The 72,089-nt window shown below is 45.9% G+C and overlaps 1 protein-coding gene across 1 annotated transcript; it reads left to right on the top strand.

Moving 5' to 3' along the window:
• Window positions 1–29,399: 29,399 nt before the first annotated feature.
• LOC125758109 (uncharacterized) lies at window positions 29,400–32,687 on the top strand. Its single transcript, XM_049414903.1, has 2 exons — window positions 29,400–29,960; window positions 32,032–32,687. The coding sequence occupies exons 1-2, from the start codon at window positions 29,663–29,665 to the stop codon at window positions 32,649–32,651; spliced, it is 918 nt and encodes a 305-aa protein (XP_049270860.1). The 5' UTR covers window positions 29,400–29,662; the 3' UTR covers window positions 32,652–32,687.
• Window positions 32,688–72,089: the final 39,402 nt, after the last annotated feature.

Consider the following 72,089-nt stretch of genomic DNA (forward strand, 5'->3'; position numbering starts at 1 on the left):
GTTCGAAGTGTGAACCTAGGAAGTTCGCCTGGTCTTCCAAGCTGTCGCCTTGTGTGTTTACTAGAGGAAGTGAATGTGCTTGTCTGCCTGCTACCCTGCTAACCATGTTCCAGACTTTGGCCTCCTGTGTATATGAATTAATGCCCGATAAAAACTTCTGCCAACTTTCCCTTCTTGCCTGTCGGCGCGTTCTCCTGCCTTGGGACTTTATATTCTTAAAACTGTCCAGATTCTCGGCTGTGGGAGATTCCCGAAGCAGCCTCCATGCTTTATTTTGCTTTTTGCGCGCATTTCTACAATCAGTGTTCCACCACGGCACACGTCTTTTCCCGGGCAGTCCAGATGTTTGTGGTATGCACTTATTTGCTACATCAATCAAAAAAGCAGTAAAGTATTCTACAGTTTCATCCACGCTTAAAGCACACATGTCGGTCCAACTTAAGAGAGCCATTTTACGAAACTGTTCCCAATCTGCTTTGTCGATTTGCCATTTGGGAACCTGTGGAGGACATTCATTCGCTATCGGTGTGCTCAGAACTATTGGAAAGTGGTCGCTTCCATAAGGGTTATTAACGACTTTCCATTTGAGTAGAGGCACAAGTGATGGAGATGTGATGCTGAGGTCTATAGACGAGTACGTATTGTTGGCAAGGCTATAATATGTTGGCTCTTTTTGATTCAAGAGACATGCGCCGGAAGAGAAGAGGAACTGTTCAATTAGACGACCTCGAGCATCGCACCGAGAGTCACCCCATAGACCACTATGTGCATTAAAGTCCCCAAGGACCAGATACGGTTCCGGAAGTTCATCCATTAAGGACTGGAATTCATGTTTATTCAGTGGGTGATGCGGAGGTATATAAAGAGAGCAAATGGTGACGAGTTTGTTCAGAAGAACCACTCGAACAGCCACTGCCTCAAGGGACGTTTGGAGTGGTAAGTGTGTGCACGCTACTCCTTGATTAACGATCACTGCTACACCACCGGATGACGCGATGGCATCATCCCGGTCCTTTCGGAAAATAATGTAACTGCGTAGAAAGTTAGTGTATTTGGATTTTAAGTGTGTTTCTTGTACACACAGCACTTTTGGTGTATGTTTGTGTAAAATTTCTTGGATATCGTCGAGGTTTCTCAGCAGTCCTCTGACGTTCCATTGTATAATTTGGGTTTCCATGTTGGAAGCAAAGTGGTGCTGTGTGTACGAAAAGAAGTGGCTGTGGTTTCAGTGGCAAGTTGGGGCTCAAGTAACAGGACCGTCCTCGGGCCCCGTTATCGGCTTTTTCGTTTTCTTTGCGCGCTCCAAGGAGCTACGCCGTTCTTTTGGTACCAGGGGTACCGGAGTTGTGTCCATTGCGTCGTTTGAGACACTGGACGCCCGCGTGTGCGAGCTTGTTGTTCGTTTTTCCGACCTCGCCTGGCGAGGCGTGGTCGTTTGACCCGACGACCCTGGAGTCGCCTGGATCAGTGGCTTGGTAGGTGGAGCAGTCTTGACTGCTGCCACCACGGGGACAGGCGGGGCAGCCTTGGCTACTCCTACCGCGGGGGCGGGTGGCCGTCTCTCCAGCACACTGTGCGTGGCATGGGCGACTGCCTGTGGCCGTTGTAGTGCTGCCCCCTGTTGCACTACATCGGCAAATGATGGTTTGTGAGGAAAAGCTCGTGAGACACGTTGTCGCGCTTCCCGGAAGCTTATATTCTCTGTCACCTTGATTGTGAGGACTTCTTTTTCTCTCTTCCACGCTGCGCATGTTCTGGAGTATGCGGGGTGGGCGCCATCGCAGTTCGCACAATGGGCCTCCGATTCAGTCTTGCAGTCATCGGTTGAGTGTCCTGTAGTGGCGCACTTTGCGCAAGTGAGCTGCCCTCGGCAGCTTTGGGACGCGTGGCCAAATCTCTGACACTTAAAACAGCGCCGGGGATTAGGGATATATGCTCTCACACGTAGTTTTAGATAGCCTGTCGCGACTGTTTCCGGGAGTGTACTCGAGCCAAATGTGAGAATTAGATGTCTGGTAGGAAGTTCCTTGTCGTTGCGCCTGATTTTGATACGCTGCACATGTAAAACATTTTCATTTTTCCACCCATCAAGCAGTTCTTCGTCTGTGAGATCCACGAGGTCGTCGTCTGAGACTACACCTTTCACTGTATTCATGGTTCGATGCGGTGTAACGGATATGGGCCAATCCCCAAACACTACTAGGTTGTTGAGTTTCTGGCACTGTGGTCTGTCCTTAACTTCGATTAATAGATCCCCGCTTGCCATTTTGGTGGCTTTGTAACCACTGCCAATGGCGTCAGTTAGGCATCTGGAGACCAAGAACGGTGAGATGTTGGTGGCTTTCTTTTCGGTGCTTTCGCAGTGAATGACGTGGTATTTGGGGAAGTTGTCTTTCTTTTCCACGAGGGAATCTCGGCTTACATCGGTGCGCCACCTTTTCGGGGGGCGATCAACGGAGAAAGGGTTTGGTGATCCCATGAGAAGAGGTTGTTGTTCGGCAGCCATGCCAGCCGCCCACCATCGAGCCCAACGAGGGGACGCAGCGAGACACGGAAGGAAACGCGGACGTCAGCTGTACATGGCCACTATAACCAAATATGGTTTACCCTAGGTTGGATAACCACACAAGGTTAACCCTTGCCGCCAGGAAAAGTGAAATAAAGGAAGAGAGGAGTAGACAGGAAAGATCAAAATAAGAGAGAAAGACGAAGACGTGGGTAGAGAGAGAGAGATAGGAAAAGGCGACTGCCGATTTCCCCTGGGTGGGTCAGCCCAGGGGTGCCGTCTACGTGAAGCCGGGGCCAAAGGGGTGTGTTGCCTCTGCCGGGGGGCCTTAAAGGTCCAATCACCCGGCGTCGGCTCAACCCCCAGGATCCCCTTTTCCCCGGACACGGCAAAGCCACGCACGGCGAGGCGTGGGAGGGGGTCGAAACCCCCCCGTTAGCTCGGGTCCGTGGTGTCGCTACACACCAAACGCCTGCTTGCGCAGACGCCCCTGCGGGGGTCGTTGGAGGTTGGTCTGCTGTGTATATACCTTGTGGTGAATTATTATTACTAATACTTTTAATCTGTTTAACAAGGTATGAACTCTATTTTTCAGCGACCTTTGCCCATTGGGCCCGCTCAACAAAAAATGAAGCGCTGGCGGCAGCAACCAACTTGACCAATGTGCTGTCTGAAAAAATCCAGGATAGTGTGAAGGCTGAGCGGCGAAGACAAAGGGGGGTTGTGCGCAGTCCGGCATTGTGAACATTTTTTTCCCAAGCTTATTTTGAACTGTAATTTATTGGTTTCAATAAATATATATTGAAACCTTAAATACTTCTTTCGAATGACTTTGGTGTTATCACAATAATCCACAAGTTCAAGTGTACTTGAGCTGACTGGAGTATGATTACATCGGTGGAGACAGGTCCCAGATGGCATCTGGAACCAGTAGGCAACTGGAACCAGAAGGCAACTGGAACCAGAAGGCAACTGGAACCAGTAGGCAACTGGAACCAGTTAGGTACTGGAAATGTGTTCCTTAAACCATTTGAACTGGAACCAGTTGAAACCAGTTGGATTCCCAGTTACACATTTTCACTAGGGGTACAGCGTTTCCAGTGCCACCCAGTGCGCTGAAAGGCACTGGGAGGCACTGGCTACGCTGTTTTTTTCGATAGGGTTCCGTTGCCATTCCGAGCTACGCGCCGGTGACAGGGATGTTCTGCGTCCGTTGGTTGACCATTTTCTAGGCGAGAATTTGTCTCTGCTGCAGGCTGACAAAGAAGGAGGTTTTGTGGTCCTAACGAAAGACGCCTTCAATGAGAAGGCCTTGGCTGCTATCTGCAAGAACTCGAAGCAAGGCGAAGACGGAGGTCATCCGGCTTCTCAAAAGACCAGAACTGCAGTGGCTTGAAAAAGTCAAGGCATGCAAGGGCGACAGACTGAGTGTGTTCTTCTCCGCAAAGACACACAAACCGGAGTGCCCGCTACGAACTACTGTCACGGAGGATGGATCGTGGAAGAAGTTAGTTGGACGATGTCTTCAGTCCAAGCTAGGCGACCTTGAAATCGACGACCCCTTCGCCCTCAAGAGCTCCTCCAGCGTCGTCGACGTCCTGAAAGGAGGCCTTCCGGGCGTGAGTTCGGGATTTTCTGTGGACATTGAGGAACTGTATTACTCCGTGCCGCATGACGAGCTCCCTCCGGTGGTGCGCGAATTCTTGGAGGACAGTGGTCCAGAGTCATGGCAAGTGCTGTCACCCTTTTCAGTGGATAGTTTTTTAGAACTTTTAGGCCAACTCAAATCTACGATTGTGTACTTCCGTCGCGACATGTATGTACAAAAACATGGAATATGTATAGGATCCAGTGTAGCACCTGTGTTAACATTTTTTGACAAAATTCGACCGCATGTTACACTATAGTCTGGACGACGACCGTGTGGTCAAGATTTTTAGATACGTGTACGATTTTTTGGTGCTTGTGAATATGCCGCCTCGCATGACTGTAGAATCTGTGGCCACAGATATTCTCAAGTGTTCTAGTACCTGCGCTGTGTCCCTCCGTTTCACCTATGAATTGCCACAAAGTAATGCTATAAGGTTTTTAGATTTAGAAATTTCTTTCCATGACGACATGCATGTATGCTGGACATATGCACCGCGCTCTAAGAAAGAAGTCCTGCCATAGAGCTCTGGCCATTCAAAGCTAACAAAAAGTGGCATAGCAATGCTGTGTTTCAAGAACGCGTTGCGAAAGAGCTGCTTTCACACGTTACAGGCGAGTGTAGAACAACAAGCAAGTAGACTGAAGTCGGCTGGATTCCGGGACCATGTGACGCGAGCCGTTTGCCGAGAAGCTGCTGAAAGAGCAGAAAACGTCGCGCAAGGGGGAAGCAGTTAATGCCTCTGCTTCAAGGGACCAAGGCAATTTTGTGGTCATGCCATATGTGCATAAGTTATCGCATAATATCAAGAAGGGGGGGGGGGGGAATCGGAGATCTCTGTTCGTTCCGCGTTCGTCTGGCGGTGTTACATCACAAAAGTGGGCGGTCCGCAGCTCTCTTCCGCCGAGAGGAAGAGGACAGCCAATCGTCAAGCGGTGAGCGGCCAGCTTTCCGGAAGTAGACGCACATCGTTTGTCCTCGGCAACGGGACCGTATATTTCAAAACGAAGTGTTTCTCGCCTTCTAATAAACACAGTTGTTATACGAAAAGATATTGTTTTTCTTTTCAAGCTCTAACAGTTTCTGAAACAGCAATAGGTTTGAGCGCTGATATTTATTGGTGTTAGTTTTTCTAACGTGCTCGCTATGTGAAGTCGCGCACGCGAAAAAAAAAAAGAGAAAAGTAGCGGTTGGCGTAGTTTTTCAAGATGTCGTCCCACCGGAATGTCTGGCTTGGCTCCCGGGTGTCGAATCGCCAAAAGGAGCTTCTGCTGGCTTTTATAAAAGAGCACCCACAGATACCTACGCCGTCGTGCCCACTGGGGCCGTCGTTCACGAGTGAGGACCGGGGCGACACGTGGCAGTAGCTGGTAGCGCTTTTGAACTAAAAAGTCCCTGCGCGTAAGACCACAGGCAGGCCTGTTCATTTTGTTCGCACTGTTCGTTTCGAGAACAGAAAGCGACGCCGCACTCGCTCATGTCTTCAAACGCGTCTCGCACCTCGAACCGCAAGAGAAGCACACGTCGCAAGCGCCATTTTCTCAAAATCAGCTGTTGCGGCAGCCGCAACCGCCGCATCATGCCGTGCGAAGCCGTTTGTTCGCTCGAGAGAACGCGTGCGAATGGTCTCGCGCTCCGTTCGTTTGTAGCAGACGACATGCTCGTTGTGACGCGGTATGACGTCACCAAAAAATAAAAGATCAAGCAAAAAGAAAAATGGCTACGCCCCTCAGAGACGTGGTTTTTTCCGGCTTCGGCCAATCGCGTACGCCGCCAGATTGGGTACAGAACGAACGGCGCAGAACAGAGATCTCCGATCACCCCACTCGTTATGCCGCGATATGACGTCACCAAAAAAGAAAAGATCAAGCAAAAAAAAAAAAAAAGAAATGGCGACACCCCCCGGCCTTGAGTGGCATCTCCCGCTTCAGCCAATCAGCGCGCTTGTTCTTCCCCAGGAGAACGAACAAGCGGAACGAACAGATCTCCGATCGCCCCCAAGGTGGCGATGAAAGATGGCATGCATGCGCATGGTTTTCTCGGCTCCGCGGAAGTGGTCTGTGCAACCGCATCAACCGGCAAGCGCAGAGAAGCGCCACGTGCGGCACGAATCATGTCTTGAGATTTGTGCCTTGCGCTACTCATGTTGTCTATCGTATACCCTTATCGTGTGGCAAAGCATACATCGGCCAAACTGGCCGCTGTATTACCGATCGCCTCAGGGAGCACAGGACCTCTCTTCCTACGAAAGACGGCGCTCGTCTACCAAGTCACTGCAGGCAGTGCGGGTGCAATCCCGTTCTTGACAACACTAGAATCTTAGGTCGGGGAAAGACAAAAGCGCAAAGAGACATTTTGGAACCATTCTACATTGAGAAAGGCGGAACGAATTGCGTCAGTGACACGTCAGTGCACCTGTCGGCTAAGGAGGTGGCCTTTCTAGACGCCGTGATAACTAGTTAAGATGTTAAGATTTTGTTTTGTTTTGTATGACGCATGGCTGTTTCACGCACGCGCAAAGGTGGTTGCCGGTGCGTCAAGCAATCTGTGTTCACTTGTAAGTGCCAGCCTGTCCCGTCGTATTACTTCTCTGTGGTTCGTGTTTCCCGCTGGTTTTCATCCAATTCCATTTGTCAGTTAAGGAGTTGACAGCATTATGCGCGTTGCTGTACAAGCTCCCATAAATGAGCGATACAAACCACTATAAGTAATGGCTTTTGTTGCCTTAAAGACGGTAGTTTGTGGTGCAGATATAGTACGATGCTTCCAGCACGTACGCGGTAGTCACGTTATTTGAACACTCCTCGCCGGTAAGGTGAAAAGCTCGAGACTTTCGACGGTGCGCGTTGTTGCGGCCGCCGCAAGTTTGAAATCAAGGAAACAGGGCAGCGTTTTCAAAATGCATTGGTAACTATGATGGATTTTGCCTTACATATGAAGGGTTTTGGTTGAACCGCTAGTTCAGTCACTGCTTTGATGTTTGCCATATATATATATATATATATATATATATATATATATATATATATATATATATATATATTGCAGGATAGCTACGTGTACCCCCGGTGCCCAATAACCTGCGCAGAAAGCCTGCTGCTAGTGATGGGCCACAGCCTATGCCACTGCACCAGCAGGGAGGCCATGGAAAGCTTCCTCAAAGTGATTGAGGCACATTTGCCACCTATGTCGTCGTTTCCGACAACGAAATACTTGTTTTTAAAGCAATTCACCCGAGGTAAGGGGAGAGCCACAAATGTTCTATTGCAGCAGGGATTTATGCCTCCTTGGAAAAGCAGGCACAGGAACACAACTACACTGTTCTTCCTGCAGTGAGGATTGCAGCGTAGAAAGCATGACGAGAGACGGCAACTACTTCCTTATGCTTGATGTGGAATCTCAAATTCGTGACATTTTGCAGGACAGCAAATCACTAATTGTCCTAAAAGAAAAAAAGCGAACATTGGATGTGAGGGATATAAGCATGACATTTCTGCGTCTTGGAACACACATGGCGTCCCACTTTTTGAGTCTTCCAAGTTTTTAATCTGGCCACTGCAGCTGCAAATTAATGAACCGCCATTTAAAAAGCGTACGAAGCGAGTCTTGCTGGCAGGTTTGTGGTTTGGTGAGCAGAAGCCTCACATGAATTGTTTCTTAAAGCCATTTGTGAACAAGTTAAATCACCTGTCAAGTGAAGGCCTAATGTGGACAAATTCAGCTGCAGTATCCAAGCGCAGCCGTGTGTTCCCTGTGCCATGTGTTGTGGACACGGTCGCACGTGCCATGATAATGAATATGGCACAGTTCAACGGAGCCCATGGTTGTGCTTGGTGTGAACAAAAAGGTGAAGTGGTAAGAAAGGCCGACGGACATGTCAGAGTCTACCCTGTCGAATACCCGAAAAGCCACATGAGAAGTGATGTATCGTTGAGACGCTGTGCCCGTGAAGCAGAGGGGGAGAAAGTGCCTGTGCTGGGGATACACGGAGCTAATGCCCTCCTTTTCCGTGCATTTTTCAAGTTTCCATTTTGCTTCGTGGTGGACTGCATGGATGCTGTGTCCTCTAGCTTTGTGCGGCATTCAGCATTCACCTGGTTTGACGAGAAGAGGGCACATCCCTACAGCATCGGGGGCAGTATCTCCTGAATGGATGTATCTCCCGAATGGATGATCGGTTGAGTGAGCTCCAACCAGCATTTGAGATGTCTCGCCTTCCAACATCACTTGCACACAGAAAGTATTGGATGTCATCAGTGTGGCCTAACTGGCTTTTGTTTGTTTTACCTCTTGTGTTTCCTGGAGTACTGTCACAGCCATACTATGACAACTGGATGAAGTTTGTTAGTGATGTGTGTTGTTACCAGTCGCACTTAATTCTTAGTTTCCACGGGGTTGTTTTGTTCACACAGTAATGAAAAACAGTGAATACACCTATTATTTTAACGCTCTCATATGAGGGTGGCAAACACCTCACATGTGGCAAACACCGGAAACGTTTTGTACGGCAAACGCCGGGACCTCAACGAGCTCTTGCCTTCAGACCGGCCGTTGTATGGCATAGGCGCTTCGTGGAGCAGGCGACGCACTTGTTGAAATGTGCGGGTGGCTTGCAGAAAATTTAGCACACTAGGCCAACATGACACTAATGCCTTGATTGCCAGGTCCATGCTCCCTCTGCGATTTGCAGAGGAAGAGGCTTTTCACCAGTTCGTCAAAGGTAGGAGAACAACATTTTGGCTAGAGCAGTTTTTGCTCTATTGGTGTGTTAGACCAATAACACTGCATGTCACATATTTTCAGGAACCTGCACTGACGTGGCGCTGATGTCTCGGAGGTCATTCGGGAGAAGGATAGATGACGCATTCGAAGACAAACTTTGCAGCATCAGAAGTGAGCTACAAGCGACGACGCATGCGTGTGCCAGTGCGGACTTGTGGTCTAATTCACAAAAAGCTTCATGGGTATAACAGCACACTGGGTAACGAGGCAATTTCATTATTTTGTAGGTCATCAGAGCTATTCAGTTTTGTATCTGAAATTTTAAGCATGGGATCTTGCACTGTGCGCGACTCCGCACACGAGAGAGCAAGCATAACTTTTCACAGAGGTTGACCGACGCGTTGACTGAGTGTCAATTTCTAGCTTTGGGTGATTTTCCCGCAAGGCTTGAACTGCCCTGAACAAGACAGTTTCCCCTAATGACAGTGCTGAGATTGGCAACAAATTCGTCGCAACATGTGCCTCAAAGATTACTTGGTACTGTTCATACCTAAAAGTACTCAGTCAGTGGATTAAGTAAACAATCCTCTGCAATTAAATTTACCGTGTCTCTTCAAATTAATTTTGTCACGCTTGAACGCAAATCTACAGGTCTAGCTTGCAAACACTTTTTTGTAACGCACTCGCTCGTACGACCGTGCAGCTGAGTTGCTTTTGGATGTCTGCGCAGACTTCAGCATGGAAACGAAGAACAATGGAAGTAACCGAGAATGGACAAAAAGGCTTTCAAAGAATTAGGAATTTGTGACACCACTGATGGTACGCGTGCATGTCTCCATTAGAATATTTTTGTCTACGCTATATCGCCCTATCAAAGGTGGCAGGGTTCGTATTTGTTTTGGTGACGCTGGGAACGGGAATTTATTGTCCCCTCTTGTTTCTTTAGACCGGGAAATTGACGTTACGCTTCCCCTTGAACTGTCGGGGTCATGCTTCCTCATCATATGCGGTGCGCATGTCATACTTGAAGCCTCGTAGCCACGGCTGACGTCAAGTAAGCCCTCAACAGAAGTCCCACATCCAGTCGTCTCCACGACAGTGCAATGGCGAAATGCGCTCATAATTGGGGCTCATCAAATCGGTCAAAGCCTGCAGAGATGCTGATGTCAGCTCTCCGAAGACAGCTTCCAACGACCTGCATCACGCCGTGGAGCTCCCTCTACGTAGCATCGGACGTACTGCTCATGAACAAAGAGAAATTCAAGACACTCTCAGAGAAGCTCGACCTACCATAACATCAGAGACGCGGAGTTGGACTTCCTGGACGAAGATCGCGGGATTCTCTACCCATGCAGTTGCTGCAGGTGAGGTAAGTTTTCGTAGAAATTTTGACATGTCGTCTACGTTCATTAATGACAAGTTACTTTAAATCACCACCACTGGATGAAATCAGGCAGCTTGCGTTATAAAATATTTTCTTTTTTTCAGCAACCGATATCTTGCAGAAAATCATCTGCGGCTCTACGGATAGCTTCTGGCAACGCTTTTCGCAGTAGAAAAAAAAGCTAATGTCAATGAAGCGAAAAATTGGGCATGGATCAATCATCTTAGAAAGCTGTCTAACCGGCCTCCAATAGCGGTTTTCTGCGCTTTTCAGAATGGAAGGTGATAAAGCAATATTTGCATCCTGCTCACACCCATACTTGAAGATGCGGTGGACCTCACGCGAAGTGGCAAAATCGTCTGACTTCGAGAGCTTGCTCGACGACCTGCAGAGGTGCATGCACCACTCCAAACGGACACGTGCGACGAGCCGTCATCATCGGTGGTGATGAATCATGGGGACACTTGGGCTTCTGAACGGCCAGAACAGACCCACGTGAGGGCGTAAGTGTTTCGGTAATCAGATGACCCAAGAAGAGATATCGACATGCTCCAGGACTATGCGGCCATGAATGCGGTATTTATCCGCTATAACACGAACGTGTGCTCCTCTGCAGCGGTAGAGAGACTTTTCTCTTTGGCGAGTCTTGTGTTGAGGCCGAACCAACGCTGTCTAGATGACGGCCTACTTGAGAAGCGCCTGCTGCGTAAGTGTAATTAATACAGCAACACATGAACATTAATCGGCAAAACTACATATCAATAACACTGCAGGGTGTCAATGACGACGAGAAAAGCTTTCTGGATGTTGCTAATCGACATCCCAATAGAATTCACGATGCTAGGATATTTGAAAATCCTCGGTTAGAAAAAAATCTCCCTGAAGCTTGTGCCTCCGGAAACTCATGTCCTAGGCGACGTAGCGTATCCCTTGAGGGAATGCCTGTTGACCCCATTCAGAAACTTTGGAAGTCTCACGGATCAGCAGAAAAAGTTCAACGCAAGGTTTTCCGCAACAACAGTGCGCAATGAGAATGTGTTTGCTTGTCTTAAAGCTCGTCTCCGCCAGCTTTTGCATCTCGAATTTTTCTTGGTTGACAAGATGAATAAACTCATGATATCGTGCTCTGTTTTGCATAACTTGGGCACATCCGCAGGAGTTGGGGATGTCCCATCTGGCCTTGATGATGGCACTCCAAGTAGCCCGTACGAAAGGCGTTCCCAAGATAGTGCTGTAAGCTGTGGGCCGCAAACAGCAAGTGATATATTGCTGTGGAAAAAGGAGAGCCAAAACGGGAGTGCGTTTTTCGAAAAATGCAGCTGCAGTGGGTTGTCTAGCATACAGCCAAGTTTTTTGTAAGGGCGCCTAGAGAGGGCAATGAAAGCTGTCTATTTTGATTCTTAATGTTCTTGCTGTTTATCAACAGAACATTCACTGACTGCCCTGTCAACTACTTCAAGACATACTGCTGTATGTTTTACATGTTAATAAATTGCACGGAAGACGTGTTAAATAAAACTGTATACTTCTAGTCTGCATTTGTGCAGCGGAGAGTGGAAAGAAGAACGATTTATCTTTTCTTAGTATTCAAACCAAGTGCAGCTCATGTGAGATCCATCTGTGCTCTGGTCACTTTTTTTTCTGCATTTCGGTTTTCAGTTGCCTCGAGCTTATCAAAGAACATTTGCGTACCACTCGCGCTTTCGTTTCGCTTGTTTTCTTTTTCTGGACGCTCACCATCCTTGTGTCCGGTAGACGGAGAAGGGCTAAGAAACTCAGCGTTTTAGAGTGTTAATTTGTTTTTGCTAATGTTGATATCTTTTGTGACACTACATCAGCAGAGCCTCTACAAAAATCTGGTTCTAAACTGGTGGTGAAAAATCAGATTGTTTCAAACTCATATTCAACTTCTACAACTTGAAGAGAGCTCCCAGATTTTTTTCTTCACGACAAAAACTTTTTTTGCGCAGTTATCTAGCTTGTGCAGCATTGGTCTGCACTGGCTATGAGCTGCAACGCATGTGCATTACTTAGTTCTAAAATTTTCACTTTCAATGCGCGAGTACTGTACTTATTGTGCTTTATTAAGTTATAATAACCAAAAGAAAGGGCATGTTAAGTGTTGCCGAGATTGTGTTAACCTCGTGCATTTTAGTTACTTTGGTCAATGCATTATGTGATGAACGATGAATGCAGATATTTATTTAAAGGGCCCTGCATTCGCCGGGAAAGAGAGCCAATCTATAGTCGAGGCACCTGTGTACATGATTTCAATGAATGCTGTGCCTTTCGTTCATACACAGCGCTAGTTTTCTGAAAAGCCTGGACTGCTAGTAATTAATAATAACCGACATAAAATATTAGCAATGATCATATATCACGAAGTTAAATCTAACCTAGCTGAATTTTTAAGGGAGTTTCTCGAGCGGGACCACAGCCATAATTTACGACACATCAGCTTAAAGACAGATACGCTTCGTACTAACTACGGTACACAAAAATTAACTAACCAAATTCCCCACTTCCTTAACGAGCACCCCACCGTGATGACATTATTTGAAGAAAGCTCCTCCATTCATGTCTTCAAAACAAAGACACACGCCTTCCTTCTAAAAATCAAAACAGACTTCACACCACTTTCGATTCCTCTTCCTATCTTATGTTCCTATCTTATGTAACATGCATATATACGGCACGTGCCTGTTTTGTTCCCTAGTTCTTGTTGTGTATAAGTTGTTCTCCTTATTTCTTTTTTGTGTTTTCGTGTGTTATTCATAATTATGTACATATTTTTGCGTCTGATGGCTTGATTTCTGGAAAAATCGTTATGTTTGATTGCACCCTATGTTCACATTTGTTTTGTCATGTATGACTGGTTATTCGTGTGAGTACGCTGGTGATTGGCGCTTTGTCAGGCTTTCTTTGCCTTTACGCCGATCCCCTGGGCAACTATGCATATTGGTTGTCTGAAATAAATATATGATACAATAAACATGCTTTTGATACAGTAAATTACTCCAGCAGGTCGTAGTCACCTTCTCAGCAGCGCAAAAAACGAAAGGGGATATTGAGAGAGGAGACAGAACGTTCTGTCTCCCTTTTCTGTCCCCTCTTGGTTGCAATTTCCTGCTAGGAATTGTATTCACCTTCATAGGCCGGCGAACAGAAATGAATGAAGAAATAGCAGAGAAGGAACGGCAGGGAGGTTATCCAGCGACATGTTTGCATGTTTGTGTACAGCGGGAGGAACGACGAAGACGGAAAGAACAGAAGGGACACGGACGAGCGCTGACTCGCAACTGAAAAGATTTATTTGAATAACACATGTACGTAAAAGCAGAAAACATATCAACACTGCGAAGAAGCGTGAAAAAACCGATGGAAACAGTAACGTCGAATCACCTAACGGCACACGTGCTGAGAAGATATGCGAGCTCCTTGTCCGTAGGAGACAAGGACGCCTCACTCACGCATGCGTCACCCATTCGGTTGATATGAAAGGCCTCTATCACTTCTCTAGTGGTCTGGGAACTATGTTTCGACAATATCTTTGCATCGGCAAAGACAGGTGTGCAGCCACACGTGTTGAAATGCAATGCCAGATGCGAAGCGTTAGGATTTTTTAGCGAATTTTTGTGCTCTCTTAAGCGCACATTGATGCATCGGCCGGTTTGGCCCACGTATGACCACCACATGCAAGTGGGATCTGATACACAATACCGCTCTTGCAGGGCACAAATGAGGAAACATGCTGAATTCCAGTCACTTCTGTCATTGTCATTTCGCTCCATTTTCCTCCGAACCATTGGGCAAATTCTAGAAAGTTTCTCAGGAGCTGAGAACACTAATTTTACCCCATACTTTCAATACTATCCAGCGACAACTCACTCAGGGAATAGATATTTTGGTCTGAGGGCACGGGCCCAGGCTCAACAGCCTACTCAGCCGTACTCACTCGGACTCGCAGCAATTCACCTGAGTTTGAGGGAGCCTTAGTTAGTCGACTCACGAGTTCGCTAGCGTAAAGTTAGCCTTTTCAATCATGGTGTCAATGCATGCTCTTTAATGCCAATATCTCACACAATTGGAGCTCTGCGATACGCCTTTTGATCTGTACTTGAAAATACATGTGGCAGTGGTTCAAATTTAGTGAGGACATTGTTATGAAATACGTGACTCACACGAGAGATCTTCATCAAGAACTTGCCGTCAAATAGTCTGTGGGTGGGTCACGGCACCTCCCTTTCCCCTAACCCACGCTCTGATCGATATATATTGATGTGGATCATAAACGCTCGTGCGTTGAGGTATGTGTGAACAGACTTGTGTACAAACATAAGCCGATATAAGACTGAATGTAATGGTGAAATTGTGAGATCGGTCGGCAATAAAAGGTACTCATTCTTCAGCCAGACTCACTCGTTCGTACTCGTTCTTCAGCCAGACTCACTCGGACTCGACCTCACCAAAATATTAATTAATCGGGATCACTCAGACTCACGGATCGATCCGAGTCTGAGTGAGTTCACTCATGAGTGAGTATGCTGATCTATGTTCACCTTAGTGAATCATTCAATTGCGAATCGATGTCGCAGCCGGCATGTAGTTTTCTTTAAAATTTAATTGTCGAAAAGAAAACGCAGAAGAAGGTAATGTAATGGTATATTCGACTAGTCGTTTTTGAGCGCTCCGACTACGTTTCAAAGTGGTAAATTCAGCAGTTTTAAAGCTCCAAAATGAGAACAAACAGGCATGCAGGTCATATTCCTCCTCCCTAATCCTGTATTGGCCCGATTATTTTGGTGACAATGCTTAGTTGCTATTTTACGTACATTTTTGAGAGCCTCTGGAGCGCTCGAAAACGACCAGTCGAATGTACCATTAGAGACAGCACGCACTCAAAGTTTAAGGTAAATTAATTACAGTAACACGGACACTTTAAAATCAGACATAATGGCCGAAGTTCACAGAGGCCGTGAATATCTGCACTTGGTTCAATGCAACATAGATGACAATCTTGGTAGAGCATATCGGCGAGAACTGGAACACGCAGGGGTAAAAAAAATTAATCATCAATTCGGGTAAATGGTTGAGTTCAAAAATTTTACAGCTCTACAAGTACGCAACTATTTTTTGTTTAGTTATCACGTATTGGACCGATTATTTTAGTATTAATACTTAATTGTTCGTTTACATTAATTTTTACATTAGAGGTAGAGTCTCCTGCGCCGCGCGGTGCACGAGACGATCCCACACAGAAGTGGCTCCTGCACCGCGCGGAAGTGACGTCACCTCATTAAAATAAACTTAAAACAATTCAAATAGACAGATTATCACTTTATAATGTGTTAAACCTAAAAATATTAAACAAAACATTTTTGACGAATTCGTTAATGTACACGTGTTAATTAATGACATATCGCAACCACCTTAAATCCAGGGGGCGCTGCGAAAGGTAACGGTGGCAAACTGGCAGCTGCGAGAGAATCGATGTGCGGCAGAGTTTCACCAGTTTCACTATGATGTGCGGATTGTTGCGTTGCTGATGGAAGTACTGCATTTTCTAGTTTGCGATGTAAAAACGTGGTGTTGTCGAGGGTGAGAGTGTCCTTGCAGCCGAGTACCTCATTTCCCTTGTCGCGAAGGGCAAGGTCGACGATGAAATAAATGTTGCACAGTTCGTGTAAACGTCCGGACGCACAAGAAATCCCAGTGCGGCTGCGAAGTGTTTTTACTAAGCCTGTGATCTACGATGGCCAATGCTTCTGCACTGCAGGTTTTGCGCAAAGTGCAAACACGTATCGGCCGTTTTCATCCGTTGCTAGGTAAATCATGCTGTGTTGTCAGCTGCCGTGTTATTCAGCAAGGCATACAAACTGTTCAGCACTGTTTTGTATGTAGGTGGACTAACGCAGTCGACTGTTGCCATTGGGCATCATTTATCAAGTGCTGATCGCCTAGAGTACAGTGCAGCCTAGAGCATCACGGCGACACGTCAGTAGCTTGAAGCGACTTAGTCTGCCGATTACTTCGTGAGGCAGTGAAGGTACACTGAGCGACATAACAAGGTTTCGTGTTCCATTTTCGGCGTGGCTACAAGAGGCGAAGAGAAACAGTGACTGCTAGCTGCTAAAAATATGATAGCAGCATACTTGCCCATCATTATTTGTTATTGTTATCAGCTGATAGTCACGCCTTGCACTCGGAACACACACGTAATGCGATAGCGCCAGCCGGAGCAAAATTCTAGCGCTACGGTGATGCCGGCTAGAAGCACAGATTCGCCCAGCGATAGTCAAAGCATTTTAATTCGACTGTACCGAAAGCCACGCTTTACGCTGTTCGCGTTTCTTTTGATCGCGATAGTACATCGCCACGAGCCGTTCGCAAAATCTAGGCACCCAGTGACTCATTTCTGAGACCACGTCTGTTGCAGTGCGTCTTCCTGTCATCGGAGCCTTGATAAACTGTGTAAATCAACATACTTGACGCGGATGCCGGAGAATCCGATGCAGCCAACTGCATCTGAATTTTGCGTGTCCTTCCGCGTCTCGTCGAGAAAGTGCATTGATTCTTAAAACAGCGCATCATAGTAAATAGAGCCAATTCTGCGAGGGTCATCAAACATCCAATATCAAAGGGCCTGTAGACAGGACCACCAGCAGCGCAGCAGCAGCAAGTCCGGCAGACGGGAGGCCGATGGGGAGGCATACTCGCTTGCCGACTCGGCGAATTCATGGCATATTCAAACGGCGCGCCAAACCTTCCGTGCGGTGCAGGTATAGTATATTCTAGGCACTATAGTGCAGGAGTCGTTTCTGTGTTTCTGTGTGGGAGCGGCTCGTGCACCGCGCGGCGCAGCAGTCTCTGCCTTTTTTTAGAGCCCCCGGAGCGCCCTGAATCGAATATCCGAATGTGCATACACCATGATGTGTGTTATCGGTGTTTCAGTGTGATCTGCCTTTCTCATTTTGTTTCAGTAGATATATATAATCGTTTATTTCTGCATGCGCTGAGAGTCTACAACAATATTACTGCTTAATTGACTGCTGTGGTTTGCCTCGGGTACGGCACGGCGGGGCCTTTGTGTGGCAGTTCACTGGGGCTTCACTTGGCTTCACGCTCCAGTTCATGCTCCCGTTAGACTCCCGTGCATGCTCCCGTGTGTATTTTCGTGGCGGTTTGACAGTTCGATCATCGATCCCCCGAGTTTGGTTGCGGCAGGTGTCTGAGGGACGACCACATTCACTTCATTCCTCTGCGCCCACTGCCCTGTGAGTCCGTGCTTTTTTGCACGCAAAATGAGCGAAGATTCACCAAAGAACACTCGGAAGCGCTATCTCAACAGAGATGAGCCCTTCGTGCTGCCGCGGTCGACTGCGTATTGGAAAAAGCAGCGAGAGCGCAGCCGCCCCTGTGACCCTGGCTCCCAGGACGCCGGAGTCTCCTCAGGCGCGCAAGCATCAAGCGGTGACCCGTCGCCGTAGACAGGTGAGCCTGCCTCGACCGCACACGGCGTTGACGATGCGCTTAGTCACGGCGGCAACGCCGGCTTGGATCCTGAGGATGTGCGTTCACCACAGGCAGATGACCACTTTGATGACGACAGCGTCGGCGACAACGCGGATGCAGATGATGGCGCGTGCGTTGAAAGTGCTGAAGAAACCCAGCTGTATGAGTCTTCTATGGACGACATATTCAGTGACTGCAGCGGCAGTTTCGAAAGCGATGGCGACACTGAAGCTGCCAACGAAACGGAAGAGGCGCGCCCCTTCTCCTTTCTGGACGAGTCGGAGTTACTGGCAGCAGATTTTGCACTTTTGGACTACCACACTCTGCCAGGGTCAACAACATCGAAGGCAGCTGCAGTAATCATGATCATGGCCTTTGTCATAACTCATGGCCTCAGCTGGGTGGCCTTGGGTGACCTTCTGAGCCTTATTGATCGCCTCTTTGGCTTTAAGGGGAACACTCTTCCACGAACGAAGCACCTGTTCAGGAAGATGTGGTCGTCCAGAACAAAGAGCCTCGTCAAGCACTTTTTCTACTGCGATGTCTGTGGCAGCCTGCTGAACTCCCAAACTGGCGCAAATACCATGAGGTGCCCCACTTGTTCTGTAGACAGTGACGTCTCTGCGTTGAAGGCCAAAGAACATTTTTTTCTTTGGTGTGTGTGTCTGCCTTTTCTCGTGTCCCGTTATTTTGCTGGCTTTCATCAAGTAAAATTTTTTTATTATTCTAGACTTGAAGGAGCAAGTGAAATCATTGATTGTTCGAAATAAGGATGTTTACTTCAAGCGACTCACTGAGTTCAATGAAGAGAGCAACCAAACCTCAGGGGCCTTCAACGACATAACAAGTGGGGTTTTGCTGAAGAGACTGCGCCAGAGTGGGAAAGTAGGCAGCATGGACTTGACGCTCACATTCAACACAGATGGGAGCCCTGTCTTTAAATCGTCAACATCATCGATATGGCCAATCCAGTTCGTGGTGAATGAGCTGTCACCCGATTGTCGTATGAAAAATTGCTTGGTTGCTGGTCTTTGGTTTGGATGCCACCCTGACATGTCACTGTTCATGGGCAAGTTCGTGGAAGAAGTCAACAACTTTGGTCACGTAATCTGGAGGACAGCATGTTCAGTCATCAAGTCGACTATCCATGCCATCTGCTGCTGCGTCGACGCACCTGCTCGTGCCGCTGTGATGAGCATGGTCCAGTTCAATGGCTTGTTTGGCTGCCCCTGGTGCTACGCTTGCGGAGAACATCATGAACGTAACTTATTCTAGTTATGCATATTGCATTTTATTGGATGCATCACTTTTCTGCCATCATAGCTGGTGCCAAAGCTACTCTTAGGATAGTGTTCTGCTACTAGTAGTCCTCTGCCATCAAAAACTAATTGCAAAGCTTTTTTTAAAATTAAAAATGCTTAATATTTAAGAATTGAATGTGATAAAGCCAAGCATATCCAGCATACAGAAAACCATGATGGCATCAAGTGGTTCGTGGCCTAAGATATTGCTGCGAGTCTGTGTGTAGATTGCATTATTTGCATTACCTAATGCGAATCAGAGGCTCAGTGGTTACTGAAACTTTTCTACATATTTTTTCCAGGAGGCCAGAGGTACATGAACGTTGTGGCAGATGAGCAGCGAACGCCAGAAAGCGTGCTCCGGGACATGAAGTTCGCCATTGAGGTCAGCGAACCAGTGAATGGTCTGAAAGGACCTTCACCACTTGCAAGGCTGAAGGGCTTTGACCTTGTGCTCGGCCAAACCGTGAACTATATGCACTGCGTCCTTCTTGGCGTCACGAAGTGTTTCGCGGATACTTGGTTCGACTCAAGTAACCATCAGGAACCCTATTACATAGGTTGGTATTGCTTTGTAGAATACAAGTCGGGGTACAGCCCTGTGTTTTTGAATAACTACAAAACATAGCTCCTTACGAACAAATTCACCCAGCTGATACCAATATGCCTTGATGCTTTCTGAAGAAGCACGCTTACCTGTAGCTAAATACATCTTGAAGGATGGACTGAGGATGTGAGGGTAACTTCTTATTTATTGGTAAGAATTCTTTTTATTATTAACTTCAAGGGACATTAGTTTCATACGTTGCAGAAGGGTTCATAGGCAGGCTAGTTGGTATTCGCAACTTTCACGACCTATAGTGACCTTATAGTTCTACGTTACTTTACATCCAACATGGCGGTCGTTGTGATTATTGCACCACCACAGACGGTTTAGGAACGCACATGTTTGGCGAAGGGTGCAGTTTTTTGCGCTTCGTTTTCCCTCCAATTTACGTTTTTGTGAAAGCAGAGAAGCTAAAGGAATGTCGGGTACGTGATTGCAACCGCATTACGAAGATAAATATGCGCAAAATTGGAAATAAGCCGAACACGTTTGCCGCGTTGCTAGCAGTGCTTAATTGCGTTTTGCAACGCCTGCTATATTGTTAGCACAATATTACAATGCGAGTCTCAGTTAAACATTTTCAGTAATATCATAGAGACATTCTCGGCAACGTGCGTTCTCTAATTTTCGCTTGCATTACATTCTGCCGCGTAGCTAATACAGCTCACGTAAACACGCAAAGTGGATTATGTATACGAAAAGAAAAATGTGTTGCCCTTCGAGACCAAAGCACAAGAAACACTTAAGGCATGTTCGATCACCGGCAATATAGATTGTATTGCACTTTCTTGATTAAAAGAAAAAACTGCGGAATACCACAAGTCAACAAGCAGTGAATGAAACCAGCGACAAGACGCAGTTTTCACGTTTAAGAAGTTACGTTCCAGTTATAGTTCTACGTTTTTGGTGTTTGAGAAGTGCATGAAACAACACGGTAAGGGGCAGGGGTGACAAAAATAACACCATCAGCAAGTAATACAAAACAGATATGAAGGTCCCGGAGGCACTTCGTACAGACGCTTCACACGTGGAATGATGCGAACGACTTTTTGAAACCGGACCCTTCATTGTATTCTAGAGGCGGGACACATGTACTGCTTGCACAGTGACCGTTGTCAAGTAAAAGAATGAAGCGCGAGTAACGTGATGTGAGGTGCAACCTTGGAAGTAGCTATAGTCGGACGCAAAACAGCAGCTGCATACATTCATGGGCCTCGGTTATTTGCTTGCTAAGTTTAAGGTGCTTAACCACTGATGGCTTTTTGAGGTGCTGATCTGAAGGGGAGGCTTACTTTGCCTCCCGCTTGTGGGGGAGCACGCGCGCCCATTTCCTTTCCTTAAGGCTGGCGCGATCGCGAACTGACGGTGGGAGCCGGGGGACCACTAGGAGAGGAGCACTGTCGCCCTTTCCGTACAACTCCTTCTTTCCCGCCACTCCGCGCGCCAATCCTCGCTTCCCGGCTCGCGGGAAAGGGAACTCGCCCTGCGAGGGAATCAACCCTCGTGGTGGGGAGGGAGACGGGAGGTGAATAAAACAACCGGGCATACGAGCAGACGGTCTCTCGTGCCCTGCTGACCTGCGAAGGAACATCTCACCGCCCCGAGACCCGCGAGCCGATCATCGACCGAAGGTGTAAGCGTTACCCTTTGTTTTCCCCGAGAGCGGACTATCCCTCTACGCGACATTTACGCGTTATTGCTAACGTAGCAATAAAGTGTTGTTTGTTGTTCTAGCCTGTTGCCTTATTCGCCCGAACCCGTCGTAGCTGCGATGACGCGCGCTACGGGAAGGGGACGTTGACACGGTACGACTATTTGCGGCTGGGACCGGAGCTAGGCTTCTGCACCAGCCGTGCATAGAGCGGACCCCCTCACGCTGAACGCTGTCAGCATCGAGCCCCAGAGTAAAATTAGTTGCATTTTGCTTTCTTTAACGTTCTGCTCAACTTGAGGAACCTGAAGTGTCACGCTAATATCGAGACCGTTTACGATGCTGCAAAGCGACCACAAACAATACAAAACAAGCAGGAACTGTTGCTTCTCAAGCAGGTCCAACATTTCGATAATCTCAACAGAGCTTCCGGCGCCCACCGCTCGGCGGCGCCATGGTACGTGGATGTTGCGAATAGATTCATGATGAAAACTTGGCAGCGCAAACAAACGAGACACAGTGTGTGTCCCCTCTTTTCTATCTTGTTTGTTTTTGCTGCCAACTTTTCATCATTAGTTTCATAGTTTCAGCAGTGTGAGCATAAATAAGCTTGGGTGTAGAATTTGCAGTGTCACTTTAGTGGAGATAAATGAGCTCTCAGGAAATTCACGCAACGGAATTCCTTGAAGTAAATAAAATGTTATGTCATGTGTGGCAGTTTGCCATGTTTTTGAAGAAAATTATTCAGGTCATGTGCCTTAGAGGGCAGTCAGTGTCACAAAAATTTATTATGACATGCACACTCATTTGCACTGAAATAGTTAATCCAACGTATGTTGTGTGGTACATAAAATGTGTTGTCATTAAATATTAATAGGGTGAGTGTCCAGGTTACGTATTTGTGCACTTGCAGAATATCTAAATTATGCAGATCTGACGTGCTTGTGTTTAGGTTATGCGATTACATGACTGCTGCAATAGCTGCAGTTAATGGATTCAGAACGAAATATCTTGGTATTTCATTCCACAGCAGTGTTGATGATATATAATGTTTATTGGCGCAAGGGCCATGTGATGGCCAAAGAGCGCCACGACCAGATAGCGAAAGTGAACAATGGTCGTGTTAAGTGGCTGTATAGGGGCCTAAAATTCCTCGCGCTAAAGGCGGGTAAAACATATAGGTAATAAAATCATGGGAGTGACGTGAAACATGCGCATAGAGAATGAATGACAAATGGTCGTCATGATAAAGAACTAAGATATGGTGTGAGCACGGATACCTCCTCAAGGCCTTTGAGGCCAAAGGCGGGGAGGCAGGTGCTTCTCTAATGTATCTTCCGTAGCAACGACCTCTTTTCAGAGGTCGTGCTACGGACTGCCTGGGTGTGTGATGTGAAAGCTATGGACTTCGTTTAGAAACGCGAACAGTGACTGGTGTTTAAAAACCGGTTCCCTACCGATAAACATTGACGGGTGAAGTGGTAATTGTTGTCGGTAGGGAAGTAAAAAGTACTTTTTTCTAAGCATGTCCAGTTCATTACAATGGATTAAAATGTGAAGCACGGTGAGTGCTTCACCACATCTCTCACACAAAGGTGGATCGTCGCCGGACAAAAGATATGAGTGTGTACTGTATGTGTGTCCTGTTCTTAGCCTGGTAAGTGTAACTTCTGTGTGGCGTGACTTTGATGCTGGCGGCCAATTACCAAGGTGTGGTTTGATAACGTGTAGCTTATTTTGTGTATGCCTGTCCCATGTGCTTTGCCAAAAGGCCCTGAGCTTTCTTTTGAGGAAAGGTTTTAGGTCTAGTGCAGGGATATTCATGGGTGTATTTTGACTATTTTCGTGGGCGGATGCAGCTAGCTGGTCCGCCAGCACATTTCCTTGTATCTCGCGGTGCCCTGGCACCCAGCACACTACGACATGTTGTTTGTGAGAGTAGATCGTGCATAAAAGAGAGTATAACGACACGAGGACAGGGTTTTGGTGTTTTTTCAGAGTATTCAACGCTTTTACCACGCTTAGGGAATCAGTATATATCACTGCCTTTTGTAGTTTTAATTGTTGTATGTGTTTAGCGGCCGCAAGTATGGCGTAAGCTTCCGCTGTGAAGATACTTGAATTTGGGTGCAGAATACCGGAATCGGAAAAAGATGGACCAACGGCTGCGTAAGACACAGAAGTATCGGACTTTGAGGCGTCTGTAAAGAATTCTGGACAAGTGTATTTGTGCTGGAGTTCGAAGAAGTGTGTACGAATGTGTGCAAGTGGCGCGTGCTTAGTTACTTCCAGGAAAGAAACATCACAATCTATATGCTGCCACTGCCACGGCGGGAGATGTGGAGCGGGAGCCATTAGACAGTGTTCGAGAAGTGGCACACCCGTTTCTACAGCTAGGCCCCTCACACGAAGTGAGTAGGGCTGTCTCATTGAAGGTCGGTTGTGAAAAAGTTCAGAACTGGACAAATCATTAATTGCAGTGTGTGAGGGGTGTTCATTGTTTGCGTTCACCTTGAGGAAATATACAAAAGATAGGTAAGATCTCTGGAGGTGTAACGACCACTCATTCGATTCAGCGTAAAGGCTTTCCACGGGGCTAGTACGAAAAGCACCCGTAGAAAGACGAATGCCCAAATGGTGGACTGGGTCAAGCATCTTCAAGGCACTTGGTGTCGCAGAGTGATAGATTATCGCCCCGTAATCTAGGCGCGTGCGTACAAGGCTTTTATAAAGGTTCATCAGGCACTTCCTGTCACTACCCCACATAGTGCGTGACAACACTTTTAGAATATTCATAGTTTTCATGCACTTGTTTTTTATGTACTTAATGTGCGGTATGAATGTAAGTTTTGTGTCTAGAATTAGCCCTAGGAACTTGTGCTCTGTTTTTACTAACAGACGCTGACCATGTAGATCTATGTCTGGATCGGGATGAAAGCCTCTTTTTCTGGAGAATAGGATGCAAGTGCTTTTTTGTGAATTCAGCGTAAACCCATTCTCGTCTGCCCATTTAGAGACCTTGTTCAAGCCCAGCTGGACCTGCCGCTCACACATTGAAAGGTTGCACGACTTATAACCGATCTGCACGTCGTCCACATATGTGCAATAAAACATGTTCCGTGGAATGTACAGACGTAGCGAATTCATTTTTATAATAAAAAGCGTGCAACTGAGGACACCACATTGCGGCACTCCAGTTTCCTGGACAAATATTCTGGACAAGACATTACCCACTCGAACACGGAACGTGCGATTGGACAAATAGCTTTCGATTATGGTCAGCATCTTTCCTCGGACACCTAAGTGTGAGAGGTCTCGCAGTATGCCAAAGCGCCATGTGGTGTCGTAAGCCTTTTCCATATCGAGGAACACCGAAAGAAAGAATTGCTTGTGGACAAAAGCGTCGCGAATTTGTGCCTCGATACGGATAAGGTGGTCAGAGGTAGATCTACCCTCTCGAAAACCGCACTGGTATGGGTCGAGTGATTTGTTTGCTTCGAGGAAATGTATAAGTCGGCGGTTTATCATCTTTTCAAAAAGTTTACACAGGCAGCTTGTTAGTGCAATGGGCCTGTAGCTCGTAACGGAGGATGGGTCCTTGCCCTGTTTTAAAATCGGAATAATAATGGCTTCTTTCCAGGCCGAGGGGATCTCGCCGGAAGACCAAACAGCATTATACAGTGAGAGGAGGGCTTTTTGAGTTTCAGATGGCAGGTGTTTCAGCATTTCATATACAACACGGTCGGAGCCTGGGGCGGAATTATTGCAGCAGTTAAGCGATGCTTGTAGCTCAGCAATGCAGAGAGGTTCATTGTATGCTTCGTGTTTTGTGGATTTGCGCTCTAGTTTCTGTTTTTCGATTCTTGTTTTGTATCTTTGGAAAGCTTCACTATAGTGCGTCGAGCTCGACACCTGTTCGAAGTGTGCACCTAGGAAGTTCGCCTGGTCTTCCAAGCTGTCGCCTTGCGTGTTTACTAGAGGAAGTGAATGTGCTTGTCGGCCTGCTACCCTGCTAACCATGTTCCAGACTTTGGCCTCCTGTGTATATGAATTAATGCCCGATAAAAACTTCTGCCAACTTTCCCTTCTTGCCTGTCGGCGCGTTCTCCTGCCTTGGGACTTTATATTCTTAAAGCTGTCTAGATTCTCGGCTGTGGGAGAATTCCGAAGCAGCCTCCATGCTTTATTTTGCTTTTTGCGCGCATTTCTACACTCAGTGTTCCACCACGGCACACGTCTTTTCCCGGGCAGTCCCGATGTTTGTGGGATACACTTATTTGCAACATCAATCAAAAAAGCAGTAAAGTATTCTACAGCTTCATCCATGCTTAAAGCACACATGTCGGTCCAACTTAAGAGAGCCATTTTACGAAACATTTCCCAGTCTGCTTTGTCGATTTGCCATTTGGGAACCTGTGGAGGACATTCGTTCGCTATCGGTGTGCTCAGAACTATTGGAAAGTGGTCGCTTCCATAAGGGTTATTAACGACTTTCCATTTCAGCAGAGGTACAAGTGATGGAGATGTGATGCTGAGGTCTATGGAAGAGTACGTATTGTTGGCAAGGCTATAATATGTTGGCTCTTTTTGATTCAAGAGACATGCGCCGGAAGAGAAGAGGAACTGTTCAATTAGACGACCTCGAGCATCACAGCGAGAGTCACCCCACAGACCACTATGTGCATTAAAGTCCCCAAGGACCAGATACGGTTCTGGAAGTTCATCCATTAGGGACTGGAATTCCTGTTTATTCAGTGGGTGATGCGGAGGTATATAAAGAGAGCAAATGGTGACGAGTTTGTTCAAAAGAACCACTCGAACAGCCACTGCCTCAAGGGACGTTTTTAGTGGTAAGTGTGTGCACGCTACTCCTTGATTAACGATAACTGCTACACCACCGGATGACGCGATGGCATCATCCCGGTCCTTCCGGAAAATAATGTAGCTGCGTAGAAAGTTCGTGTGTTTGGATTTTAAGTGTGTTTCTTGTACACACAGCACCTTTGGTGTATGTTTGTGTAAAAGTTCTTGGACATCGTCCAGATTTTTAAGGAGTCCTCTGACGTTCCATTGTATAATTTGTGCTTCCATATTGGAAGTTAGGTAGTGCTGTGTGTACGAAAAGGAATGAGTGTTGTTTAAGTCGAAAGTTAGAGCTCAAGTAGCAGGGCCGTCGGTAGGCCCCGTTATTGGCTTTTTTGTTTTCTTGGCGCGGTCCAGAGAACTGCGCCGGTGTTGCGGCACCCGAGGTGCCGATGTCGTGTCCATTGCCTCCTCGGAGGCACTGGATGCCCGCACGGGCGGGCTAGTGGTTCGAGTTTCGGGCCTCGCCTGGTGGGACGAGGCCTTGAGACCCGACGGCCCTGGAGTCGCCGGTCCCTGTTCGCGAGTTGGCGGAGTAGCCTGGACTACTGCCGCCTTGGGGGCAGGTGCCACAGCCGACGGTCCGCTCAGGACGGGCCGGGCGAGTGGCGGAGGCCGGTGCGACGCTGCCCCCTGACGCGCCGCATCCGCATAAGTCGTGCCATGGAATGGTGAGCATCTCTTTCTGGCTTCCCTAAAAGAAATGTTTTCTCTTACTTTCAGTGAAATAATGTCTTTTTCTTTCTTCCACGCCGCACAGGACCGTGAGTAAGCCGGGTGGTCATCACCGCAGTTCACACAGCGAGCTGCAGCCTCACATTTTTCTGACATGTGGTCTTTAGAGGCACACCTTGCACAAGTGGGTTGTCCTTTGCATGTTAGAGAGCTATGGCCGTACCTTTGGCAGTTAAAACACCTTCGTGGATTTGGAATGTATGGTCGGACTCTCAGTTTCGTGTAGCCTGTTTCTATGGTCTCTGGTAGCTCGCTCGATCCGAATGTTAGTATTAGGTGCTTGGTTGGCTTCTCTTGGTTGTCTCTTCTTATTTTGATTCTTTGTACATTGACCACGTTTTGTTGCTTCCATCCGTCAAGAAGTTCTGTTTCAGAAATGTTTAGGAGATCTTCATCTGAGACAACACCACGGACAGTGTTCATGGACCTATGTGGGGTGACTGTGACTGGGATACTTCCAAATGATGTAAGGTTAGAGAGGTTTTCATACTGCTTTTTGTCTTTGAGCTCAAGGAGCAGATCGCCACTAGCCATCTTAGACGCCTTGTAACCTGGTCCTAGTTTTTCCGTTAAGCTTTTTGCAACCAAAAATGGTGAGATTGTTCTCGCTTTTTCGTCTGACTGTTCACTGTGAATAACGTGGTACTTTGGATAATGTTCATGCGTCTTGGAAAAGAGTTGGAGAGATGCTTCGGTCCGTACCCTTTTCAGGGTACGATCGGATTTGGAAAAAGATGTGCTTAACATAGCATTTGTGTTATATTTCGGCGGCGGTGCCAACCACCCACCACCGAGCCCAACAAGGGGACGCGACAGGAAATGTGCGAGGACAAGTCTGCCAGCGCCAGCCGTACACCACCGCTATAACCACATATGGTGAGCCAAGACTGGTCATCCACACAAGGTTAACCCTCGCCGCCATGAAAACTTGAAGTAAACAGAAGATAGGAGATGACAGGACAGATGAATAGTGTGAAGAAAAGACGAAGATGAGGGGAGAGAGAGACAGGAAAAGGCGACTGCCGATGTCCCCTGGGTGGGTCAGCCCAGGGGTGCCGTCTACGTGAAGCCGGGGCCAAAGGGGTGTGTTGCGTCTGCCGGGGGGCCTTAAAGGTCCAATCACCCGGCGTCGGCTCAACCCCCAGGATCCCCTTTTCCCCGGACACGGCAAAGCCACGCACGGCTAGGCGTGGGAGGGGGTCGAAACCCCCCCGTTAGCTCGGGTCCGTGGTGTCGCTACACACCAAACGCCTGCTTGCGCAGACGCCCCTGCGGGGTCCACAGCAGTGTTATACATATGCATAATAAATAACAGAGTGCTAGCTAATGCTAACTAGTGAAAGTGCTAGGTGTCTATAGTAGTGTCTTAAGGCATAAGCAGACTACATCAGGGATGACACATTGCATTTAAAATGCAGAATTGGCACAAGGAGTGGGTCAGAGTAAAATCCTGTTGTGTTTGTTGCAGCATTGAAAGCTTTGCAGTATAAGATATACCTACGTGTTTTTGTAGTCGTTTTGCGGCAATATTTTGTGATGGAGCAAAATGGACAGGCTGGTCCATTCGGTAAACTAGGCTCAGTCTGGCCGCACTTTGCGCAGTGCCTGTGCATGCGGTGTGACTGCACATTGCAGCAACGCAGTGCAGGCACAGAAGGTGCTTTGCATCATCTGCTACAACACCGGAGCGTGTTGTACTTGCTTAGCTGTGATGTATAGCAAGAACGACGCGTCTCTGTGAGTGTGTGCTGCTGGGGCTCAATGCCCTGTCATGGCCAGATGCATTGGCGCACAGCCATGCAGTGCTGTGTTCCCCCTAAGAGTGGACGAGTTTGTACAATAATTTTTAACTTCAGTAAGCAATGAGTTCAAACGAAGTACAAAAATGAAAAGAATTTTTGGTTTTAAGAGGCATTGTAGGGGTCGTGCTTTCTGAAGTGCTACGAGCGACTTCTGACCTGCAGCAAATGTTTATTATGCTGGCCTTTGAAGCACAAAGTAAAGAATCCCCGATCATCTACCTTTATTCTTGTCGAAAATTTGGCGGAAGCCATTTACAATGAAGTATGAATGCGATTTTTCAGATATAATTGCTTTATTTAAAAGAATCACTGGTAATTGTAAACATGCTTCACAAAAAAGACTACAGGATTAAATCATGGGATGCTAACAGTGTACGTTATTGAAACTGAAGCTAAAGAAAAGCTGTTCCTTTACGTATTATAACAAAAGAAGTCCTATGATTTTCAGTTGGTCGTTTAATCCGAATGACATTGGTTAGCAATATGCTAGAGCCTGTACTCATGAGTTGCACTTAAGTACTAACTTTGCCAACAATTAACTGCTCAGGCCTATTCTCGTTATCCGTTCAAATCATTTGAAAACAATTTTCATTGTTATATATTATACATGAAAGGTATATTTTTGAAAAACAAAATGTATGCCATGGCATCAAAATGTGTGTGCCCCCTTAAGATTTTTCTGGATTTATTCTGCTCCCACAGACTATGGTACATGAGTTCTGTTGACCATTTAACGTGGAGTGCCCTATGGTCTTACATGTAATGGGCTGGGGAGTGAAGTAGAAAAAAAAAGCAACATGGCAATCACACAGCTCAGTATTCCTGAACTCCAGTGGCATATTTCTGGTGCCTGCGCAATTGCTGCTTATGCTTCACTAGAGCGGTGTTTCCTTTTATCCTATTTCTTGCAAAATGATCTGCTACATATAAAATGATGGAATGGATTCTTATGTCATCTTATACGACAGGGCGGCCATCAACTGTGGCTCAAGTGGACAAGAGGATGCTCTCCATCAAGCCTCATCAGTGTTTCACTAGGCTCCCACACTCGATCAAAGAATGCTGCCATTGGAAGGCAAGTGAATGGCGCCACTGGCTCCTGTTCTACGCTGTGCCATGCTGTTCAGGGATCCTGCCACAGCGTCACCTGAACCACTTCGTGCTTCTTGTTGAAGCTGTGCACATACTTCTTTTAGAAGAGCTCACCGCGCCACAACTTCAACGTGCTGGTAAGTTGCTCAGATTGCTGGACTGAGTTTGTAGGGTTATCAGTTTTCATGTAGAGATCCTCAACTCATCGAACAGCCAGCCATCGCTGGCAACCACAGCACACACGATGGGTCGACCTCTATCGAGTGCGCCCAGCAGTGCACACCATCGGGCAACAAAAATGGAGTGCACGAAATGTTTGGGATCTGCTTCATCAGACGCCGCCACACTACAAGCTGTTCTTATTTTACTCTCCTGTACGTCAACAAAGACATGTGGGCAAATAGAATGTATTTGACAAGCAATCACCAATAAGCATAAACTTGGGCAATGTGGTTGTGTCTTCAGGGGTGGACTTACAGCTGCAGGCGCGTGAATTCTGGCATTGATTGGATAGCGAGAGCCCGACACTCACTGCAGCAACAAGCTGAAATGACTTCTCTCGCAAAATGCCGTACAAGTCTTACACGATGTTGCAGTTTACAGGTCACTTATCGCTAAATTTGTGACACACAACTCAGCTAGGGCAATTTATGGTGCCTAAGGAAAGAAACGTCAAAATAAACACTGATGTACAGCTCACATCAACACAAAGCCTGTTGTAACACAGGCACATAACGCTCGCTGCCCACAAAAGGTTCAGTGACATAGACTAGACGTATCGAATTAGATCAGTCACCGGGGCTACGTAATGTGGAAAAATACTACGTAAGGTGTATGCGGGAAGTTAAAATCTCGTTTGGCTGAGACACCGTGATCTGTAGCAATTTGAATGTTTAAAGTCTTGTAATTTATGCAGTTGATGTAGACAGCTTAAATCTGTCTGCAAATGATTCTTAGAAATTAATTTACTGGCTCAACATGTTTATGCGAAATCATCAAAACCATTTCAGGGTCCCTTTAAAGCAGGAAATGATGTGAAGTAAACTTTCTTCTTGGCATCATCTGCATCGTCTGTCACTACCGGTGATTTCCCAATCCTCAACTTCGAGTGAAAAATCATCGTTGTCAGCATGGTCGCTTTCAGCACTACTGTCAAAAACAGTCTGAAGAATTGTCTCGTTTGAGAGGCTCAGACTACTCCACGCTGCCATGCTTCTACTGAGAGAAATGTGCATGTGCTCACAGAACATTTTATTCTTACAACGATTTTCTCTCAAAACTGTGGCCACATATCTCCATCTGGTGTCAAGAAAACCAGACAAAAAGAAAACCGGTTGCAGTATGTTGTTGCCACACAAAAACTAGTGCTTTCAGGATGGCCAGTGCAGTGCCGGTCGGTGACACATTGGCCTCTTGTGTTGTAGCCAGTTTCATAGTGCCTGTGAAAGTGAACGGCTTAAGGATTGTCCCTGTAAAAACTTGTGGACTTCAAAGTCTCAGAAGAATTTGTGCTGGAGCTGCACGTTCCAGTCCTAAGTGTTTCAGTGCAACCTTTGTTTTCAGTTCCTGTTACGACTACGTTTTTTTACAACAGAGCTTCTTGGTGATGATTGCACATATAAATTTGGGTAGTTTGGTGCTGTCACAATGCACTTAAAAATGTCTGAAAATGATTTCACATCAATGGTCGTTTTATAATGAAAAACAACAATTGCCAGTTTAGAGTCAGTAGAAGCCTGTATGTATGTAAGAATTGCTGAAAGCTGAAAGAACACGCGATAGTTCCTGTGTGCATGGTGCGTGTTCTTTCCAGTGTTTTCATTTACTGCACATTTCTGCCATGAATAAGTGCAGGTAGGCACGTAGCCAGGATTTTTTTTTCAGTGGAGGGGGGGGGGCAAGGGCAAGGCCTAATTGTTCAAAAGAAAGAAAGTCTTTCCATGGCAAAAAGAAAAAAAAAGTTACCCAGGAATATAGAAGGCTGGACGAATTTTGGAGGGAGGGGGCTGGCTTCCCCCTTGCCTACGTGCCTGAGTACAGGTACCAAAATAACTGGCATTACTGAAATGCACTACCTAAAATTTAGTATTTTAATTTATATTGTTTGGCTGAAGCATTGCCCATTGCATCATCACACTAGGCCTTTTGAAGTGTTTGGTTTCATTCAGAACCATGGCATGCATTTAGCATTGAACATTTATTATGCAGGTCGTCTACTGCAAGAGTTCGTGTCTTGGACAAAGACTCTATACAGTCCACGCCTGATGACATTCAACTTACACCAGTTGCTGCACCTCACATCTGCTGCGGAGAGCTTTGGGCCACTATGGGCACATTTGGCATTTGTGTTTGAGAGCGGCAATGGACGACTGCTGAAGACCATAACGGGAGCGAAAGGGGTGCCAAATCAGGTCGTGAAGAGGCTAGTGATGCTGCAACAGCTGCAGCTTGTTACGAAACTGAATTCCTTTGAAACTAAGGTGAAAGATTTCACCTCCTCTCTTCTCGGTTATCCGAAAACCTTGGCAGTGACAGGCATTGACACGGTATCCCTTTTTGGAAATGGCAATCCTCTGCCCGAGCTGACAGCTGAAGAAATTGGTGCTTTATGCTCAGTGTATATGCTGCAAGTGCTTGGTACGAATATTTTCGTTTTTCGTTCAAGGGAACTATTTTACATAGCAGGCATTACAAGTGGGCAAAGAAAAGTGATTCCAGCATTGTGCGATCTACTGATAATGAGTATTTTGCCATTGAAAGGACTTTTGTTCCCATGCTGGACTCCTTGCACAATAGTGAAAAAATCGTTCTTTTGTGCAAAAGAATAGTATGTATCGAAAATACTGTGAAGCTGCCTAGCCACACTCAGGAATGTTTCAGATTGAAGGGTGCTCTATGGGAAGTCCTGTTTCGGTTGTCGTGGCAAATTTAGTTATGGAGCACGTTGAAACACGTGTGCTGAACTCGCTACCTTTTCAGGTGAAGATGTACTGTACGTACGTGGATGACACTTTTGTCATACTGAAAAGGGCAAATCCGGAGGCTTTCCACAGGGCGCTAAACAGCATACACCCCCGCCATGCAGTGTAAAACAGAAAAAGACACTGTCTTGCCTTTTTTGGATGTGCTGGTACGTAGGGCTGATAATGGCAGGGTGCAAACGAAAGTGTACCGGAAGCAATCTGAGACCGATAATTTTTTGTCCTTTCAATCTCATCACCTCACCGAACAAAAATGGTCCGTCATGTGTACTTTCGTCACGTGATGATGCTGTGTGCTTAGTCAGCAATTGCGGCTACATGAATGGAAAACGTGGTTGGTGAACTGGAAGAGCGGCATTATCCCAGGAAGTTTATCAACGACACCCAGAAGCGCATGTGAAAAGGAACGAGGATTGCGCCATGAGGAAAGACTTTTTCATTTAGGCATGTTTGCCACGTCATTCCTTGTACTTAAGGGGGGAGGTGGCGATCGAAAAAAACTTTTTTGTTTGTTGACCTACAGTAATGAAATTTGGCAGGCGCACTGAAGAGTGTCTCGAATAGCTATATATCAAGTTTCATTGCGATATCTCGAGTAGTTTTCAAATTACACTATGTTACATAATCTGATGACATACTCTGCTGGTGAAAAGCCTAGCATTGTAACAAAACATGCCAGGAAGGTCCAAGTGGTTTTGATCTTTACTCAAAAGAACACTACACAGGATGACATTATTAAAAATTGTCTATTCCTTTTAGTTTTTTTTATAAATAACATCCCCATCAGCTTCATGTATTGCATCAGAACTTCTCATGCACTAATTATCACATACAAAAAGAACTATGCCCTAAGCAAGGTAAAGAATAATGTCATCCGGTCAAAAAGACTTCAAGGATTAAAAGAAAAAAAACGGAATCAAAATCTGTGCAGTAGTTGCCAAGATATCTGCTCCACAAGCTGAGCAACATGCCAAAATAACAGTATTGAGAAAACTGCGTTTAAAGTTTGGCCTTCTCTAAAACACCTAAAGATTGTGATCTTTGGCTTTTTTTTATGATGTTTCACTTCTTGGACATGTGGCCTTTCTCCAGTGTGCCTTTGTTCTTTTTTCATAACCTCCTTCTTTTTTTGATCTCCAAAAAACCAGTCTGGATTTCAAACCAAGTTCTCTGTATGAAGGTGTGGTGTGATAGACATGACAGAAAAGAAGATATTGCAATCTAATAAGGCCATATACTGAAATAATTACACATATTTCTTGTATTTATGCTGTCATTAGCATAATTAAGTCTTGCTTATTGATTACAATTAATTATTGAATGATTTTTATAAAGAGAGAGGTTTGTTGTGACAGAAAATGGCTCACACCATGATAACCGATGCCTCGTTCCAAATAACAAACAGTTATGACCAAGACGTTAGTGGCACAGGGATTTTTGAGCAGTTTATTCAATGACGCGAGTCGGGCAGATAAAAATTCGCCCCCCTGCTTGATACACGTTCTTTTGCCACTCTCGCGTATGAAACGTATTATCATTCGGCCGACCGCGGCAACGCTAGTGTACGAGGCTTTCATTGTTTCAGAACATTTGATAAACGCCTGCGGCGATACCAAGCACGGCTCCAAGCACGTCTAAATTACATCGCTAGTGCTTATTGACAGCACTCTGACCGCGAAGTGCTCGGCCGCGGGATCCGTGGAGCCGGCGCGTGATAGGCCTGGTCGCGGCGTTCGGTGACGATGCGCGAATGCGAAGCTACGATGACGAAAAATCTGCGCGCAGTATACTTGGTCTCGCATTTTCGGATGCCAACGCGCGAAATTGCTCCTGCTCCAAGCAGTTCGTGGCCGTGGGGTCTGACGAGCTTGGCTGTGCAGTTCACTGCCGATGCGTAAAATGCTCAACCGCGGCTCCGAAGTGCCGGCGAACGGTGTGCTTCTTCGCTTGCGAAGACGTACATACATAGCCGCGGGTACGCTAGCGCGTTGTTCTTGCCGGCAAGGTTCGAGGTTCGTCTCGCTAAACGGCGCCGTGAGCGGCGTTAGGCCTAGTGACGACTCCGAGCAGTAGGTGCGCAGGCCGTGGTGCCCGTTGCTTCGAAGTGCGTAATGCGTGGTCGTGAGTACAAAGAGTTGTCCCGCGATGGCCTTCGTCACGATGTCAGAAGTGCTGATAAGCAGAAATCAAAACATCTAACCGCGAATCCGACGCTGAAGTCAACGCTAGAGAGTCGGTCCGAGACGCGCGTTTGCGATGTTCGCTAGGAGCGCGGCGCACCATCGTAATCAGATCGAACTTCCTCTTGCAGCTCCAAACTAAAGCGTAATTATATTCTAAGTGATCGTCGAGCCGTGAACGCAGAACAATTGCGAACGTGTCACGAAGTAGCGCGATTCTCGACAGCCGTGAACTTGCGACGCGCAATCGGCAGACGACGATCTCCCGGACCGAGCATCGGACCAATGGCGAGGCGAGCTGGGGCAACATGGCGGACGCGGCCAATCGCAGGCCTCGGAACGACTCTCAAGTGTTTGCTTTTTGTGCTCTTCTTTCTGAATGGAGGAGCCCGCTGAAGCGGGCAATTTGAACACGGAGAAATGCCCTTTCCGACAAGCCCAAGAAGTTGGTTCGCGGTCGCGCCATCGCGGAGCTACAGTTTTTTGAAAATCGCTGTTTTTTTGCGATTTCCACAATAATTTTCGCCATCTCGGAGGGCAAAACAAATTTTTCGAAGCACTTCTGGGTGGTTTTCAGTGTAGATATTTTGGAATCAGATAGAAAAAGGGTTCCAGAAACTGAAAATTTGATTTTCAGAAAAACGATTTTTTTGCCATTTTTCGCGATACGAAAGCCGCGTCCCCCCTTAAAAGACATTTAAGTTTCAAACTATGCTGACAGGTGTGCTGTTTGATTCTCACGCGCGATGGTACTTTTCACCAGGCACTACGTATACGCAAATGTTGCCTTTAACATATATTTATAAGGTTTTAATCTAAGACGTGTTTCTGATGTGTGTTATGTGTTGGATTGCCTAATTTAACTGAATTCTCACACTTTTATTTCTTTCATTCTGCAGTGTTACTTACAATAAATGATTGTGTTGAACTTCATGTGTAAATAAAATTTCTTTACGTAAATTGTGTAAACCACAACAGCGACATTCAGAAAGATTGCATTGTTTGTGCAAACAAATTTTTGATTGAAAGTGCTATTATGTCTTGCATTTGTACCTTCGCAGCTATAGGTAAATTTAAATGTATATTCCAGACTGGAGTTAGTGCGTGCTGAATGCATCACTGAACGAGTCTGCTTGCATAGGCTCCACATGCTTATGTACGTTTCATTCTTATACCCCTGTCACACGGCAAGTCTAATGTCATTTACAGCGAATGTCATTGGTTTCTAGTGTCATTTGTTTGCTGTCACATTTGTTTGCTGTCAATTAAAGCCAGTCGCGTGTTGAACTTTCTGCGACGCAATTTCAGAACCGCACCCTCTGTTCTTAACAAGTTCTTTACGTGTCAAATGTACGCCCAATTTTAGAATATGCTTGCACTGCCTGGGACCCGGCCACTAAGGTAAATATTGATGCATTGGAGTGCATTCAGAAACATGCCGCCCGGTTTGTGACAAGTAATTACAACTTCACCAGAAGGTCAAGCAAAATTGTCAGCGCACTTGGATGGCCATTACTCTCCTCAAGGCGTAAATATATCATAAATATATCAGACTATGTCTTTTCTACAACATAGTATATGACAAAACTGGTATCGATAAAAATAAATAGTATATGAAACCACCAACCTACATCTCATCACGACGGGACCATTCTTTAAAAGTACGCGAATATAAGTGCTGAACAAGTGCTTCTGCAAATACGTTTTTTCAGAAAACTACACATGAATGGAATGGTCTTCCGTCAAGTATTGTTACCGCGCCCAACACAGCGTTCCCTTCACTTCTAAAAGAGTACGCTGTTACCTAATGTCGCTTTTTTTGTCTATTGTCAACATTTCTTTTCATTTAGCAAAGGTGGAAATGTCCAGCCCATGTATTTTGTGCATATATTGTATGCTGGGATTCACCTATTTTGATTTGTGTTTTGTACTGCACAATTTGTTTTCTTTGACATGTATGTACTTTTGATTTGTAAACCCCCTACAACAATGCCCCTAGAGGGCGCTGTAGGTACATGTATAAATAAATAAATAAATGGGGAAACTAATGCCATTCGATGAAAACATTTCCTGTCGAATGAGCTCACGAAACACATTTGCATTCAATTTCGGACCAAATGCGTAGTCTCGACGCCAGGGACCTTTAGAGACATGGCTGTTAACTTATGTATACGTAACTTTTTTCATTTGTAAATATCTGTTTTTACTAGATTAACTTTTTAGTGGTTTCATTACATAATAGCATGTGCGAAAGTTTCTAGAAGAAAGCCACTCTAAACTACAGTGGCTGTACGCCGGCCATGTTTCATTTGTGCTCTGTTGTCGTTGCCTGTATCGCGGGTGTTGATCGTCCGATTTCTCATGCTGTGGTGATTGAGGCGGTGGCTACATGAAATTGCTACAGCTGTCTCATTTCTGCAGCCAGGGAGTCGGTTGGTGATCATGTTGGTTTTCAACTGGCTCTTGGCTTGACGTCGTTTGTGTCGTGCAGCTGTGGCAAGTTGTGTAAAATGGCTGCGTTTATATTCTAGGAGCACCTTTCAATGACACAAAATTATTTTTGGTGCTATGCGCATGTCACGCATGTTTTCATAGATTTTTATTGCTCCCAAATTCACGGCTGAGGAGGGCTAAGGTCATGGTCATCACTTTAAAATGACATTTGTTTTCGCCAATATTAATGAGAACTAACAGTTCTCATTAATATTGACGTGTTCTCATTGAGTGTTAGTTCTCAATAATATTGTGTCTAACAAAGAAAACTGGCCCTTAAATTCATGCTTCTTTCCTTCATTAGTTTTTGTCGTGTGACACCATGCTGGTAAAATGACATTAACTTCACTTAATGTCATTCATTGTAAATGACATTAGATTTGCCGTGTGACAGGGGCAAACGGTCATCTGCAGAAGTTGTATCCATTCTGGAATAGCACAAATAGCGCACAGTGACACAGGCGAGTGAGATGATTCAGGCACTCGCCTGTGTCCTTTTGTGTCTTATTTGCGCTATTCCACAATGCATTCGTACCAACTATAGCTCGGATTTCCTTATCAGTGAAAATGAATCTACAAGAGTTGTACATTTTCCGCATAGGCCACAATCCACACGCTTTCCATACACTTATGACGATTTTCCGTATGCAACTTACAAAATCCGTACATTTCCATAACACCTTAGGTTTCCACACCTTCCTTATGAAAGTTTCCGTACACTCCATAAAATTTTCTTATCCTTCCATATTTTCCATATGAAACTTTCCATACACTCCATAAAATTTCCTTATCCTTCCATATTTTCCATAGGGAACTTTCCATACACTCCATAAAATTTCCTTATCCTTCCATATTTTCCATAATGAACTTTCCGTATATACCATACAACTTCCGTATGCTTCCATAAAATTCCATATTTTTTCCATATCTTTCATAAGGAAACCGTACGGAGTCCATATTTTTTCCACACGATTTTATACAGAACGTTTCAGTAGGACGAAACCGAAACTTTCACATGCCCCTGGAAATGTTAGTAGCGCGACGATTTCATTAGTACTATCATGCTGTGTGACAACATTACAGAATCACACGTTTATTAAAACACTACTGCGAGTTGGAAACACGCGATTACATTGGACAACGTCGCGCCAGATCGGTAAAACGGTTTTGAAATGCGATTCGACCGACGGCAAAACCCCGCGCTTTTCTTCTATCGCTGCTTACATGCTGTCAGCTACTGCGGTTTCCGATAGTGTATGCACAATGCAGCAGGAGGACGACAACAGTTTTTTTGCATTTCTGGATCCCGACATCCTCACACCAGCGGCAGCTCCTTCCGAGCCATGCGAACCATGTTCCAAATTCAATGCAACGCATTGTGTGCACAATGTCGACGCATCTACGCAAGACGTGAAGGTACTGAGGCTCGACATCGTGGATGGGGCAGGCGCAGAGGAATGGATGAGCAGTTACAGCGCTGCGACCAACACATCATGGATTGTTCAAAAGACTGAGAGAAAGTGCATCAAATGAGTGAGACAACATGCATAATTTCTTGCATTATGAACACCCAACCATACAACCCTAATCATACCCACCAACCCACCCACCTACCTACCTATGCATGCGTAACCAATCGGTTCAAGAGAAATTATGATTTACAAAATAACACTATCAACACTCGATGAGGACATGGCTTGCTAAAAAAAGGGCTGCTTATTCTTATTTCAGGATGGTCTTTCAAAGGGTGTGGTGGTGCCAACATCACTCTCGAAATAAAAAAAAGCACATCACAGCGAAACCCGCTGTGTGGTGCCAGACTGGACATAAAAATGAAAAACTTGAGTCGGGACACCAAGAAAAATGATTCCTTTTTGCGCAGAACTGTTCCTCTGCAAGCCATAATTAGGCTCACAGAAAACCACAACCATAGCACCCAATCTGCTGATGCCCTCAGGATGCTCTGTGCAAGCCCAGATACAAAGGAGGCGTTCAGGCGTTACTTTGATGCTGGCATGGGGCCAGCAGAAGCCATTCGACACCATGAGGCTATGCTTGCTACTCAACATGACGGCCCCCTCCTGCTCGCAAACAGCAGCGTGAATCCCATAAAGAGGAGCGTCTACTGGTGGCACGGGGAATGGAGAGACTACAAATATGGGCCAGCGGGAAATCCTGTGGCAAAGCTACAGGAGAAGGCAGCCTTGTATGCAGCTGCCGGTAAGCGTGCTCATGACAAGTTTTCTAACCAATTGACCTATCTAACAATTGATCTAACCAACATTGGCATAAGAATGCCAATGTTGCTAAACAAAAGGCACTGACATTCACAATTTTTGTATCTGTCGTACTGAAATACACAGATTAAACTGTACTTTCGTCACTCAAGCTGTTCCTCCATTTAAGTATCCACGCACTTTATGCGATTTTTTTCTTGCACTTTCACAGAGAACAAACCAGGTGACATTTCAATTTCTCCCTGAGGGGAGACATTTGAGACGTCAATTTCGAGCAATGCAGACATTGTGAATCATGTCTGACGATATCACATACGAGGAAGACAGACTAAAAATAAAACCACACAGCTTTGACGTAGGCATATCTGAAAATTTTCCTGCTGACCACAGTACAAATTTGTAGATTCAACCTAGTACTTGCATCATGAAAACAAAGTATTGCCGAGGCTGTATTGACTACTCTGATGCAGTGACAGGTGCAGTAGCTCTACTCAAGTAACTTTGGCTTTATTACCATAGGTTGCAGTTCACAAGTATAGTTCACTGTATACATAACCAAGCACACGAGTAGCAGGTTCGAACACTGGTACATTTGCAACGTATTTTGTACAATACACATTAACTAAGAAAAAATTACGTGCCTTGCCAGACTAGTACATAAGCTCTTGCTACTGCACATTACTGCATGCTGTATTTTTCTGTTGCTGCTGTTGATGTAGCATTTTTTTCCCTTTTGTTTCTAGGGTGCTAGTGCTGTACTTCATCTTACTGTAATTATCACTTGTGGGGTTGCTTTCTTTTTCACATCTACTTTTGTGCATTGTTCAATTACTACAATATCCAACGTGCATAATGAACTTGAACTACGATTTAATATCAAATTTGCATTTATAACACAGTACTTTTGGTTGTGTTGTAAACTACCCAAACAATTGTCATTTCTTAGCGTTCCATTTGTGCTTATTGCATGTGCTTCTGCACTCCACCAAAAAAGAATGGGAGTGCGGCTAGTGGAGCAGTTCTAAAACAAACACTTTTCACTGTGGATATATGCAGGCACAGGTGTTTTCACAACATCTATTTCCAACGACTGCTGGGCGGTGGTGGTTGTGACGCCCATCATGGGACATCATATTTGTTGATTCAACATCATCCTGCGACACAGAGGGCAACACGGCAACTGTGCTTCTCATGGCTACCAAGGCTGGGGCAGTACCAATAGCTGTTCTCATGCACAGTTCGCAGACACCAGAACGCTACCGTGCGGCATTCCAACTTCTAAAGGACAAATATACACGATTTTACTTTCGATACATGGGCGCCGCCATTTTGCCAGAACCAGCCACCCTAGCGCCGTCTACCGTCAGCGCCATCTTGGACTGATAAATTCACTGGCAAAGAGGTGTGTCCGGCGCTGTCTGTGGTTTGCTGATTGTTTTACGTTGCTGCTGTGCACCGGCACGGGACAATTTAAACATCGAGGTCCATCTTGGACTGATAAATTCACTGGCAAAGAGCTGTGTCCGGTGCTGTCTGTGGTTTGTTGATTGTTCTACGTTGCTGCTGTGCACCGGCACGGGACAATTTAAACATCGAGGTGCGCTCTGCTTGCGCGTACAAGTGTACAATGGTTATAACGGCCAAAAACGCGCTGCCATGAACCGGACGGAGGCGACCAGCAGGCATCGACGACGATCAACATCGGTGAGTGATTTCCTTAAAAACATTTGCGACGCGTGCTTTGTTGACAAGCGAAAACAGCGATCGTTTTTGTAGTTTAGCTCTTGTGTTTCGCAAGACTTCCCTGTCATTTCTCGCTATCGTTGTGCTCGGGAATTCTCGCTATCGTCTCTGTCCCTTTTATTGGCGCCAGCCGAAGCTTGGGTGCTTAAGATTTGCGATAGCAGATGCCGCGGCCGGCGAAGAAAGCCATTTTTGATCGTGTAGTACATTAGTTCTCCAACGGGCATTCGAGCCACAATAGGATCTTTTGGCTGAGCGTCGCTTACGCTCAGCCGCTCGCAGATGTAGCGTCCCGAGAGAGTGCAGGGAACTGCATTGATTTTGTGTTTTTGACGAGCGCGTCTTGCCGAGGCGCGGTCAGCTTGGCTGCAAAACAACGGCGAAGCCAAGTGGACGCACCTTCACGCTCCGGTCAGTTGGCTTCACGAGCGGAGCGAGAGATGCGTTTTACGTTCCGCCGGTTACACAATCGTTCTGGGCACGCGCACTGCAGTTCTTTCAATGTGTCTGTGTGTTAACTGAGTCACGCGCACTACAGTTCATTGTACGCGTTCGCGTGCATTCACCAGTCTGACCGGAGCGGATCCTCATTGCCCAGCTAAAAGTGCCTAATAGTGAACGTCACCCCGGAAGAATTTACAACTTTCCTTCGCAATCGCAGCGTTCCCTGCAATGCTCGCGTTCGAAGTGGCTGCCTTGGTACGATCATGCAGCTGCTTTCGTCGTCTGGCCGCGCGGAGCTAGAGCGAATACGTGCCAGTTTATCGACAACAGTTCGCCTTTTAATATGCTGCACCGTCGCCAGCACCAGTCGTTTCGCACGGACCGAACATTTTGTAAAATATCGCACTAAGGGGCGGATTCCTGAAAAGGAACGTTATTCGCTTCGGTAGCAAAACTGCTGCGTTTCTGCCGCGTGTTGATCTCTCCTAGGCAGAGACGCGCGACTCATGTTTGCCGTGTGTTATCTGACTGGTGCCTTTTGGCATTGCATCTGATCAGCTTTCAGCCGAAACAACTGCGGTTACGATTTATGGCGTAATTTTTGTTTCGTCCATGTAATTTCGTTTGTTATTGGCACCATAATTTTACTTTTTTTCATTTGGGTCAAAAGTTCGCGGTGTGGCTTCCATTCATGCAGTGTTCTGCTGTGCTGTTCGCCCCTTATATTCTGTGCATGCTTTTTTTTTCTTTCAGATGGTAGCACCTACACGCATCCCAATCATCTGGACAAGTGGATCGATGACGCAAAATTGTGGCCAAATGTCACAATGGCCACATTGTGTGCTACTTGATTAAAACAAAAGCTTGCGATTTAAGGCAGGCAGAAGCTTATAAGAGCCTCGATTCGTACAATTATGTACAAAGTGGATGGGTGGGGCAGGTACTGTGCCACAAGATGAGCGAAGAAATGGTTTGCCTTAAGGCAGAAGTTCGGCCATCTCAGGCCGTTAACAAAAAGCCTTGGGTAGCCTGGGCCTGTATCAAAAACACAGGACAAGTCCTGACAGCAGGCTGCAACTGCATGGCTGGAAAGGCACGCGTGTGCAGCCACATTGGGGCAGTGTTATGGAAAATTGACATTGCTGTGCAACGTGGACTCACAGGGCACACATGCACAGATGCAGCAACCGCGTGGAACACGGCGACGAAAAGAAATGTGGAGCCAGCTTTAATTAACGATATAACCTTCAGACTGGAGTGCTCTTCTGAACAGCCGGAGAGCACCACAAAGCCAAGGCCGACGAGAAGGATAAAGCACTTCGGCAGTAGGGAAGCCCTTCTTGACCACATCAAGTCGTCTCCTTTCCAGGACCTATTTAATATAAGAGGTGGTTACCCTCTGCGGTGGATTTTGCTGAGCTGCGTTATGCGTATCATAAATTGACGATTTGCTTGGGCTGGTAGAGAGCATTGCAAATTGATGCCTGTGCACTTGGTAATGAATTATTTTGCTGTGTTATGAAAAAAAAAATGCATGTTCAGATATTACAGATACAGAATAATATGCGGGCACCCTTTTAGAAGCAACAGTACGTGCTACTAGGATGAAGATGGAAGACGAGACCAATCGAAGAGATGCAGACACTCCATCTCTGCAATCTGCACATTCACCAGAAAAGGTAGAAGACAAGAACATAATGCATGCGCGAAGAGTGATGTGAGCGAAATTTCAGTTTATCATGTATTTTTGTCAAAAAAGCTCTGTGAGCTAGCAATACTAAAAGTAAAGTAGCATCAAATGCCAACAATGTAGTTAAAGAACAAATGCACTGGTTAGGTCTTTTTTTCGCTTTGTTATCGTAGGGCACACCTTTTGTGTTTGCTGTATCATACTAAGAGACTGGCCGCTCAGCAATTCCTAACGTTTGAATGGGTGAAGAAAATTTGCAGAATGGCACATTGCTGTGGACATTAACTACATTTCAGGCTTAAAACCTTGAAAGTGGTGGGCTGCAAGCACTCACAGTCTTTGTGCGCATGTGTCACTTCCAGCACAGTTAAAATGGACCCCTCCATTCACAGTCATAGCACGGCTTATTCTTGACCTTTGTGTTTTCTTCTTGTTCAGGTTGTCCCGACAGCAGTCTGTGCCAGGAATCCTGCAGAAAAAGTGGCTGGATACAAAATAACGCTAGACAGGCCCCTTTGCCAACTCAATCTGGCGAGTATGATTGCCACGAGCCATGCAGATAGGCACAGAGTGCTAGAGAATCTTAAAATTACTGTTGCTGCATCTCTAGAAATTGAGGCAGCTACAAAAAAACAGAGAGACTGTAGTGAATGGTTTCTCCACCGAAAAGGCAGAATTACTGCTTCCGTATTTAAGGAAGTGTGCCGCTCAAAACAGCGAAACTATTCATCTTTAGTTGATAAGATCTTTAACACTAAGCACATTTCCAGCCCTGCCATCCAGTATGGCATAGAGAATGAACAGCTTGCAAAGTCTCGTGCTCTTACTGCCTTTAAAGCTCAGCATGTCAACGGAAGGCTGGACGACTGTGGTCTAATGATACCACCTGAATACCCATACCTCGGTTGTAGTCCAGATGGGATTTTTTATTGTGATTGTCACTCTCCGGCACTGCTTGAAGTCAAATGCCTCTACTCACTTCGCAATGTCCACCCAAGCGATATAGTTCAAGAAGGACAATCTAAGTCAGACTTTTGCTTAGATGCTACTGGTGCATTGAAGGCAACACACAGGCATTACTACCAGGTTCAGGCACAGCTGCATCTGAACCTGGTAGGCAGTACAATGTGCTACCTGTATTTGCATGTGGATAAAGGGGGTCGATTGATGGGTGTAGAGAAAGAAGAGGGATTTATGGACACACATGTGAAGGCTCTGGAGAGTTTCTTTGAAAGGATAGTGTTGCCCAGTCTGTAATTGTAGCTTGGCAAGGGGTGCAACCAGGCCCATGGCCAGGGGGGGAGGGGGGCCGGGCCACCCCCAAAATTTTGTTGGAGGAGGGTGTCTTTCCGAAAATAAAGAAAATAGGTGTTTTTCTAAGAAAGTCTGCAGATCCCACGCGTTGTGGGAATCGATTTCATGCGAAGCAGTCAGCAATTACTTCTATGCTGTATTTTATGGCTTTGAGCCAAGGGTTACAAGGTGGATCGACATGTTTTTCTAAGTGTAGTAGCTATGTGCACATCGTGGGCTTACCGGGCACGTCGATAACACTGGTGTTTAAAGGGCAACTTATGGTGCAACATAACGGCAGCCCTCACGTTAGAGTACATGTATCAGTATTATCAAAACTACATGCACTTTATGGTGCAATCGTGAATATCATCGTAACTTTCGTTAATGTATTCCTCCGGGGTCGAGAAATGCTTCAATATAGCTTGCTGAATCATAGGAATACAAATGTTATGTTTAGTAGACTGCTATAAAAGCGGAGCCAACACAGGAACCACAGACGTCAATCTGACGCCTGTATCGTAGGAGTACATTTGTATTGTTTATTGCTTTCTTGTAAAATTAGACAGCCAGCACCACAACCACAATTGATGTTGCACCGACATTATGCTTGCATAGGCTGTTTTTCCAAACCAGTTTATAGACCTGGCATGGCTCTGTGGTAGAATACCAGATTGCCACGCAGAATGCTTGGGTTAGATTCCTGCTGGGATTCTAACTTTTAGTCTTTCCATTCGTCGGGTCAACGCTGCCGATGTCGGTTTTTTTCTTTACGCTCTTTGCATTTAAATTACCAATGTCTGTTCTAGCCGCTCCAGGGTAGATATAAACTGTCATTCACCTCTGGTGCATACCCGTACACCGCGGCCCATGGAAAACGGGTATGTGCATTACATGTCAGGAGGAAAGGGCTTGACGATGTACGCGATGGGATTTTCACGTTACTCATGTCATGACCAGACAGTCGCATTTGCCAAATCGTCTTATCTTCCCATGCCAATTTTGGTCTACACCAAGTTAATGAGGCGATCATGAGAGCACCCAGACATAGGCGGCTAGATAGATAGATATGCAGATAGGAATGCTCAAAGTGCCAAAGGTTCACTAAGAAATGCTTTGCATTTAATAGTCAAGGTTTTTCACTGTGCCGGAGAGTGACAATCACAATAATTCCTGGCTACGGGCTAGGGTGCAACACATGAAAGCATAAGCTGGGCTGCTTGCCAGAATTTCTGTAAGAATTGCAGGTCAATACCAATATATGTACACTGTCTTGCTAATGTGTTTGGTTGTATGTCATGTACACCTCTACGCAAATGTGCAGAGACCATGCAAACTAGTAGGTTTACAGTTCTTATTCTATGGGCTGCTAAAGTGTTGAAGCTTCACAATTGTTTGAGATTCTTTGTTAAGATTATGCGCCGGATTATGCGCCGGACGCGAATAGTCAAGTTTATTCGAGAGCTTACGCGAGCACCAGCGATAACGCTGGAAGGTTCGATGACTGATGTATAAAAGACGACGCATTCCACCGATGATCAGATTACTCGGCGGCCGACGACTGTTCTCGTCACTATCAGTGCGCAGCGTGTATCGCTTGTGTATGGAGTTTTGATTTTCCGGGCGCAAGTTCGCCCAAATAAAGAGCTCCGCATTTCCCAGTCTTGGTGCACCATTTTTCACCGTCACAACCACGTGACACTACTATCGATAGTGGTCTGATTAATCATGCTGTTGCTGGCCGGCCAAATTGGCAACATATTTGTGGTAGCCTATCAGCTTCGCTTAATTTATGAGTAGTTTTTGGCGAAAGAAATAATTTCCGCAGTGAAAATGGTGGAATATGTCCATCAATAAATTCACATCCAAAAGCAACCAGTTACACCTTACAATTAACACACCTAGGTCATGATATATTTTTAAATTTTGAAATCATAAAATGCAAGATAAATTTCACCTTGCATGTCTAACAAGTTGCTTTTAGTCCACCAACATGAAATATTTCAATAAAGCACCCATAGCAAGTGTACTGCTTCCCAATTTGTTGCATCAAAGTCCTTGGGCGAGCAGGCAAGCATATCTTGAAAACAGGTGCAGCACAGTCGGAAAGCGTGGTAACTCAGTTTTGCCAATTTGCATTGGCTTTTAAGTCGAAGTGAGATTGCTGTGATGCAAATTTGCCAGTCCACTTCATTTATTTTTTAATTAAAGTCCTTTCAAGTTGCAGAATCTGGCACGCTTGAAAACAGTTGGGTTGATATGCTTCCTGGACTTTATTGCCACAGCATGCTTGACGATACGATGTCTTTGTCCTATTCATATTGCCCTTTTGACGTGTATTCACACTGAGGCAACCCGTCTTGTTCTTCTAACTTCCTGTTTAGCAAGTTGGGTCTTTCCTAAGAGTCAAAATGCAAGCTATAATAGTAAATAAAAAAACAACAACATTGCATACTGTAGTAAAATGGGAAAAACACCTACCCCTGGTGAAGGCCAGTGTATTCATGCTGATATGCCTGTCCGTTTTATTCATTTTTTTTAATTAACGGACCTTTCAAGTTGCACAGTCCAGCACACACAAAAACAATTGCATTGATATGCTTCCTGGACTTAATTGCCACAGCATGCTTTAAGATACGATATGTCTTTATCCTATTTATTGCCCTTTCAACGTGTATTCGCACTGAGGCAATTCGTCTTGTTCGTGTAACTTCCTCTTCAGAAAGTTGGGTCTTTCCTAAGAGCAACCTCTGAGTAGAGGTTGCTGCTGCAGTGGCTACATTCAAGACAGCATCTGCCTCGCGGCCCTTGGACGCAAGGGCTGTTGACGAGGCATAAGTGCTGAAGCCATCTATCCGTAGTTTTGATATCACGACCACTTATCACTGAGGCTCACTGCACACGTCACGTCACTCTCATAATTTTACTACTTGTATGTTCTACCCACCTGTAGCGCGAGGAATCTTAGGCCCCTATACAGCCACTTAACATCACCATTGGTCCCATCCGCTATCAGGTCTTAGCGCTCTTTGGCCATCACTGACCCTTGCACCATAAAACACCATATATCATCATCATTGATGTTCACTAGTATGTAGTTCTGTGCGGTTCACACCTAATGGCTTGTTTTCTCTTTCTAGGAGTCCCAGTTTTCTCTGAGCCACCAGTTTAGACTGGGACAATCTACAGTGAAAAGCATTGTCCTGGAGACATGTGACGCCATTTATAAGGAGCTCAAAAACGAATTTCTTAAAACCCCAAAAACAGAAGTTGAGTGGCAGCCAATAATTAAAGGTTTCAGTGAAAAGTGGCAATATTCAAATTGTTGCGGCGTCATTAACGGCAGACATGTGTGCATCATAAAGCCTAAAAAACCTGGTTTACTTTTTTAATTTATAAGACATTCAGCATTGTGTTGCTCGCTGTAGTCGACTCAGATTATAAATTTCTCTACATTAAGTTGGTGCTTCCGGCTCGGAAGGCGATGGAGGTGTGTGGCAGACAACACCGCTGCAGAAAGCAGTTGACAAGAAGGCCGGAATACTACCCCTTGTGAAAGTAGGAACGTCACCCGGCATGGATCTGCCTGCAGTTTTTGTTGGCGATGACGCATTTCCGCTGTCGGACACTATGATGAAGTCGTATTCAGGACAGCCCTTGCCACTCAATCGGCGGATATTCAACTACAGGTAAATGAGTCCACAAATATTAAAATTTCTCTTTCATGACTTTTTACTGCTGCAGGTTTTTAACTTGTGCTGATGCAGTACTGTGCTGTCTCTGAAACTGGGATCTTCATACACAAGAAACGATCAATGTTTGCTGTTGCAGACTATCAAGGGCACGCCGTGTGGTTGAAAATGCGTTTGGCATTCTGGCCAACCGCCTCAGGTTTCTCCACACATTCGTGAACGCTAATCCAGACAGAGTGGCAACCTATGTCTCGGCTGCATGTGTGCTACACAACTTCCTAGGCATCGACGTAGGAGATCGTCCAAGAGAACAGTGTGCTGAACCTCTGCAACAGGACAGGTTCTTCCCTGTTCAGCCGGTCCGTGGCAGCCGGTTGAAGGAAGCAGCTTGTGCACTGCGCGATGGATTGTGCAATTATTTCAATGGGGAAGGGGCAGTGCCTTGGCAAAATGACAAGGCGTTCGCAGATCCAACGAAGCACCACCGACCACCAAAGTAATGAAAGACCTGAGTTAAGTAAAGTGCAGACGCGCAGCTCGGGCGCTGCCGCGCTTTTTTTCTTTCATTATTTTTCACTCACTCGACGTCGCAAAAACAAAGCAGGCGCTCAGCTCCCGCGCTTTTCTATAATAACTTACCATAACTTGTAATACTTAAAATACCAACTATTCCAATTAGCCATTTTAACAAATAAGCTTATCTTGAACCTCAAATTATGTCTACGTCTCTGTCGTTTTAGAGCACCAAGAAAAATAAGTGCGCTAGCACTCTTGAAGTCATAAAATAATATCTTCGGTTTTATGAGCCAAAACCACGATCTGATTATGAGGCACGCCGCAGTGAAGTGCTCTGGAAATTTTGACAATCTGGTGTTCTTTAACATGCACTGAATACAAATTATACGGGCCTCATTTCGCCTCCATCTAAATGCGACCTTCGCGGCCGGGATCGAACCCGCGACCTTCGGGTCAGCAGCCGATCATCGTAACCACTGTATTACCGAGGCGGACACTCTTGAAGCCATGTATATATGTGTATATGTTTGTATGTGTGCATCTACATAATTAGTTTACTGAGAATTCCTATCATTGTATATTGCCCTTCCTGTTGTAATTAGCCAAGGGATTGACAGTATGTGTAAATAAACTGATTCCGTAGCGCACAGCTGATGAATATTATTTATTGACAAAAAAGAAACAAGGGTAAATGCACCAAAATACTGGGCGCAATGCACAATATTGCAAATTACAATATCAAATAAAGTAATCATGGCAGTAAGTTATCGGTGAAATAATGTACAGAGTAGGCCATGCTTAGCGGAAGCACTTTATTAGGTGCCGTGAGATCAAAACAACTCATTATCATAATATTCCAAAAGACTAATCATCCATCGAAGTCGTCATCTGGCATATTATAAGGCACATATATCACTTTATATAGAAGAAATCTTGAAATTATGGTGCCTTCAGCAATAAAAAGCATTTACTATAAAAGTGGACGACACTGCACAAAGCCAAGAAAATGTAATGATAAGAAAATAATATCACCAAGCAAAACGATTTGCTCGATTACCCTTGCCCAAGAGAAACTTTTCATGTCAACAAATTTATGCAAATAAAATATTTGTCATCTGGTTGATAAAACCAAGATAGTATTGCATACTATATAGATAGTAGTGCAATATTGCATTTAACTCCTACCAGTGGCACACGGTGCACTGCTGATCGCGATTAAGCCCGATCAAGATCAAATTTCTGAACAGTCATAGGCTCCCTTCTACAGCTTGCGCCAAACATGACCAACAAATTCGGTACGAATCGGAAGTGTCCGTGCGACTCCGGTATCAAAGGCCTCGGTCTACATCACGCTGTTACAAAGCACGTAAAACATCTGTATAACATTAGCAAGTGCGTGGTTTCTATTGCACATACACACACACAAAACAAACACTACGACATTTTTTTTTTGGTCCTTTAAAATAGAGCTCTTTGTTTCATAATGACGCCACGTATGCAGTTTCTTGCACTTGCAAACAATAGAAATAAACAGATTGGTCGCGCCGACGTGTACAGTTTAGTGGCATCCACCGTAGAACAACATAAAATGACTCAAAACGATACCGTCTTCACGTTTCACCATTTTCACCATCGATAGTTCGATAGTGTTTCAGCTATCGATAGTATCGATAGTACCATCGATAGTTCTGCATCACTACTTCAGAGTCTTAAGGAATGCGACATTGGATGTTCTTTCGTTTGATGATCGTAGTATTGCACGAGCTAAAATTCTGAATTAGGATTGAAGCCTGAACAAAATAGTCAATTTGCAGGAAAAAGTTGAGCAATCGACAATACATTGCGGATAGAGCTCCACAACAGCTCACAAAAAAGCAAGGCAAGCAAGACGAGAGGCTCCAAAGTGAAAAATTGACATTGGCAATGATTGCCAAGCTTGTAGCCACTAAATGAAATATGTAAACGGTGTTTGTGGCGAAGCATTTTCACTTTTCAGCTGTTTTCTAACTTTAAGCTCGATTATCTCAAAAACATGTTTTTTATTACTTAGGTACCATTATTTCCTCTGTATTCCAAGATAACCAGCTGATTATTTTTTCTTGTATTCTGCATAAATGCATATAACTACTGAAACAGAATTGAAATTATGCACTTTACAGTTTTTACGTTACAAATTTTCAAAAATGCTAATTAACTAAAACATTTGGCTCTAGTAGTAAAAAATTCACCAAAATTCTAATATTAGTGAGATCTAAATATATCTGCTTCACTTGAAAGAGTGGAAAGTTTGCAAGAAAATGATATATGCATTACGTGGACATATCTTTTAGTCACTGAGAAAATGGCACCTCAAAATGGCCATAAATGCATGGGACGTATACGGCCTACCATGGGCCCTTAAATTCCAGCACCTGAAAATGTACAGTTCTGTTGTAGAAGCCTGGATACAGCAGGTTAAATTCTTACGTGCTACAAGATACCCTATAACAATATTATAAGGGCTACTTTGCACAGTGCGTTCCAGTTCATTATAGTGTGGACTGCTTGTTTACAACTGGCTGAGTGTCTTACTTCTTTATGATTGTTTTTATTCCATTCTTTACTATTGTTCCCATTCCAGCAAGACCATCTCGAGAGGTGGCTGTCAATGTACTGACAGCCATCATGAATAACAGTGTCCAGTGCCTCTTCAGTATGCACGAAAAGAAGGGGAAGCGGGAGTACGCAGCTCTTCATTGGTGTAAAGTGGCAACAGCTAATCATTTTCTGTTCAGTGTAGTTGTCTGATGTTAATTGCATTGTCTTGCTTTTCTTTATGCTGGTTTTCTCATGCTGTGCAGATGTCATCTCTAGGAAGGCAGGGGTAGACAGCCGCTGTGGAGGCCTTCATAAAGAAGTGGTCGCCAGGCTCCGCTGACAGAGCTGGTGGGCGAAAGACAAGATTTGAGCTATCTCTTGCCCACTAGCAGCAAGCAAAACATTGGAACACTTGCAGGACACGAACCCGTACAATACATGCGTTTTCAGTCGCAGAAAAAGGTTAGGTGTGGCACTTGTACCGTAACACACGTATGTTTCTGGCATCTTCAAAACATATTAACTGCAAATGTAGGAGCACGACGTTTCATACACTGATATTTTGCTCTTCATAAGGGGGTGTCACGCCTGCTAGTCGTGGATCACATTTCGAAGTGGGTGGCATTGTTCCCTCTTCGGAAGATGACAGCGCGAGCGGTGCTCGAGAAGCTGCAGGAAGTGTTTTGCCGGTTCGGCTCATCACAGACAACGCTTCTTATTTCACCGCTCCGGTGTTTGGTGTTACGTGCCGTTCCCTTTGAATTGACCACTGCGCCACTCCACCCTAACATCCTCAGTCCAATTTAACAGAGCCTAGCAATCGTACGCTCAAACCAATGTTGGCGGCCTTTGCCGAAAGTCAAATGGACTGGGCAGACCATTTGAGTGAGCTCGCGTTCGCGATCTGAACATCCGAGTCGCTCGACTGGTTTCGTGCCTGCCTTCCTGAATTTTGGAAGGGAGCTACGGTGATCAATGTGATGCAATGCCAGCTCGGAGATGAGGAGACGCAGGTAGACTGTTCTACTTACGTGTCGACACTTCGGGACCGGCTTTGTCGAGCTTTCTGTAGTATGGCGTCGGCCAGGGCTCAGCAGAAGGCCCAGTACGACCGCAAGCATCGCGACCTGTCAATTAAGGTTGGCGATCTTGTCCTGAAGCGCAACCACGCCCTTGCGACACGAGTAAGGGGTTCTCAGCCTCGCTAGCTCATAAGTGGCTTGGTCTGTACCGAGTGGAGAAAGCCTGGACTCCACTCGCGTACTTGCTGAAAAATTCCCTTTCGGGAAAACACTGCCGTGCCCATCGCAGACCTAAAATCCTTTGCGTCACGCTCTGACGAGCTCGCGCCAGTCAGTGCCCAGTGGCACTTCGCACAAGCAATGGGGCACACCCGAGGTGGCGGACCGCATTCGAGCCACGAACCGGTATAATCTGAGGAAGCCGTCACCTTTGTGATTACGCGCCGGACGGCAGATTCTTTTTCCGCAACTGAAGGCCCTCAGTCCACTTTCTAGCCTCAGTAGGCTAACTTCTTTACGACCAGTGCTCGTAAAGAAGTGGGCGCCCACCCAGCCTTCCTGCTAGTATTGTATTATATTAACAGTGTTCGTGTCTATTTTATTTTATGCATTTTCGTGTGCTGAATAGCCTAAGTGTTCTTTTTTTTCTCCCATGTATACGTACAAAGATTTTTGCCCTCCAATGTGCTCTGCGCACCGCATGGAACGGTTTCCGCCAGCGTGCACAGTGTGGCGACGCGACCACGTGACCAGTGAGTCACAGTTACATTGGACTGCGAACATGTGCCGCGATTGGTGAAAGTGCGGCTTTGCGCAGCGACGTGTGTGATCGCGTGGTGCTGTGATTGGTGTATCATCCTCAGAGAGCCCGGGGGGGCTGCAGCGAGACTGCAACCACTCAGTTGAGAATCCACAGAGCTTGCTCTACGTGGTCATTGAGCGGGCCCTGTCATGTTAGGATCAAGCGTCTCCGCGGGGAAACGGCCGCCTGCCCGCCGGCAGGACACAAGGAAGGCCCCAAAGCAGCCAAGCCGGCAGCCTGAGCCCGCGGCGGTGTCGGCGCCGCGGACAAAGACACAGCGGCGAAGTGTAGCCACCTGGACACACCAAGACGACCACGAAGCGCCAAGGTACTTCGTGGGCGATCTGCCTTGGAAAACGCAGCGACAGCTGCGGCGGGAAATGCCGTGGCCGTACGATCACGGAGGCCGACGTGCGGTCACAGGGTGCTAGGCTGCCCGACCCTCCTGGAATACAAGCTTGGGCCCTTTGTGGCGTCACGGTATATTTCAAGAGCTCAAAAGCCACTATCAGGGGGCCCTACACATGGCCAAGACAAAGGCGGCGCGGGACAGCGGCCGTCACGAAAAGGCACCGACCCCGTTCGCGCCACCCCCGGCGCTTCTCGCTCAGGACCTCGCAGCCTTGTGTCGGGAGAGGATGTTATCAAGCCCGAACTTCGTGGCCCTCGTTGGTACCACGCTGCCAGCGGCTGCTGCGAGTGCACCGTCCGCTGACGACGGTACCAACGACCTGCTGTTGGACCTCAGTGAAGAAAACTTACCGATGTGTGCTTTTTTCGCCCTTGTTTTTTTCTTAGTTTTCCTTTTTTTTTCCAACTTCGACGATAAAGTTTCATGTTCCCGGATATCATTTAAGGTGTATTTTTTTATTTATTTTTATTTAAAGTAGTGGCTGGACCGGGAGAGGCTAGTACGGTTGATTGGCGCTTGGTAAAAAGCCAGCGACACCTCGGTAGAGCCAGTTTAGAATGGTTTGGCAATGGTATAGCAGTGTGGTGTGTAACTACAGTAGCACATTTTGAAAGACGTTCATAACTCGCCAGAGCAGAATAGTTAGAGCTCAGGTAACAAGTGGTTTTTTAACATTAAATGTACTTGTGGCAATTTTTCATTGTTGCACAGATTGGATACCTTGTCTTGTTTTAAACCGAGCAAACTATCAACACTCCAGCATGCTTCTACAAATTCAGCGTCCAGTCCATGGCAGGTGGGATTTTGATTAATGTATTGTAGTGAACAGTGTAGTAATGTCCGGACTACTGTCACTTTAGTACGGGTATCAACGTTTCTATTACCCATTCTCTTCTTGAACTAGACATTAAATTTTATTCCTCTGTAGTGAGACACCCAGTCTTTTGCAACATTAATGCTGCGCACCATTGTTCTGTATTGCGAACTTCATTTTGTTATCTTGAAGGTATGAAAGTTCCTATATTGGTAATATATTACTAACATGTTATCATTAGCGCAACGAAAGTATCAGAAACATTTTGGAAACACTGTTGTAAAATATTCATATGGTAACGATTTGGCAGGGCTTTTAAAGTCCTTGAATTTTTGTTTTCGCCACCGGCACAAACCGTGGCACTCTTCGAACTGTTGGCTGGAGGAGCACAGATGCACATTGCTAACTTGGTGCTAGGAAACACAGCAGCCTGCCAAGTGCTGCAGCTGCGTACACTTCTATGCTTGCCACAGCAGGACATTCGATGCTGCCAAAAGTGCTCGTTCCTTTTGCACCATGCTGAGATATATATACACCGCTGCATGCAGCTCTTTATTTAAATTATTGTAGATGGAATACTTTAAATGTAAGGAGATTATGCAGAAAATTTTGGCAGGTAGCCTAACACATTTCATTCAGTTTGCAATGAAAGTGCAGTTACACTGAAGCACCATATTTTAATACACATCCCAAGGCATCACCTTAGCAGAAACCAACAGACAAGGAGAAGTAGATGATGTTATTTGTACTGTTTTAACTGTACTGTAGTCGTTATGATATAAGTATGAAGAATGTAAAGCGGAGAAAAAGACAACTTACCGCCGGCAGGAACCGAACCTACAACGTTCGGATAACGCGGTCGGTTCTCTATCAATTGAGCTACGGCAGCGGTAGTCCCCACCATCCAGCTTATCAGGTAGTTCTGTGCGTGCCAACTTGCCCAAAATTCCTTTTTTGTGTGCATCCTAAGGCATGCCACATCAACCAGAGGTCTTTCGTTGAAGAGGCCAAGCACCAGCCACGCCCACTAGCAAGTGCTGGCAAATGTGACACGCTGGGCTACTCTGCAGACTTTGGGACATATACATTGCTCGATACTGACTAACAAAATCTTGCACACTGAGCTTTTCAAGGCATGCTGTGGTTTCTTATGTCTTGTAGTGTCGCGTTTAAGTATATGGTATGCTGCTAGCCATGTTCGTGTTTTGGGGGCCTTCACTTTTCAGTGCAGATGCAACAGTGTGTGTGGCTTAGAGTCACTCTTGCAGAATGGACGTGTAATTCTCATACCTTCAGGATAAATTGATGTTGCCTTTTTACAATTCAACAAATTTTTTTGCAGATAAATACATGCTGTGATATCTCATCCAAATTGAACAGCTACAGCAAGAAAACGCTGCTCTCAAGCAGTCGCTTGATGCGCAAAAAGAACTAGTTGGTATGTGCCTTTTCATTACTCATACACATCACCAGCGGCCAAAATACCTTGCGCTGTTCATTTCACCTTCCTATTCTACTACAGAAGAGTTTCACACTGAAATTCATAAGCACTTCCTCCTGAACAAAAAAAGGGACAGCGATGGATGCGGTAGATGCAGAATGGCTTCCATTCTATGAATTTGCAGTAATGCTTGATGCCACACCGTTTTTTCTGTCCTGTGGAAAATACTGCGTTGGACAGACTAGCAGGTGTGTAAACGTGCGGCTAAGAGAACACGACAACAGGACTAAGCTGGAACCCGACAGTTTCCACGCCCTCCATACTGTCGTGTGGTTGTCGGCCAAGCTTTGACTGGACTATCGTTCTGGGTCGTCACAAGGAGGAGATCACCCACCTCGTCGTAGAAGCTGAGCATATCGACACTCGTGGTGATATCTGCGTGAGTTAGCCATCTGTATCATTGTCAACAAGAGAGTTAAGTTTCCTGCAAAAACGCTGACATCTTGGTACTGTCCGGTTATCGCCTGTTACGATGCTGTTGTATGGGTGACAACAACCTTGTGTCCGCCCTGGCAACTCAGATTCCCGTGTACTGGGCCTTTGATATTGTACTTCCGTTAAAGGAACAAAGAACATTCGATTTGTTGTGCCGAATGATTGGAGTTACCAACGGTGCGCGGCCAACACATCTAGCGTGTGTGGCACAGACACCACTGCAGTAAAGCAAAAATAAGGTGTTTGAACTTTTTCCATATTTTCTGTTACAAGCACCTTGGCAAAGCACTTCTGCTCGTTTCTAAATTGTCAGAAAAGCGATTTTGAGATAAAAAGTTTACTCTCAATCCCAGCAGCTCCAGTCACATGTGCAGACATTGAAAATTGTGTTCAAGATAAAACCTCCAATTTTTAGGATTAACAGCATATATGCATAGAGGACTGAACAGTTCATCCCCTGGAGAGTAGCAGTTTATCTCGGGGAGTAAATGCAACGTCAAACATTTACTGCCGTATTCACGAACCTAACTTGGTAAGGCTACTTACGAAAGGCCGCGAAAAGTATAAGGATAAGGCGAGTTTCGAAAACCCACCCTATCGTGTCATAAGTGCGCCTTATGAAAGGTGTCCTTACTCGTCAAGTATATGCCCTGGGAGCGAGGGTAGGTAAATTTTTGCTACGAAATGATTACTTCGAGCAGGGATAAATTAGTTTTATTGCAGGAAACCAATAACAGTATGCTCAAAAGCACACATACGTAGAACAGCAAAAATGCTTGGTAAGGAACTGTCTGCTTTTGGTGAAATGCACATTTATCGTCTGGTCACAAGTGTTCAACACCCGTCGACGCAGTAGGATTCTGAGCTGACGATTTCTATTTCGACATCTCGTGTACGTTTTTACTTTGTTCCTTGTTATTTGTGTGCTCTGTTTAGAAGTTGGTTTATAGTTATCTTACGTGTTTTTTTTTATTTCACTTGATTTGTTTAATTGTTCGAGCACCTTTACCGTTATCTTTTTTACTAAATTGCGTTCAGTATGGAGAAGCGTGCCAAAGTAAACTTCACTGACGAAGAGCGCGGCGTCCTCACGGATCTTGTGAACAAATACCGTGAGGTACTTGAAAACAAGAAGACGGACGCCGTGTCCCTTCAGCGAAAGCAAAGAACGTGAGAACAGCTCGCGAGTGAATTTTACAGCCGGCAAAATGTTCATCCCCGTGCGGTTAAGCAACTGAAGTGTTGCGACAACTTGAAGTGGCACCGTGCCAAGGCCAGCGACACGGGGGAAGTGTTCAAAACAGGTGAGTTATTTCATTTCCTCTTGTGTGCTTCGTATAAAAAAGAAGTTCATCAGAGGTAGAGGAATGGGAGCCCTGCCTATTGCTGCAAACGAACACGTTCTAAATTATGCATTTGTGCTTCGCTTCATACATATGTTTTGTGTACCGTTGTTATGGTCGCTTACATTTCAACTTTATATGTGGGTGCTTGCCATCTGCTGTAATAAGGATTCACCCTTCTGTTTCTAAGCGTTACCAGGTCTCGCCCTTGCACATTTCGACTTTGATACCTCCCTCTATTGAAATTTAGTCAAAGCGTGGTTGCAGTGCATCCAGCAAATAAATTGACAAGTTGAATTGAACCCACTAAGCCACTCTGCAATAGGCTTACATGAGTGGTGTGAGGTTTATTATAGTAAATAATCCCATCACTTTCTTCGAGTTGCTGTCTCATAATCTATCTAGCCGTAAAGAGAATGCTACCAGTGTCACATATAGGTGCATTGCCACTGTATAGCCAAGTGGAGTCAAGTAACGTTTTAGCATTAAAACGTACGCTTGTCAGTGTGCCATCGTGGAATACTAGCAGCAAGCAAAACATTCGAACACTTAGGGGACCAGCGGAATGCGTCATCCCACCAGAAACAAGTTCAGCACCAGCGCCAACAGACTTGCAGGACACGAACTCGTACAACGCATGAACTCGTACAATACATGAGTTTGCAGTCGCAGAAAAGGTTACGTATGGCATTTGTACTGTGACACACGTATGTTTCTGGCATCTGCAAAACATTATAGTAACTGCAAATGTAGGACTAGAGGTGTAGTTATCACGCCGTTTGATGCAATGATATTTTGCTCTTCATAAGGAGGTGGCACGCCTGCTAGTCGTGGATCACTTTTCGAAGTGGGTGGAAATGTTCCCTCTTCGGAAGGTGACAGCGCGAGTGGTGCTCGAGAAGCTGCAGGAAGTGTTTTGCCGGTTCGGCTTTCCGCAAAGGCTCATCATCACGCACAACGCTTCTTATTTCACCGCTCGGGTGTTTGGTGTCACGTGGCATTCCCTTGACCACTGCACCACTTCAACCTACTATCCTCAGTCCAATTTGACGGAGCGTATCAATTGTACGCTCAAATCAATGTTGGCGGCCTTTGCCAAAAGTCAGAGGGACTGGGCAGACCATTTGAGTGAGCTCGCATTCACAATCCAAACATCCGAGAGTCGAGCGACTGGTTTCTCGCCCGCCTTCCTGAATTTTGGAAGGGAGTTGGCAACTCCGGTGACAAATGTCATTCAATGCCAGCTCGGAGACGAGGAGACTGAGAGTATGGCGTCGGCCAGGGCTCAGCAGAGGGCCCAGTACGACCGCAAGCATAGCGACCTGTCATTTAAGGATACGTATGGTTTTATCTTGGACACAATTTTCAAAGTCTCAACATGTGACCAGAGGTAAACTTAACGACCTGCTTTTGGACCTCAGTGAAGAAAACTTTGTGACTGATGTGTGCTTTTTTCCCCCTTGTTTCTTTCTTCTCCGTTTACTTTTTTTTCCCACTTCGAACATAAAGCTTCATGTTTCTTTATATAATTGAAGGTGTTTGTTTATTTATTTTTTATTAAAGTAGCGACTGGATTGGGAGAGGCTAGTATGGTTGCTCATAGCAGTGAGTCATTTTAACTGCATGGGTGACAGCCGGTTGCCTTTTCAGACCGGTTAAGGGCAAATTTAGGAGAGGGATGTGGGGATTGAGGCTTGCGCATTGCTATTGCGAGGGTTTTTCGCCTATTTCTGCAGTCCTCATGTTCGATCATGATTTTCCCCTCCTCCGCGGTCCTACAGCGCTGGGCGAGTGGAGGTAACGTTAACCGCCCTCACCCGGAGCCGAATATCGACGGTGGCGCCGTGTGCCTGTCTCGCGAGACGTTTCGCGCGCGGCGGAAAGAGGCTCTCTGGACATCGTAGGGTAAGTACGTGTATTTCTTCCCGTCCGTCGGACATGCAACAGTGACCTGCAGGCGAGCCAGCCCTCTACAGAGAGCTGCAGTGCCAGACCTCGTTGTGTCAACTGCGGACACAATCACCCTGCAAACACTCCTACCTGTCGTGAATGGCAAGAGGAACGCAAGGTGGCTACCATCATGGCCTCCCCTACGGTCCCACTTTCAAGGCGAGCTGTGCGAGCCATGGTACAAGAAGCGAATCACTCCCAGTTTCCGACGCCTCCTGCTAGCGCAGCCACCTGCACGTACGCTCAGGCTGTCTTCGGCACACCGCCTCCTCCATCAACACCTGTTCCTCAACCGGTTGATGCCTGCTCAGTGACTTTCACACGCGGTGTGCGTACCCCTCACACGCCTCAAGACCCCAGGCTCCGCTCAGCCACCTGTCTATTCCCGCAGTACACACAGAGCTGGCAGACATAGAAAGCCTATTTTGCGAAAAAACAGAAACAAATCAAAGCCAGGAGTGATGGTACACACAAAAAAATGAACTAAGGAAACGAACAACAACATTAACAAACGTGTGTAAAAGCGGGCAAAGCATGGTGTGTGGCCTCCCAAGAGGTTGGCGGCGTCAGTCAAAGGGTTGGCGTGGGGTAGTCGCTGACAGAGGTCACAATAGGGGGAGGGGAGAGCAGCAGAGGCTACGGAGCTAGAAAAAAAGAGGACAGGAAGCGCCACAAAATTGGAAACAGGCACTCTCCACAGGTGAAAGTAGATGAACCCAAATACCTAATATGGTTCCCGGCGCACACGGAGACTGATACCTCCAATCCGAACAAGATGGCCCATGAGTTGTCACGAGAATTAACCCGCCGCGCAACCCGAAAGGACCCCTCGGTGAACATCCCTGGCGGCGCCAACGTACCACACAAAGATTTACAAGCTACACAGAATACACACAACACTACAGAGAGACGAGGCGCATCTTCCCCGCACCTCACCCGAGTCTAGACAGGAAGCAAGCATCTGAATTCCGACAGCTGCAAACAAACTCCTACCCAAACCCTGTGCACCTCCACAGGAGCTATCCACACGTATACCCGGACAACAAATGCAAACTATGGACAACAGAAAGGGCTTCGTATAAACATATACTGTGGGAATGCCCCAACCTATCAACAAGTTCTCCTGAGGCCCTCCGGGAGCGGTGGCGGCTAGTGCTGCTCAGCTCGGAGGTCGAAGACCAAAGATGGGCTATCCAGCAGGCCAGGGAGGCTATAGGGAGACAAGGTCTCCTGGTGTCTACCTGTGCGGTCTAGCCCAGACCACAAACATGCCGGATCTCGTAATAAAGTTTATTCACTCACTCACGCGAAGAACCGCGCAACACACACGAAAGAAGACCTAACTGATACCCCGTGACAACACGAAAGCTAAGAGGAAAGGATGTACTGCTACAGAAGTTGTCAGTTTGAACATGGAGGTTGCGCGAAAGAAATCCCTGGCTGCTATGGCTCTCGCACTATCGGTTGAGGACGACGAGGATCTGCAGATATATTCGTTCAAAAGCAAGCGATCCTGTTGGATGAAAACATGCATGTTTGAGAAAGATAGAGGAATTCAGAATTACCTATATCGAGAGCTCTTGCTCTCTGACGCCAAAGAGTATCGTCGGCTTCTTCGCCTATCGTGCGAACAGTTTACGCAGCTGCTGGCGCTCGGTGCGCCAATGATTGCCAGGCAAGACACTGTCATGCGCCGAAGCATCTCCCCAGCGACACGGCTAGAGGTCACTCTTCGCTACTTTGCAACTGGTAAGCATAGTTCGTCAATAATATTTTGTTGCATTAGACAGATCAGTCTGCGCAATTTCTCGTTATGTTAGCCGCATGGGTTCAACGCTGGTTTTTAAACTAATACCACGCACTGTCTATTAGAGCCATGTATAAATACAGCGATGTCAGTTAACTAACATGGGACATCAACTGCCTACTACCGAGAAATTATTGTTTTTTGTTGTGCTTATAGTCCTATGACATTCACGTTTGTCGTAGCGATAGTTGCAGTAACTTCCGCATTCTACTCATCTTTTGAAGTCGTATTTTCTAACGTTACAGGGGAGAGCCAGCATTCCCTGAGCCGACAATTCAGACTAGGCCATTCTACTGTCAACGACCTCAATCCTGAGAGGTGCGCGGCAATCTACGATGCCTTAGAAGAGGATTTTGTGAAGAGGACACGTACGGAAGAGGACTGGCTCCATGCGTCAGACATGTTCAGAGAGAAGTGGCAGTTCCTGAACATTGTGGGAGCCATGGACGGCAAAACATGTTTGCATAGCGAAACTGCCACGCTCGAGATCAATTTATTTTAATTATAAAAAAACATTCAGCATTGTGCTTTTCGCTGTTGTCGATGCGTAATACCGGTTTATTAGATGTAGGAGCGCCAGGCTCTGATAGAGATGGCGGCATTTGGAAAACGACAGAGCTCCAACAAGACATCGAAAAGAAGCGTGTAAGCCTTCCAGAGCTCGTCCAAGTGGCAGCGCCACCTGATATGCACCTGCCACCAGTCTTCATCGGGAACGACGCATTCCCTCTAGGGGAAAATTTGATGAAACCCTTCGGGGGAAGCTCCCTCACGGACGACCAAAAGATCTTCTATTGCAGGTAATATTTTCTAAATTACTTTAGAGTTAAGTAGGTAGCAAGCCAGGCAAGTTGACGTCAATTATTGAGGAAATTTACCACCGACTGTAAATGCTTGGTGTTCTTTTTTCAGGTTATCCAGGGCTCGCCGAGTCGCCGAGAACGCCTTCGGTATTCTCGCAAATAGATTTCGGTGCTTACACACCGTTATTAATGCTAGCCCCGAAAGAGTTGTGCGACTTGTGCAGGCTGTGTGCGTTCTGCGCAACTTTTTGAGCAATGACGTGCACATTAGCGGTGAAGCTGCCAGTGTGCCCCCATCAAATGTGCTGCACTGACTGCAAGCATCTCGTGGTCGTAGTAATGCCTTCGGTGCTACCGTACGTGAAAGCCTGTGCGAGTACTTCAAGAACAGAGGGGCGTTGCCGTGGCAGAATGACTCTGCCTGCCTGAACTTGAAAAAATAAAGATAAAAAACCTTACTGAAGGAAGCAGTTTCATTTATTCACTTGTTACATTCTTTACTGGAGGGAAAAATTAGATACATGATTAATGGAGTCATACAAAACTCCAGAAAACACGGCTTCAGTTCATACACAGCAGAAAACTTACAGCACACATATAGTTCACATATACATATGAAGAAAGTATACCAATTACGCCAGAAGGGCGCATCTTCATCGCAATAAAAAATAATTGTGAGAGGTGTAGAAGTTGAGAAGGTAACGTAAGGCGGATTAAATTAATTATTATTTCATGCAGAGTGCACTAATTTACTCATTGTAGAGGTATTTTTTAAGAAGAGATCATTTCTTGTTGGCACATCAGCTGCATTGAAAAGCAAATTTTTTTCATAACAATCTTTATTTTTTATTATCTTTGACAATTCAGGGAATCCTATATGATTTCTTGAGTTATAATAACGAACAGAGCATGAATGTTTATTTGATGAGCCTCCAAACGGTTTCTTTATTTGTTGGTGTAGTTCTGCACCTCCAACTTTAACTGCCAGTTAGTAAGTCTACTTAAGGTTTCATTATTCGCTCTATACTGACCCTGTTTTTTTTTTAGCAAACCTGCATCACTGTTTGCGAGTAATCGAGAATTTTACGTTTTTATCCCAACAGCAGCATAGATAAAATACCAGTGAAAACATGACTTGCTAACATACCACATGCATTTTTGAGGTTCCCATGCACACGACCAAACATGTTTATCCCTAACCAACATAGCAGCTGTCACAGGGAACAGAAATACCAGTTGCCTTGTGCATTTCATATACAGTAGACTCTCAGTAAACTGAAATCTGTTAAACAGAATTGCTGCTTAAATGGAACAATTTTATCCCATATGACTGGTTTCATACTTGACTTCTGCACCCCTATTCACCTCTCATAAACGAAACTCCAAGGCACTCCACAGCACGTTTTAGATCTCATCAATGTAAGTTAACCCCGCAGGGACGCTGTGAGATTGGACCTCTAAGGTCCAATCAATCCGCGTCGTGATCACTAACACCACATCAATCCATGGACTCCGCACGCGGAGTCGTATCAGAGACAGATCTCCTTGACCTATCCAAGACTGAACTCCTCAAAGGGTCAGAACGTCACAAATGTAAAGCGAATTGTAAAGCAAAACAGTCATGGGACTAAAAAGAAGCGCTGCAGCACATAACAAGAAACCGGGGAATTCCCCATGTGAAGTGCCTTTTGAGGATGAGATTGCCAAAATACGCTGGCTACATGATAGCCTCAAGCCGGAAGAGCTGAGAGACAGCTCTGGCATTGTTTCCGTCAAAAGGCCAGCCAGCCAAGCGTAGACAACCCGAGAGTCGACCAGCCAAGAATCAACCAGCAAAACTTGAAGGAACCTGAGCTCAAAAAGCCTAAGCCGTCGGGTTCCAGAATGCTGGAGGTGAAGCATTTCTTCGAAAAAATGAACAAAATTAGCTAGGAAAAGAACGAACTGAAAGAGAAAACGAAAGAAAGGAGTGTCACCAAGAAAAGCAACAATACAAGGAGCTTACAACATGCAGAAAAAATGAAGCTTCTAAGTCGCTTTCTTGGCTTAAATGGTGAATAAAAGATTCCAGTGCCCTAGAATATCAGCATGTTTGAACAAAATGTAGAGTGCCAAACGTGTGCTTGCGTATATAAAGCTGGGGCTGCGCATTGGTGCACATACACAGCCCTCCAGCCACTGTATGGACTCTAATGCACTGTCTTGCATGAAAAAACCTGGCGCCAGTATGAACCGATTCTTTGAGCAGACAGAAATGTGGCTCTCAAGGTGTGCCTGTCACAGGCGTGCCAAGGGCGGATCCACTTCAGTATGAAAAACATTCAGTATGACACCAAAAACAGTCATGGGCTTTTCAGACAAGGCACTGAAAGGACACCAAGTGTGGCTAACCAAGCCTTTGCTGTGCTCCTTTCTGGAATTTCTAAGCCATGGGTGCAGCCTTTGGAGTTTGCAGTGGCACGGACAAAACTGCATGCTCCCGACATCAAAAAGCTGCTATTTGCCTCAATTGAAAAGCTTAGCACAATTCAGCTGTTTGTTATGGCAATGGTGTGTGATCAGGAGACAAGTAATGTCACCCTTTCAGAGCAGACAAATGCGACTCCTGATGAACCACTCTCCGAACTGGGTGGTTACAAAGTTTATGTTCTGTTTGATACTCTGCACAAACAGAACATAAACAAGATCATGAGCCCGCACCCATTAAACATGCCCGCCGTTTTGTATGGTGTAGCAAATGAGCCTGTGGCCAAAGAGCGGCTACTTGAACACCTGCCGACTACGCATTCTAATGCACGCATTGTAGCATGTGGCCTAATGGTAAACCCAAGTTATCCCCTCCTCGGCTGCAGCCCAGATGGTATTTTCCTATGTGAATGCCATGACCCTGCGCTAGTTGAAGTGAAGTGTCTTTTTAGCTTGGGACTGCAGTCCCCATGATTTGGTAGCTGATGGTCAGAAGAGGAAGGGGTTCTGCCTCACAGCCAATGGGACATTGAAAGAAAGTCATGCCTGCCACTACCAGGTGCAAGCTCAGCTTCATTTAAGCCTGGACAACATAAAAAAATGATACTTCTACCTTCACGCTGAGGGGGGCGGGCACATGGTAGTATAGTAGAAAGAGACTAAAGGTTTATGGAAACACACAAAGATAGCTTGAAAGCTTTTGTGAAAGACATTGTATTGCCCAGAGTAATTCTTGGAAATGCTATGTAAAGGCCATGAAATGTAATAATATCTGTGGTTGTACGTGCCAAAGCCACAGTATAATTGAGAGGCACACTGTAGTGGAAGGCTCCAAGTAAATTTGACTGACAGGGGTTCTTTACCGTGCACCAATATCGAGACACACATAAGGCCTTTTCACTATTACAAGGGTACATGTGGTACAGCAGCAAATTCGAGTGGCCCAACAACATCTGCACACGTATTCCTGGTACAGAGCCTGCCGAGTTTTTTTCGAGATTGTCTACACTGTGCCTGTGAAAAAACCATGATTGGTAAACGCCTCCACAGAATGCTGAAAAAGGTAATTGTAAGATCAGGGCAAATCACACTTAAAGTTTACCAGTTGTTTTTGATAACTTCCTGAACAGGGAAGCAAGGATGATGCTTTCAAAGCCACAACAGCTTCGGACTGTAAACTGCCACACCGCAGATCAATCATGACCGCTTTTCTATGTGGGGGACTGCTGTGCATTCACAATAATAGTATCAATTTGAGAAATCCTGGATGGAGTCTGGTTCTATTAAATTCACACTGACCTAAATTATAACAATGTTAGTCCTGAGGGGATCGTGACAGCTTGATCAAAGACTTGCATGAGCTTCACAAGGAGGCCTCAAGAATATGAAAGTTTGGGCACAGCCCAGGGGCGGATCCAGCCACTCATTTTAGGGGAGGGGGGGTCGCTTGAAGAAAACTGGAGAGGGGGGGAGGGCTGACTTGTTTTTAGTAGTTACTGTTATTAAAAGAACCCCATCACAGCATAAATAGTGTTAATTTGTGCTTAAAGTGGTTCCACTCATTTGTGCTAATCAGTTTTCTAATCTTAAGAAATCGGAAGATTACAAATTACGGGCTACCACACTTCAGATATATGCCCATTTTGCTGCGCTATGAGCCGGACTCCCGCGCCGAGTCATGCACAGGTGACGCCGCATTCGTGGTACATTGTATGTCTTATGTTGCTTGTGTGTCATGTTGGCATTATATAGGGTTATTTGTGATGTTATGGCAGTTATTTCTAAGATTTGGCTGGTAAGCTCGCCGCTATATAGGAGCTGTTAATAAATGTCCAAGTGTTCGTAGTACGGCAGAGCGTACTGTGTCCATTTGTTTCGAGAGCAGCTCTTACGAGACCCCACAACAGCAGACATCAGAAAAATGTATTGTGACTGTTAACGTGAAGATGCCAAACACAGGCTTTCATGAACGAACTACAGTATTTTCCGGTGTATAAGACGCACCTTTTTTCCTAGAATTTTGCTGGTGCGTCTTATACAACGGTGCGTCTTATATACGCAAAAAGTCACGTGATTCTGCGAGACCAATTTGTTTATATTTAATTTATGAGTACGATAAACAGAGCTCGAGAGCATTTGTAAAAATATATCTAATTTTGTTGTAACAATGAAGCGGCTGCAATCTTAGATGTCAGCTACTTGCTGTTCAAGCAGCGCGGCGACCACGGATATTATGGCCGCAATAAAAGCCACCACTGTCACGTGCCCCATTGTACTGTTTGAATTGTTTGTTCTTAAACGAAGAATTAAACCCACAGAACTGAGGCAATAAATAAAAAAGAGCACCACAACGGTCCATTGTAACGTTGTAGCGCCCACAGTATCAGTTACAAAAGCGAAAGTACCACTTAATTATCATCATCATCAGTTTCCGTGTGAGACGTCGCTGCAGTCCAGCAGTAGTCGCAGCTTCCGGCTTCCGGTCGCCATTTACGTTTTGTATGCGTGTGTAGGTGGTATCCAACGATCGTGTGATAACCGTGCGGCGCGTTCGTTGTTTATGTGTTCTCGCCAAGTCTGGTAGTGCCCTAAAGGTATGGTAGCCACCATAGTACAGGCAGTGCCAACGATGTGCTTCAAGGTGCTTACAATGCTGCGTAAAAGTTACTCAGAGGCTGACGACGGCAACCCAGCGATGCTGCCAACCGAGGCGGAAGAACTTTTGACAGTGCGCCGGAGGATGTGGCTTCAAATCCAGCAGAATAAATAGTGGTTTTCTGCGCCTTTATAAAACTGCTGCTTACAGATATTCAATGCCGTGCGTGACTACGCATTTCGCAATCAATGTACTCTGCGTGGGTCATTGTGTTTTATCATGTCGACTGAGTTAAAAATAGATGCGTCTTATACAAAGGTGCGTCTTATATATCATTTTTTATTTCGAAAGTCGTAAAAAGTAGGGGGTGCGTCTTATACAAAGGTACGACTTATACACCGGAAAATACGGTATCTTTGAAGATCCAATCTGTTGTTTCGAGAATGACAATAAACTTGAACTTTAAGTTCATTTGTTATGTGACTTGATGTGAGGGAATTCTATTGGCTTCGAGATCTTGGAGTGGCGCCGTCTCGCGTGTGACGTCAGAGCGAGGACTCCGCTCTCAACCTCGCTGCGGCAGCCGCTGTTCCTGTATGCGGATCGTCTGCTTCAGGCGGGAACATTGTCGAACGAACAGCCTCGCGACGGTCAACTAACGCCTACAACGAATGTTTTCGAGTGTAATCTTGAACTTGTTTTAGTTGTGGCCCAATCGGCAGGGCCAAGAAATCCCCCGGATGGCCGACAAGTGCGCCGATGCCACCGACCGCATTGCTGGTAAGAAAGTGAAACCATGTGCGAGTGTTCTCGCTCGTTATCGTGTTTCTGCCGTACGATACTAATTAGTTTGGGTGTTTCTTTTGATATTTCAGTAAGCGCGCCGTTCTCCAGCATCTACAAGTTTGTAGATAAAGCTCGTGAAAGGTCGCGGTGCCTCATCGAGGGCGAGCTGTGGTGTACAACGCAGGCCACGTTGTTGAATGCGCGGTCGAGGCCGTCAACGGAGATTGCATCACCGTCGCAGCTCTCGTCCTGCAAACAAGTGCGCAAGTGCCGCCTTATTGCACACCCCCCTGCCGATGCCCATGATCGCAGTTTGTCCAGTAATGTTGGTTCAGTGAGAACAATATTACGTCGTAGTTCATATTATTAATACCGCACAGGGCTGTCCCATGGGTATTAGAATATAACAAATAGTTAATCGCTGATTATACCATGCACAGGGCCAGAGAGATTAACGTGGCAAAGGCAAGCTGGGTCCAGTTTCACGCCACGCAGCCTAACGAAAAGCTTAAAGAGCTCCGCTTTTAAAAAAGTGTCTGCACTGCCTCAGGTGAAAACTTTTAGAGAATGTGCACTACACAGCAGCAACAGGTTTCGCTTATGACTTTATGATAAGCACTCTGCTAGGCGCGCGCTTGTCTTTATAAGTAAAATACGTATGTACACCATCCAAATGCAGCCGTAGTCTCAGATATCCTGCGCCGCTCAGCTGAGCTCACGAGGCGCGCTTACTTGCGAGGCGATTCGGTGGCCGCATCGTCGGCTCCTTGTAGAAGAACTGATAGTTGGGCCAGTTGGTGATGTTGGTGATAATACTTGAACATGTTTAACTTAGCGCAACGACGACGAGGACACAAGAGGAGACAAACCGCAGCGCTGACTCGCAACTGAATGTTTTATTAGGGGCCTTCGCGGCAAGTTGTGGGACGGCACCGCACCTGGTGTAAGTCGCCTATGCTTATAGCCTGCGTGCAATAAACGGTTTAAGTATTGGCGAGGCGCTTAAATGTGGTCACAAGCTTACCTAAGAGTGGCGCGTACGGTGGGTAGCAGAAGTCACTGTCCGCGAAGTGATTGCTGCACACGGTCGATGAAGGCGTGGGGCGCATTCCCATTCTTAGCTTGACGATCCACTCCTTCAGCTTCGGGTCCTTAGAGTAGCTGTGAAAGCTAACGCCTTTTTCACGAGCGGACAAAGTACACTGAGGCACAGAGCAATACTTCACCATTGCGCAGCACTCGCCGCGGAGACAAACGGCCGCAGTTCGAAGAAACAAAATGCTGTAGTTCTAAATGATAATGTCAAAAGCAGTCCCGTGGTTGTTCGAACAGCATCAGTAGCCACCATACGCAAGATAACAATTGAACTGCTTTTTTGTTGAGATTTACCACAACGGTGGTTTCAACACGGCACTGGGCTTACGTAGCAGACGAAAGCGCGCGAATGCCCGCTCTGACGTCATACAGGCGCCGTTTGCAGCGCCGCCATCGGTCGCACACCAGGCCAATAGACACGGCAATGTTGTGCTAACTAAACGAACACCCACTGCGTTGAGGCTGTCAGCATATTTGCTTTCGGAGTTTGCAAAGTACTGCATTGGACAGCTTGTACAGAAATATCTTCTGCAAGGAAAAATCCAGACTGACTCTCTGGAAGCACAGTTCGGCCGGTACAGGCACATGGCAGGTGGTCACTATCACATATCTGCCTGCCAGCTTTTTGAAACTGAGGGGATGGTCCGGCTTCGGAATACACTCACAGTGATGAGTGCGAATTCTGTCAGAGACATTGAAAACGCAAATAATGCAAGTGACACAAGCACGTCTGATAAAGTAACTGTAAAAAATGCAGATCTCGTTGGAAGCAATGTGCAGGTGTCTGCCATTGCATATATTGACAGTTACTGTATGCATGCTGTGCTTAAAGTCCTAAGGTGCAAAGACAACAAAGTGCAGGGCATGTAAAGACAGCTTAACTGCGCCAAGATGTGAAGTTGAGATGGAGTCAGACACGCATTCAGTACATGCATAAATAAATAAATAACACCTTTTGACAGCTGTGTGGAGTCCAGCAGAGTTGCTTGGTTATGGCTTCTTTCAATCTATTCTCTAATCACCCTTGCACTCTTTTTTTTCTTCCACTTTCAACCATTGTCCGCGTTTTCCTGACCGCCCAAGGAAAGAGCCACTGCCGCCGTGGAAAGTGTCAGTGATACATAGTGAGTGAAGATAAGTCATCCCATCTCATACGTATTCACTGGGTTTGGCCAGTGAAACTTAAAATTACCTGCTCATTGTGCGTACATCTTTACTTTTGTTAGATAGAATGCTAGAAGGATCGGCTTGAGAAGAAAGGTATGGTGGCCGAAATGATGCCTGGGGCACTGAAGCAAATGAACTGCTTCATCGAGACGATAAGCAATCTTACTTTTGAAAGCACAGGCATCCTGAATGTCGGGCCCTACGCTCCGAGGTCTCCCAACCCTTTGTGGTGGCTTGGAACACACATACGCGGTCCCCAAGTCACAACACTCGAAAAAATATATTTTGCTGTCCGAGTCCCCAGGACAACAACACCAATCTTTATTTCTCAAACAACAACAAAAAAAAAAGTTGCCTTAGACAAAGTATTCAGATGTCCCCACTGAGTCTCCCATCATGTGGACGATGTTCAAACCAAGGGGACGACACTGTCCCATACCGATCCTGCAGTTGTAGCGTTTGCCAGCAGCGTTCCACCCAAGCGCGTCTCCCTCTACGATCTTCAGCTATGAGTGCAGTACGCCAGACGGCGGCCACTTCAATGCCGTCTATACGGTCGCTTCAGGCACATCGCTGAAGCATGCCAGCGCGCCAGAAACTGCATCAGATGTGGCTGACATCAAGCTGCTGACACCTGTAGTCCTCGAGGACTGCATCAACTGTGGAGGGGGACACGCAGCTGACAATTTGCAGCAGCGTGTCAAGATGATTCTTGGAATTCCAAGTCCAATGCATCACAAAACATTCAATGGCATTTCTAAAAAGCTTTATGGTGCAGCAATGAGGGCAGTAAGCTAAAACTTGGACCTGGCACGAAATATCACGAACAACGCAGTCGACGGCAGGGATGTGCTAGTCATGTCTGACAGCACCTGGCAAAAAAGGGGCCATAAAAGCCACAATGGAGTGGGCACAGTCGTGTCCCTGGACACTGGGCTCTGCCTCAATATTGAAATTCTTTTCAATTACTGCCATGCTTGCAGCATCTGCAAGAAGATGGGGGATGGCGATGACGTGTGGCATGCTTTCCATCTTCCAGTTTGCGAAAAGAGCACTGACTGCTCATCCCACGCAATGGAACATGCCGCAGCAGTGAATATATGGCAGAGGACTGTCATACGAGACTATCAGCTTATCACCTGCTTCCTAAGTGATGGCGACAGTAAGGCCTACACTGCAGTGTGTGAGGCAAATGTATACGGTGACACAACCATAGAGAAAAAAGAATGCACTAACCATGTGTCAAAGCTCTCAGGAACTGCCCTAGAGAAATTGGCAACGTCACTGCCACGAGGCGAAAAACTCAGACGCGACTATGCTGAAACTACAGACGTACTACAATATGGCCACCATGAGCAGCAAGGACAGTGTCCGAAGCATGTACACTGCCCTATGGACATCATATTTTCATTGCTGCTTTA

The sequence above is a fragment of the Rhipicephalus sanguineus genome, chromosome 4 (genome assembly GCF_013339695.2).
Source record: "Rhipicephalus sanguineus isolate Rsan-2018 chromosome 4, BIME_Rsan_1.4, whole genome shotgun sequence".
Lineage (NCBI taxonomy): Eukaryota > Metazoa > Arthropoda > Arachnida > Ixodida > Ixodidae > Rhipicephalus > Rhipicephalus sanguineus.

Excerpts from the sequence above, each read along its gene's own strand:
- LOC125758109 (XM_049414903.1), top strand. The coding sequence starts at position 29,663 with ATGATGGAATGGATTCTTATGTCATCTTATACGACAGGGCGGCCATCA. Across the intron at positions 29,961-32,031 it reads GCCACAACTTCAACGTGCTG|GTCGTCTACTGCAAGAGTTC; the intron begins GTAAGTTGCTCA and ends TTTATTATGCAG.